Source organism: Muscardinus avellanarius (genome assembly GCF_963383645.1).
Source record: "Muscardinus avellanarius genome assembly, chromosome: 13".
Taxonomy (NCBI): Eukaryota; Metazoa; Chordata; class Mammalia; order Rodentia; family Gliridae; genus Muscardinus; species Muscardinus avellanarius.
The window spans coordinates 5,613,685-5,683,263 of NC_137799.1; the positions used below are offsets into that span (position 1 = coordinate 5,613,685).

Sequence of the window (69,579 nt, forward strand, 5' to 3'; positions counted from 1 at the left end):
CACACACACACACACACACACACACACACACATAGAAGGGCTGAGGGTACAGCCTGGAGGTAGAATGTCCCTGGGTATTCAATCCCTAGTAACACACACACACACCCCTCCAGGAGAAGTAGTATCTGAAAATAAATCCAGAAGAAATTCAGAAGGGGATTTGTCCTTTCTGACCCTGTTTCAAAATAATTAAAAAATAGGGCTGGGGGTAGAGCTCAGAGGTAGAATGCCTCTGAGTTCCATCCCCAGTACTGAATTTTTTTTTTTTTTTTTTTTTTTTTTGTGGTACTGGGGGTGGAACCCAGAGGCTTTCTACCTCTGGGCTATACTCCCAAACCCATTTTATATTTTATTTGGAAACAGGGTCTCACTAAGTTGTTGAGAGCCTCACTAAGTAGCTGAGGCTGGCTTCGAACCTGCGCAATCCTCCTGTCTCAGCCTTCCAAGTGCGGGGATTACAAGCGTGCGCCACCACGCCCGGCAAAAATTTTTAATACATATAATTGACAATGAACATTAAGTATATAAAAACATATATAAAACATGTTAATATATATAATTAGCAAAGAACATTAAATATATTTTTAAAAACATGTTGGCCTGGCATGATGGTGCATGCCTATAATTTTTTTACCATCCCTAGTATCAAAACAAAACCAAAAAAAGGACTCACCTACGGGGATGTGGACTTGCTGAGCCCCTGGTGCGGCTGACTCCGGCCATCTTGGAGACACTGAAATGGAGGCTCAGAGGTCAAGAGACCTGCTCAAGACCTCTGATGGGAGGCCGAGGCTACAGCGTTGGCGCAGCCTCCACAGCCTGTGCTTGGAGTTCCCCTGTGGGAGGAAGCTCAGCTCAATTAAAAACCCTGTGGCTGCCGGGCGTGGCGGCACACGCGTGTAATCCCAGCAGTTGGGAGGCTGAGACAGGAGGATCTTGGTTTACGGCCAGCCTCGGCTACTTAGTGAGGCTGTCTGCAATTTAGTGAGACCCTGTTTCAAAATAAAGAATTAAAGAATAGGGCAGGGGGTGTGGTCCAGAGGTAGAGTGTCTCTGGGTCCATCCCTAGTATCACAAAAACAAAACAACCCGTGACTCCGGAAAACACGTCTTGCAGGAACATTTCCGAAGTGAGCCTTCGCCCTCCCGGCCACAAGGGGATGGTGGAGTTAAACACCGCGGGCTTCTGAAAGGTTCCATGCTAGGCTCCCCCATGAAATGCGACCCCAGCCGGGCCTGTGGCCCTGGGTGGGTGGGCTTCCTCCCTTTCAGGGGTCAATGCAAACCCCAGGTGAACTCAGGGGCAGAGCGGGAGCCAGGCGACCGGCCTCACGGGGCATGGGGCACAGCTCTGCTGGGACCTCGCCTGCCGCCGCCGGGCGCTGTGGAAGCCCAGCACCAGGTCCCCATGTGCCAGGCAGGGGGGCAGCAGGGCCCCCGCTGAGGATTCAAGCTGCTCTGGATGAGGCCTGAAGGTCAGGGCGGCCTTTAACACCCACAGCAGTGGGATCACCTGTGGGCTGGAACAGCTCCCAGGCTCTGCAGGTGGGATCCCCGATCCCAGGGTGTGCGTGTGTTGCTGGGGATTGGACACAGAGGCGTTCTGCCTCCGAGCTACACCCCCAGCCCTTTTAACTTTTTATTCTTTTTTTCTTTTTGTGGTCCTGGGGTTCCTGGAAGCCCTTCTACCTCCGGGCTACACTCCCAGACCTATTTTTACATTTTTATTTGGAAACAGGGTCTCCTAAGCCAGCGCACGCGGCTGGCTTCAAACCTGCGCGATCCTCCTATCTCTGCCTCCCAAGCGCGGGGATTACAAGCGTGTGCCACCACGCCCGGCTTAACTTTTTATTCTAAAACAGGGTCTCACTAAGTCGCTGAGGTGGGCCTGGAACCTGTGATCTTCCCTTTCTCAGGCTTTTCAAGTACTGAGATTACAGGTGTGCACCACCCTGCCTGGCTTGATTTTTGTTTTTTTTTGATATTGGGGATTGAACTCAGCAGCATTCGATCTCTGAGCCCAGCCCTTTTATTTTATCTTATTTTGTGGTCCTGAGGCTGGAACCCAGGGGCCTTCTACCTCCAACCTACACCCCCAGCCCTATTTTTTATTCTTAATTTGAAACCGGGTCTCACTGAGTTGCAAAGGGCCTCACTAAGTAGCTGAGGCTGTCCGTAAACCGCGATCCTCCTGTTTCAGCCTCCAGAATGCTGGGATTACAAGCGTGCGCCACCACCACGCTCGGCTTGAATTGTATATTCTAAAATAAAGGGCTGGGGGCGTAGCTCAGTGGCAGAGGGCTTGCTTGGCATGCATAAAGCTTTGGTTTCATCCCCAGCACTACGGACATAAGAAAGACTTAAAATAGTTTATTGTAGTCGGGCGTGGTGGCGCACGCTTGTCATCCCAGCATTCGGGAGGCTGAGACAGGAGGATCACGGTTCGTGGTCAGCCTTAGCTACTTAGTGAGGCCCCTTGCAACTCAGTGAGACCCTGTTTCAAATTAAGAATAAAAAATAGGGCAGGGGGTGTAGCTCAGAGGTAGAATGCCCCTGGATTCCATCCCCAGTACAAAAAAAAAAAATAGTTTATTGTATGTTATGAGAATATCACCTTAAGCCGGACGTGGTGGCGCACGCTTGTAATCCCCGCGCTTGGGAGGTGGAGACAGGAGGATCGCGCAGGTTCAAAGCCAGCCGTGCTGGCTTAAGAGACCCTGTTACCAAATAAAAAGTATAAAATAGGTCTGGGAGTGTAGCCCGGAGGTAGAAGGGCTTCCAGTGCCACCAAAAACAAAAAAAAGAATATCACCTTAATTTATTTCACTTCAATTATTTTTATTTTTTAATTTTGGCAGAACTGAAGCCGGGCATTCTACTTCTGAGCTGCATCCCCCGCCCTGTGTTATTCTTTATTTTGAAGGAGGGTCTCACTGAGTTGTTGAGGCTGGCCACAGTCTTGGGATCCTGCGATCCTCTGTCTCAGCCTCCCAAGTACTGGGATTACTGTGCCAGTTTTCACTTCAATTTATACCAAATAAAACTAAACCCAAAGCAACCTAAAAAAAAAAAAAAGGCTCTCCTTTACAGGGGTCACTGGAAAAGACATTCAAGTTTACATACTAGCACAGAAATGTGTTCAGAGTATATCACTGCGTGAAAAGGGAGGTCACAAAACTTGAGTATAATGGATTTTTTTGTTCAAAATACGTCTACATAGCCAGGTGTGGTGGTGCTAATCCCAGTACTTGGAGGCTGAGACAGGAGGATCACAGGTTTAAGGTCAGCCTCAGAAACTTAGAACCTGTTTCACAATTTAAAAAAAATTAATTCTAGGGCTATAGCTCAGAGGTAGAACTCCCCTGGGTTCAATCTCTAGCAATACACACACACGTGCGTGTGCACACACACACAAAATATAGGTGTGTGTGTGTGTGTGTGTGTGTGTGTGTGTGTGTGTGTGTGCTACTGGCGATTGAACTCAGGGCATTCTACCTCTGAGATATACTCTCAGCCTTATTAATTAATTAACTAATTAATTAATTACTTTTGCAATAGGGATTGAATTTAGAGGCATTTTACCTCTGAGCTAAACCCCCAGCTAGATTTTCTTACTTGAAACTAAGTTGCGGAGGGCCTTGCTAAGCTGTCTGGGCTGGCTTCAAACTTGCCATCCTCCTGTCTCAGCCTCCCAAGCGCAGGGATTACAGGCATGTGCCACCATGCCTGGCTTTATTTTTCTTTTTGAAAAATAAAGATTGATAAAAGTCTCACTACTTGCTGAGGCTGTCCTTGAACCTGAAAACCTCCTGTCTCAGCCTCCTGAGTGCTAGGATTGCAGGTGTGTGCCACCACGCCTGGCTACACAACTACATTTTTTAAAATGCAGAGAAAAATAGGACTAAAAGGAACAACCAAAATATTTTTATTTTACTGTATTTTCTAGTTTTTTATGTTACCAGAGATGGAACTCAGGGGCATTCTACCTCTGAACTCTACATTGGCCCTATTTTATTATTTATTTATTTATTTGGTGGTGGTACTGGGGGTGGAACCCAGAGGCTTTCTGCCTCCGGGCTATACTCCCAGACCTTTTTTTTAATATATATTTTATTTGGAAACAGGGTCTCACTAAGTTGCTGAGAGCCTAAGTAGCTGAGGCTGGCTTCGAACCTGTGCGATCCTCCTGTCTCAGCCTCCCAAGCGCGGGGATTACAAGCATGCGCCACCACGCCCGGCTTATTTTTTATTTTTATTTTTATTTATTTATTTATTTTGGTGGTGCTGGGGTTCCTGGAAGCCCTTCTACCTCCGGGCTACACTCCCAGACCTATTTTTACATTTTCATTTTGGAAACAGGGTCTCCTAAGCCAGCGCGCGCAGCTGGCTTCGAACCTGCGCGATCCTCCTGTCTCAGCCTCCCAAGCGCAGGGATTACAAGCGTGCGCCACCACGCCCGGCTTATTTTTTATTTTTAAACAGAGTCTCACCACATTGCAGAGACTGGACTTGAACCAGATCCTCCTGTCTCAGCCTCCCAAATACTGAGATTATAGGTGTGTACCACCACACCTGGCTGTTCTCAGTACTGGAGATTGAACCTAGGGGCATTCTACCTCTGAGCTATACCCCCAGTCCTTTTTTTTTTTTTTTTTTTGGTGGTACTGGGGTTCCTGGAAGCCCTTCTACATCCAGGCTACAGTCCCAGACCTAACATATATATATATATATATATATATATAATTTTTTTTTTAAAACAGGGTCTCTTAAGCCAGCATGGCTGGCTTTGAACCTGCGCGATCCTCCTGTCTCCGCCTCCCAAGCACAGGGATTACAAGTGTGCACCACCACGTCCGGCCCCCAGTCCTATTTTTTAATCTTTGTTTGGAAACAGGGTCCTACTAGGTTGATGAGAGTCTCACTACTTACTGAGGGTGTCCTCGAACCTACAATCCTTCTGTCTTAGCCTCCCAAATACTGAGATTATAGGCGTGTACCACCACACCTGGCTTGTTTTAATTTTTTTCTTCTTTCTTTCTTTCTTTCCTTTCCATTTCTTTCTTCTTTCTTTCTTTCTTTCTTTCTTTCTTTCTTTCTTTCTTTCTTTCTTTCTTTCTTTCTCTTCTTTCTTTGTGTGTGTGGTGCTGGAGATTGAACCCAGGGACATTCTACCCCCAAACTACAGCCCCAGCCCTGTTATTTTTTTTTATTCTTTATTTTGAAACAGTCTCACTAAATTGCAGAGAGCCTCACTAAATAGCTGAGGCTGGCCGCGAACCGATCCTCCTGTCTCAGCCTCCCAAGTATTGAGATTATAGGCATGCGCCACCATGTCTGACTGTTCTAATTTTTTTTTTTCAGTACTGAGGATGGAACCCAGGGGCGTTCTATCTCCGAGCTATACCCCCAGCCCTATTTATTTTGAAACAGTCTCACTGAGTTGCAAAGGGCCTAAGTAGCCAAGGCTGTCCATGAACTGCAATCATCTGGTCTCAGGCTCCGGAGTGCTGGGATTACAAACCTGCACCACCACGCCCGGCTGTTCTAATTTATTAAATAATGAAAAATGTTCTTGTGTAACTGAAAAGCATAACAATCAGGAAAATAGATCACTTCTTAGAGAAATTCACCCCGTTCCCTGTGAGGCCCTCCAGGGACTCATGGTACATCTGTTGGCCCTGGGCTGGGATTAGAATTCCTCTCTTCCAGGCCAGGGGAGAGGAGTCCGCCTGGACTGGGTGGGGTGCAGGCAGGGTTCTCGTGTCTGTGGCCCCCTCTCTCCAAGCTGACTCCCCACCCCTGGGCCCTGCTCACTGCTGTGCCCAAAGCCCTTCCTGGCTGAAGGGATGAATCAGGGTTTCCAGGCGCCTCGCGAGCAGAGGCAGCCCGGATGGAGCGGAGGCCAGGCCGGCCTCCAGGGGCTCCGAGGCGTCTCGGCTGGCCCAGGCTTTGGCTCATGGGTGGGGCTCTCGGGTTTGAGCTGCTGCCAGGCCTAGCAGCTGCGCTGTGGGCCAGAGGCGCGTTCTCAGGGTCCCCGCAGCCGCTGGCTCTTCTGCTGGGAGTACTTTCTTTTCCCACCAGCAAGGCCCATCCTGGGGCCAGGTCGTGAAAGCAGTCACCGGGGCCAGGGCTGCCCCAGGGCCAGGGGTCAGTGTGGCCGCCTGACTGGATGAAGAGAAGGCTTCCTTTATCCTGGCAAGATGGCTGGCCCAGGGAAGCCTGAAGAGGATAGAAAACATGAGTGTGTGTATGTGTGTGTGTGTGTGTGTGTGTGTGTGTGTGTGCGCGCGCGCACATTCAGGTCAGGGTTGTTAGGTGCAATGCAAGACAAGCAATGTCTTGAATTCTTTTTTGGGGCATACTGGGAATGAAACCTAGGGACATTATATTTTACCTCTAAGCTACACCCTCAGCCCTATTTTTTATTTGAACTTTCAATTCAAATGTGCAATTTTCAATTTGAATTTGCACATGCCTCAAATCCTAGGTCTTGGGAGGCTGAGACCAGAGGCTCAGAGGCTTGAGGTCAATTTCGGCAACCTAGCGAAACCCTGTTTTAAAAAAAAAAAAAAAAAAGCCAGGCATGGTGGCTCATTCCTGTAATCCCCGCGCTTGGGAGGCAGAGACAGGAGGATCGCGCAGGTTCAGAGCCAGCCTCTCTGGCTTAAGAGACCCTGTTTCCAAATAAAAACAAAAATATAAAATAGGTCTGGGAGTGTAGCCCAGAGGTAGAAGGGTTTCCAGGAACCCCATTACCACCAAAAAAAAAAAAAAAAGATTGGGGGTGTACCTCTGAGGTGGAATGCCCCTAGTTCAATCCCCAGTACTAAAAAACAAATAAATAATTTGAACTTGAGATCACCGAACAGCTTTTTTGGTGTATGTTCTAAATACTGCCTTCTGTATATATTTTTGTTTTTATCATTTTTTTCCCCTGTACTAAGGATTAAACTCAGAGGTGTTCTATTTTGGAGCTATACTTCCAAGCCACTTATTCATTCATTCATTCATTCTTGCAGTACTGGGGATTAAACCCAGAGGCCTTCTACCTCTGAGCTACACCCCCAGCCCCATTTATTTTTTATTTTTTATTTTTTATTTTTTATTTTTTATTTTTTGAGGCACTGGGGATGGAACCCCTGGGGCATTCTACCTCTGAGCTATACCCCCAGCCCTATTTCCTTATTCTTTATTTTGAAATAGAGTCTCACTAAGTTGCTGAGGGCCTCACTAAGTAGCTGAGGCTGGCCGCGGACCACGATCCTCCTGTCTCAGTCTTCAAAGTACTAGAATTACAAGCATGTGTCACCAAGCTCAGCTATTATTCTATTTATTTATTTATTTCTTCTTTCTTTACTTATTTTATTTATTTTCTTTGTGGTACTGGGGATGGAACCCAGGGATCTTCTACCTCCAGGCTATACCCCCAGACCTATTTCATTTCTTATTTGGAAACAGGGTCTTGCTAAATTGCAGAGGGCCTCACTATGTGGCTGAAGCTGGCTTTGAACTTGCAATTCTCCTGTCGCAGCCTCCCAAGTACCGGAATTACAAACATACGCCACCACACCCAGCACTATTTTTTATTTTGAAATAGGGTCTTCAGCATTTGGGAGGCTGAGATAGAAGGATCACATGTTTACGGACAGCCTCAGCTATTTAGTGAGGCCCTCTGCAACTTAGTGAGACCCTGTTTCAAAATAAAGAATAAAAAAATATATGGTTGGGGGTATAGCTCGGAGTAGAATGCCCCTGGGTTCCATCCCCAGTACCAAAAAAAAAAAAAAAAAAGAAAAGGAAAAAAAAAAAGAAATAGGGTCTTGCTGGGTTACTGAGTACTTAGGCTGTTGCTAAGTTACTGAGGCTGGCCTCGAACCTGGTGTAGGAGGCTGTCTCAGCCTCCCAAGTACTGTGATCACAAGTGCGCACCACCATGCCCAGCTTGCATTCTTGTATTTACTTGCTAAATTTGGCATGGATACCTGGGTACATGTAAAGGTGTATATGGAAGAGAACACACAAATGTGAGCATGTGTATGTACATGTGTGTACACGTGTGCAGACTCACGTGTGTACATATGCATGGGTGCACCTGAGCAGAACTGCAGGCTTCCTGTGTGTGAGCAAGCGCACATTTATGTATCGTATATTGAAGCGTGTGTAGATGTGTTTGTGTACTCACGTTTACATCTGCATGTATGTACACCCAAAGCCAAGAAGAGTTAGATGTGGGGGCATCTAAGTATGTGCGTGCGACAGAATTTTATTTTATGTACTTGTTTTTGCAGTATTGGGGGTTGAACCCAAAGGCATTCTACCTCTGAGTTATACCCCCAGCCCTATTTTATTGTTTGTTTTGAAATAGGGTCTCACTAAGTTGCACAGGGCCTCCTGGTGCTGAGGCTGGCTGGGAACCTGAAATCCTTTCTCCTGCCTCAGCCTCCCAGATACTAAGATTACAAGCCTTTGTCACCACACCCAGCCTAGCCCCCTTCTTCTTTTTTTTTTTTTTTAGTGGTACTGGGGTTCCAGGAAGCCCTCTACCTCCGGGCTACACTCCCAGACCTATTTTTACATTTTCATTTTTGGAAACAGGGTCTCCTAAGCCAGCGCGCGCGGCTAGCTTCGAACCTGTGCGATCCTCCTGTCTCTGCCTCCCAAGCGCGGGGATGACAAACGTGCGCCACCACGCCCGGCTAGCCCCCTTCTTTTTAAAATTTTGTTTTTTTGTGGTAATGGGGATGGAACCCAGGGGCATTCTACCTCCGAGCTACACCCCCTGCCCTATTTTTTATTCTTTATTTGGAAACAGGGTCTCACTGAGTTGCAAGGGGCCTCACTAAGTAGCCGAGGCTGGCCGCGAACCGTGATCCTCCTGTCTCAGCCTCCCGAATGCTGGGATTATAAGCGTGCGTCACCACGCCCGGGTTTTTTTTTTTTTTTAACTTTTTGTTTTGAAACAGTGTCACTAGCTTGCTGGAAGTCTCCCTTAAGTTGCTAAGTCTGGCCTTGAATTTTTCATCTTCCTCTGCCCAAATACTGGGATCATACACACGCAAGCCACCACAACCAGCTGAGTGTTCAGAATCCCAGAGATTTCCTGTATGTAGTTCACTTGTGAGAACCCCAAGGCCAGCCAGCCAGCTGTGCGTGCACGTGTGTGTGTGCGCGTGCACACAGCCCTGCGGGTGCAGGCAGGGCTCCGGGCTCACGCTGCTGCCAGGCGCTGTGCTGTGGGCTCCGGCTCACTCCCTGAGGCCCCAACTGTGAGGCCCCGTTTCACACGGGAGAAGTCAGGGCCACGTGTGCGCACACGAGGGTTACATAAAAGCCGTGAGCCAGAGCAGCCGCCAGATGTTGCATTTCACCCTGGAGCCAGATGGCAGTGGACCCAGGGCTCCTGGTTTTTCTAGCTCTGCCCCTCTGGAAGCTCCGCAGGCAGGGAAGGGATTAGATGGGGGAAGTTGGACTGGTAGCAATTGCCCCCCTGCCAAAGAAGCTTCCCTGGAGTAGGGGCTCCAGGGGCCTCAATGGTGAGGACTCCCTGCACAGTGCTCCTCCCAAGCACCCAGGGTGGCACAGAGCTTGATGCCTTAGGTCCTGGTGCGGGCTCCCAGCTCCGGGCCTGCCACAGACTCACCTCCCACGGACCTCCACCCTGATCGGCCTAAAGACAGGCGACCACTGGCGGACCCGATAAACTCCCGGTATGTGTCTCCCACGGCTGCGGTAACAAGTGGCCAGACCGGAGGCTCCATCAGCAGAGGCTGAGCCACACAGCTCTGGAGCCTGAGGTCCGGATCGGGTGTTGGCAGAGTGGTTTTCCTGAGGACTCCTTCCTGGGCTGGCAGGGCCGCCCTCCGTGTCCCTGTCCTGTCTCCTCTCCTGTAAGGACACTGCTGGTCTGCGTGGGTTAGGGTCCGTGCTGACTGCTTCATTTTAATTAACCTCCTCTTTTACATGTGTGAGGTACTGGGGTGGAACCCAGGGGCTTTCTACCTCCGGGCTCTACTCCTAGACCTATTTTATATTTTGTTTGGAAACACTAAGTTGCTGAGAGCCTCACTAAATAGCTGAGGCTGGCTTCGAACCTGCGCGATCCTCCTGTCTCAGCCTCCCAAGGGCTGGGATTACAAGAGTTACAAGAGTGTGCCACCACAGCTGGCCTCTTTTTTTCTTTTTCTTTTTCTTTTTTTTGGTATTGGGAATAGAACCTGGGGGCATTCTAGCACCAAGCTACACCCCAGCCCTTTTTATTTTTTAGTTTGAAACAGGGTCTTGCCAAGTTGCCGTGGCCGGCCTTAAACCTGACATCCTCCCGTCTCCTTCTCCCACACACAGCGCGCGCCACCACATCCAGCTTGACGTCCTCTTCAAAGACTGTCTCCAGAGAGCTACGGTAACATATACACGCCCATGTTCGTAGCAGCACAATTCGCCATAGCCCAAATAGGGAACCAACCATCAACGGATGAATGGATTGCAAAATTATGGGAAATACACACAGCGGAGTTCTACTCAGCTATAAAGAAGAACAAAATCAGGTGATTCTCAAGAGGATGGGGAGACCTGGGGAGCCTTATGCTAAGTGATCAGCCGGGCACAGAAAGAGAAGGGACAGATGTTTTCTCTAATACGCCCAAACTGGGGAGCATTGGGGATGCCAGAGGGACTCCAGATAATGGAGGGAGACCTCAGCAAAGCCGAAAGGAAGGGCAGGCGGCGAAGAAGGCTGAGGTTGATTAATGGAGGAGCTGCATTCGAATATGGGTATAAGTGTGAACGCAGCATGGTCAGCCTGGACGCTCAGTGTCGGGGGAGAGGGCTCCAAGCGCTGTGTGAATGTATGCTACTGTCAATATAATCCACATAAAATAAAATAAAAACAAAAATTAAATTAAAGAAAAGATTGTCTCCAAATGTAGCCACGTTCCGCTGGGCGTGGTGGCGCACGCTTGTCATCCCTGCGCTTGGGAGGCAGAGACAGGAGGATCGCGCAGGTTCGAAGCCAGCCTCAGCTACTTAGTGAGGCTCTCAGCAACTTAGTGAGACCCTGTTTCCAAATAAAGTATAAAATAGGTCTGGGAGTATAGCCCGGAGGTAGAAAGCGTCCGGGTTCCACCCCAGTACCACACACACACACACACAAAAAAAAATAGGGCTGGGTGCTCAGAAATAGAATGCCCCTGGGTTTCATCCCAGTACCACAAACACAAAAAAAGATGATAAAATGTTTAGCGTAGCTGGGCGTGGTGGCGCACGCTTGTAATCCCTGTGCCTGGGAGGCTGAGACAGGAGGATCGTGCAGGTTCAAAGTCAGCCTCAGCTACTGAGTGAGGCTCTCAGCAACTTAGGTGAGACCCTGTTTCCAAATAAAATATTAAAAAAAAAGGTCTGGGAGTATAACCCGGAGGTAGAAAGCCTCTGGGTTCCACCCCCAGTACCACCAAAAAAAAGAATAAAAAATAGGGCTGGTGGTGTAGCTCGGAGGTAGAATGTCCTGGGTTCCATCCCCAGTACCATAAATAAATAAATAAATAAATAAAGTTACCTCTTCTAGGTGGGTGTGGTGGTACACATCTGTAATACTTAGGAAGCTGAGATTGGAGGACCATAGGTTTGAGGACAGCCCCAGCGATGTAGAGACATTCTCAACAACCCAGAGAGACTTTGTTTCAAAACCAAAAATAAAAAGGGCTGGGGGTGTAGCTCAGAGGTAGACCGCCCTTGGGCTGAATCCCCAGTACCACAATAAATAAATACTAGGGAGGCTGACAGGAGAATTGTAGGTCTGTCTGTGGGCAGCCTCAGCTTACTGAGACCCGGTTTCAAAAAATTAAATAAAAAATAAGGCTGGTCGTGTGGCTTAGAGGTAGAATGCCCCTGGGTTTGCTCCCAAGTACCACACCAAAAAGAAAGAAAGAGAGAAAGAAGAGAGAAAGAAAGAAGGAAGGAAAGAAAGAAAGAAAGGAAGGAAGGAAGGAAGGAAAGAAAGGAAGGATAGATAGTTAAAATCAGGCTGGGGGTGTAGCCGAGGCAGCCCCCCTGGATTCAGCCTCACACGTCCCCGCACACCCAGTTGGTCCTGAGCTTCGGTGCTGGTCCGTCTCTCAAAGGCTCGTGTGTCTCCAGTGTGTTGACATTGAGAAATGCCGGGGCCTTGGAGGGTGGGGCCCGGAGGGGGCCCTGGGTCCTGATGCTCTGCCCTGGGGAGGGAGGAGTGCTGTGTGGAGGGGATGGGCCAGGTCTGGGCCTACACTGGTTACCATGACAACGGGGGTTATAAAGCAGGCTGGGCTTTCTTGGCGCTCTCTTGCCGCTTCTCTCACCGGGTGACCCCTGCTTTACAGGCATGCCTGCCAAGTGATGCTCTCCTCCATGAGGCCTCACCAGAAGCCAGCACCGAACGCGCCCTGTTTTTGGACCTTTGCATCTGTGAGCAAAATAAACCTCTTGTCTTTATAAAGCACCCCGCCTCAGGTATTCTGTTATAGCAACACAAATCGGACAAAGACAGAGATATAGTTATCATGCCCTGCTGGAAGCCCTTCCCCTCCCCTCCCTGCAATTATGGCAGAGGGTTGAATGTCAGTTCTCACAAGGCTGATTTCGAGGGGGCTGAGAGTGAGAGAGGAGAGAGCAGAGATCTGAGGGAGGAAATAAAAAGCCATAGCAATTCTGCACAAGCTCTCAGAAACACGGCAGAGGCCTCCAGTGTGTGTGTATGTATGTATGTATGTATGTATGTATGTATTTTTTGTGGTACTGGGGGTGGAACCCAGGGGCTTTCTACCTCTGGGCTACACTCCCAGACCTATTTTATATTTTATTTGAAAACAGGGTCTCACTAAGTAGCTGAGGCTGGCTTCGAACCTGTGCGATCCTCCTGTCTCTGCCTCCCAAGTGCGGGGATTATAAACCTGCACCACCACGCCAGGCTTATATTTTTTAGTTTTGAAACAGGGTCTTGCTAGGTTGATGAGAGCCTCACGGTTTGTTGAGGCTGTCCTCAAACCTGCAGTCCTCCTGTCTTAGCCTCTCAGGGACTGGGATTACAGATGTGCGCCATGACATCTGGCCAAGGCCAGGATTATTTTAAGAGACCTGCATTCCCTGAAAATCAAAGGAGACAGAGACAAATCAAGAGAAACACACAATTGTCTCTCAGGGGCATGAACACCAAAATCCTTAGGAAAGTCTCTCTCTCTCTCTCTCTCTCTCTTTCTCTCTCTCTCTCTCTCTCTCTCTCTCTCTCTCTCTCTCTCTCTCTCTCTCTCTCTCTTTCAGCTATACCCCCATCTTATTTTTATTTATTTTTATTTTTGAAACAGGGTCTCTCTAGATTGCAGAGGCTGTCCTCAAATCTGTGATCCTCCTGTCTCAGCCTCCCACACACTGGGATTGCAGATGTGTTCCACCACGCTCGGCTTTAGCAAAGTCCTTACAGACCCAACCCAGCAATAGCTAGAAGGGAGCTGTGTCTTGACTACCTGGTTCGTACAAGTATGGAGAACAGCTTGATAGTCAGAAACTAATTATTACAACTCACCATAAAAGCGGAGGCAGTTAGCCGGGCGTGGTGGCGCACGCTTGTAATCCCAGCATTCAGGAGGCTGAGACAGGAGGATCCAGGTTCGCAGCCAGCCTCAGCTACTTAGTGAGACCCTGTTTCAAAATAAAGAATAAAAATTAGGGGATGGAGCTCGGAGTCTAGTAGAATGCCCCTGGGTTCCATCCCCAGCACCAAAAAAATAAATAAAAAGACTCCAAGCCCCTGCACCCACCCCCGTAGAGGCAGAGTCCCGGGGACACGTGTCCTTCCCGGGGATGTGGGCCTGTCCCCAGCCCAAACCATGGATGACAGATCCCGGAGGGTGGGGGCGAGGAGAGAAGGGAGACACCCCATTCCTTCTGCTCAGCGAACTTCCGTGGGAATGTGCGGGAGGTTATTTCAAAGACTAAAAATCAGCCAGGAATCGTGATCGGATGTGGGGGTTCTCGCTGTGGCGGCCCTGTGGGATTCAGTTCTCCAGCACCTCTTCGGAGGTGCAGACCCCTGTACCCCGGCACTGCTGGGCAGGCAGGAGGCGTGAAGAGAGGCTGGGGGCTTTGGGAAGGGGCATGGGGGCCCCGGGTCCGGTCAGCGGGGGTGTCGGCCATGGGTGGACCCCCACAATGGCGGATCCTTGCCATGGGAGGACAGGGTGGGCACATCTGCTGCTGGGCCTGGGACCCTCTGCGGCAGCTCGGCCCTCCCATGACGGCAGCGGGGTTGTGCCTTGCCTGGACCCCATGGGGCTGGCCAGCAAAGGAGGCGTCTTTCCTCCCCCTGAAGAACCTTTATGCAATGGGTTGAGTTGTGTCCCCAGCCCCAAAGGCCTGATTAAGATGTGAGCTCAGCCGGGCGTAGTAGCCCGTGATCCCAGCCCTTGGGAAGCAGAGACAGAAGGATCGGAGATCCAGGTCAGCCTCAGCAACTCAACAAGACCCTCGGCAACTTAGTGACACCCTCTCTCAAAAGGAAGAAAAGAAAAAGGAAAAGAAAAGAAAAAGGCTGGGGGTGTAGCTCAGAGGCAGGCATGCCCCTGGGTTCGGGCCCCAGTACCCAAAATAAAAAGAGAAACCACACCGGCACGTTTGGGTTTGCATGTCATCTGTATAGTCACGGGAAATGCACATCCATGAGTGTTTGACTTGGACACGGCCGATTAGGTCTCACGGCGTGTTTCAGGACCGGCGCTCCCGTGGGTCGTGGCACCTGGTCTCCCCAGGCTCCGGGCCGGGCTGTGGAGAGGCCAGCTTGCGCCTCCAGCCCTTGGGCTCCCAGGCAGTAAGTGAGCCTGAGGAAAATGGTGTTGCTGGGGGCTTAATAGCTATTCCTCAAGAAAAGGGTCCTGTGGTCAAATAAGTTTAGGAAACATGGGGTTAAATGAGGTGGAGTGGGATTGCCAGAACCTTTGGGGCGAGGGGGCCTCGTGAAGGTCTTCCGTGGGGGCAGAGTACGCAGCACTTTCCAAACGTATTGGACCACAAGACCCTTTCCCCCCGGAAGGTCTTGCGGGTGCCGCGGGTGCCCTTTGGAAGCGCTGCCCGACTCTCCATGGGTATCGGCGGCCTTGGCGCCTGCGGGGGGCAGCGGGCTGGGGAGTTGCGCCGGGCACAGCTGCGAATTCAGTAAAGACAGGACTCGGCCCTCCTCCTGCCGTCTGTCTCATCCGTTCACTCCAGAGCGGGGCTGAGTGGGGCTGCCCCGTGGCTGGGCCCTGGCCATTCAGAGAGGGCACTCGGCGTCCAAAGAAGGGGAAGGAGCCTGGAGCTTCCTGACATGCCAGACACTGGGCCAGCCCGAGGTCGCCAGCCTCCAACCAAGATGGGGAAACCGAGTCACAGTGGCCGGCTCTGGCCCCGGGGCCGGCCCTTCACCCTGTCCCCACCCGCCCGCCGCCTGCCTCCTCTCTGGGCCTCCCTGACCCTGGAGCCGCGGCGCAGGCAGGCGTGCCGCGCTCACCAGGCAGAGATGAGCATCTGGCAGGTGTTGGAGGACATCCAGACCAGCTCCACCAGGCGGAACTGGAAGTAGCCGATGATGAAGCCCGAGATGACGTCCGTGATGTGGTGGCGTCCGATCATCACGCGCGACAGGCCCACGCAGAAGGCCCAGAGCACCAGCAGGATGCGCAGGGGCACGGCCAGCACCAGGTGGTTGAGGAAGAACTTGGACACCATGGCCGCGCGGCTGGCGTGCCCGGCGGGGAAGGCGTAGACGTCCATGGCGAGGTAGTCCAGGAGGCTGGGGCTCGTCTCGTAGGGGCCGCGCCGCTTAATGAGCTTCTGCACGCCGGCCACGGTCATGATGTCCAGGAGCAGGGCTGTGGGCAGGAGACAGAGACCCCGGCCATCAGTGCCACCAACCAGAACAAGCCCTGCCACACCTCATGTCTTTCTTTTTTTTGGGGGTGGTGGTGCTGGGGATGGAACCCAGGGGCATTCTACCTCCAAGCTACACCGCCCAGCCCTATACTTTAATCTTTATTTTGAGACAGGGTCTCACTGAGTTGCAGAGGGCCTCACTAAGTAGCTGAGGCTGTCCGCGAACCGGGATCCTACTGTCTCAGCCTCCCGAGTGCTGGGATTACGAGAGTGGCCACCACACCTGGTTGTTTCCCTCTTTTCACTATACCCAGCTGTGCTACCTCCGAGCACATTCACACCTCAGAACCTTCGAACTTACTGTTCCCGGCGTCTTTTTTTTTTTTTTTTTTTGGTGGTACTGGGGTTCCTGGAAACCCTCCTACCTCCAGGCTACGCTCCCAGACCTATTTTTTTTATATACTTTTTTATTTGGGAACAGGGTCTCTTAAGCCAGCGCGGGCGGCTGGCTTTGAACCTGCGCGATCCTCCTGTCTCTGCCTCCCAAGCGCGGGGATTACAAGAGTGTGCCACCATGCCTGGCTCTTCCCGCTTTCTTTTATTTTCACGTTCTTTTCTTTCCTTTCTCTTTCTTTCTTTCTTTCTTTCTTTCTTTCTTTCTTTCTTTTCTTTCTTTCTTTCGTATTGGGGATTGAACCCAGGGGCCTTCTACCTCTGAGCTATACCCCCAGCCCTATTTTTTATTCTTTATTTGGAAAACAGGGTTCATGGACAACCTCAGCTACTTAGTGAGGCCCTCCGTAACTTAGTGAGACCCTGTTTCCAAATAAAGAAAAAAAAAAAAAGGCAGGGGGTGTAGCTCGGAGGTCAAATGCCCCTGGTTTTCATCCCCAGACCCACCAAAAAAAAAAAAAAAAGAAAAATGGCTGGGGTGGGTTCAATCCCTAACATACACACATATAAAAAATAAGTAAAGTAGTAGATAAATCCAGCACTGTGAATGGATTTACTGGGTGGTGACTTAGGCAGGCGGGCTCACGGAAGGAGGGGAGGTGGTGGGTGTGGCTTTGGGGCTAGCGCTGTACTTGCTTGGTGACTTCCTGTTTTCTCTTTCACGTAGGCCCTGAGCACTAGCACCCTGGGTCCCTGCTTGGGAGCCGCTGACCTCTGAAGCCTCGCAGTCACGAGCCCTACACAAAGCTTTCTTCCTCTGAGCGGTGCTGGTCAGGTGCTTTGGTCACAGCGGCAAAAATGCTGAGGAAAACAGAAATGTCCCTGACCGCCCTGTTTGTAAAAGCTTCACAATCCCCCTGACCCTGATTTACTTTTCTCTATGGCGGTTCTTACTTCCCACAACATGTTATGCTTTTTTTTTTTTTTTTTTTTTTTTTTTTTTGTGGTACTGGGGTGGGACCCAGGGGCTTTCTACCTCCAGGCTGGACTCCCAGACTATTTTATGCTTTATTTGGAAACAGGGTTTCACTAAGTTGCTGAGAGCCTCACTCAGTAGCTGAGGCTGGCTTCGAACCTGCGTGATCCTCCTGACTCCGCCTCCCAAGCGCGGGGGTTACAAGCATGCGCCTCCACGCCCGGCATGCATTTTCTCATTTATTCCCTTTTCATGGCACCCCCCACCACCACTATAACATGTTTCAAAATAAAAAGTAAAAAGGGCTAGGAGTGTGACTCAGAGGTATAACATCCCGGGGTTCAATCCCCAGAACTAAAAAAAGAAAAGAAGCCGGGCGTGGTGGCACACGCTTGTAATCCCAGCATTCGGGAGGCTGAGACAGGAGGATAGCGGTTCGCGGACAGCCTCAGCTACTTAGTGAGGCCCTCTGCAACTCAGTGAGACCCGGTTTCAAAATAAAGAACAAAAAATAGGGCAGGGAGTATACCTCGAGGTCGAATGCCCCTGGGTTCCATCTCCAGACCCGCAAAAAAAAGAAAAGGAAAAAAAAAGAAACAGGGCTTCCCTCAGTTGCTGAGGCCTCCAGTGTGAATCTGCGTCCTCCAGCCTCAGCCTGTTTCAAAATAAAGAATGAAACAGGGTTTGGGGTTTAGCTCAGAGAGAGGGCACCCCTGGATTCAATCCCTGGACCAAATAAAAAGTCAAAATAACATCTGCCTCGTGGAAAGCTGCTGGGTTTAGGAATAGCTGCAGGGGCGTGCCAGGCTCAGGGCCTTGCTCCAATGGGAGCCACAGGCAAGGAAGGCTGGTGCCTCGACCTCCCCAAACACCTTAGTCCTGTATGGGCCTCCCACAGGCTAAGATGGAGTCAGACCTAAACCTTTTTCTTTTCCTTTTCTTTTCTTGGCACCGGGGATTGAACTCAGGGTGCTCTATCTCCAAGCAATGCCCACAGCCTATTTTTATTTATTTGTTTGTTTGTTTGTTTGTTTGTTTATTGGTATTGGGGGTGGAACCCAAGAGCATTCTATCTCTGAGCTACACCCTTAGCCCTATTCTTATTCTTTATTTTGAAACAGGGTCTCACGGCATCGCAAAGGGCCTCGCTAAGTAGCTGAAGCTGTCCACAAACCACGATCCTCCAGTCTCAGCCTCCCAAATTCCAGGATTACAAGTGCGCCACCACGGCCGGCAGTCCATTTTATTTGAAGCAGGTCTCTCTAAGTTGCTGAGGCTCTTGCTAAATTGCTGAGGCTGGCCTTGAGCCTGTCATCCTCCTGTCTCAGCCTCCCCAGGACTGAGATTATAGGCGTGCACCACTGGGCCCAGCTACCTTTCACATATTTTAGCAGCAAAAATCTTTCTTCAGTGAAAACCTGGAGGCTCAATCTATAAGACGGGAAAGCCGTGTCTGGCACTCAGCTTGATGGACCCTGCTCTGCCCCCCACGGGGCTTTGGAATTGTCTGTGTGGCATGATTCAAAAGCCCGGGGCTGGTGGGCCAGGCGGCCATCAAATAATCATACCGGCGGTGATGTTTTGCAGGGCAAGGAGCTGTAGCGCTCTGGTTCCGAGGTTGTGAACAGAAGTGGCGTTACAGCACAGGACGGCTCTCCCCAACCCTGGGCGCGGGGCTCCTACCCTGCACCCCCCTGCGGCCCCCGCTGTCCCTGCAGGGCCCGCCCCTCCTCCACACAGCCAGCCCGCGGTGCAACTCAGGCACTCAGAAATAGAGTTGCCGCTCGAAGGTTCTGCAAATCCCACTCTTGAAGGTGTGCCGACTTACACCCTGACCTCAGATTACAGGGAACAAAGACCTCTGCGGGGTAAGGTCCGCCTGGTGGCGTCAGGTGAGCTGGCGGAGGCCACCCTGCCCCTGACTTGCTGTGTGACCTGGGGCAGCCGCTTAACCTTCCTGGGCTTCACAGTCAACCGGGGTGCTGGTGAGCGACTCGGGCTCCGGAATCAGAGACCTGAGCCACAGTCGCTGCTTGCAAACCTCAGGACCTTGGCACGACCAGCCTCCCGGCCTGGTCACTTATAGGATATGGCACCTGGGATCCCAGCGGAGGACCCTGGGGCTTGGGCCCGGCCACCTCTCAGGCCCTCAGTACCTTTCCTGGAGCTGGGTCTGAGGGCATGCTGGAGACCCTGCTGTCCCCCGGATCCTGCTGTCTAAGGGCCTCACAGCCCGCAGAGGGTGATGAAAACCTGCCTTGGGTCCTTTCCCCCGACTCGGTGGCGCTCGGGACCCTCAGAGCAGGTGGCCACACGGGGCCTCCCGGTTCCTCTGGCTGGCTGGTGAGGGGACAGGTGTGCTGGCCGATGTCCCTTGCTGGCCGGGGCTGTGAGGAGGGGTCCTGGTGCTCCTGGCCTGCGGTCAAGCCTGGCCGTCGGAGGGTGGGAGCCAGGCCTGCGCTGCTGAGTGGAATGTAAACCAGTCTCTGGGTTCCAAGGAGTACTAAGCTTCAGAACCACAAGCACTCCCCTCTGTGTCCCTCTTGGACTGGGCTACTCTTTGAGAAACAGCTCCCGGGGAGATAATCCGGGCTGAGCATCATGCCGTGCCCGGGATGTCCAGTGCAGCGCTATTTATAATGCTGGACACCGTGAGGTGACCCAGCGCCCTGCGGGCCAGGCGGACTGGACAAGCGGGGCCCAGTCTAGACGACGGAGCCCCTGCAGCCCCTGCGCGGCATGAGGCCGGGGCATATTTATCGCCACTGGAGGAGCGAGGCAGTGAAACAGCATTGACAGCCGGGGCCGCCTCTGTGAAGTCACATCACGGGGGTCAGCGCGTCTGCGCAGGGGTCAAGGGGGCGACGCCACGTGTGAGCGAGGGCTCCTCCCTGAGCCGAGGATTAAGGGTGCTCTGTGTTGTTTTATTGTAATTCTGTACTAAAACTTTTCTTACCATGAACATATATTATATGTATGTTTGAAAAGTTATATATAAATATACATATATGCATATATATATATATATATATTTTTTTTTTTTTTGCGGGTCTGGGGATAGAATCCAGGTGCATTCTACTTCCGAGCTACACCCCCTGCCCTATTTTTTATTCTTGTTGTAAAACAGAGTCTCACTGAGTTGCAGAGGGCCTCACTAAGTAGCTGAGGCCGTCCGCGAACCGCGATCCTCCGGTCTCAGCCTCCCGAATGCTGGGATGACAAGCGTGCGCCACCATGTCCAGCTTATTTATATATATGTGTTACAAAACACCAATATTATATGGTTCCACTTATGAGGGGCCTGGAGTGGTTGAATTCAGAGGCAGGTAGATGGGGGGGGGCTGGGGAGGGAGGACTGGAGAGTCAGCGTTCAGGGGACAAAGTTTCAGTTTTGCAAGATGAGAAAGTTCTAGAAGTAGATCGTAGTGAGGGCTGTACAACAGTGTGTGTGTGTGTGCGTGCGTGTGTGTGTGCGTGTTCAATGCCACTGAACCGTTGTACTTTGAAGTGGTTAAAATGGTTTGTCTTATGCTATCCATGTTTTACTACACCCACAAAAAGTTATTTTAAAATCCCAGTGCTGCCGGGCGTGGTGGCGCACGCTTGTCATCCCCGCGCTTGGGAGGCTGAGACAGGAGGATCGCACGGGTTCGAAGCCAGCCTCAGCTACTTAGTGAGGCTCTCAGCAACTTAGTGAGACCCTGTTTCCAAATAAAATGTTAAAAAAAAAGGTCTGGGAGTATAGCCCGGAGGTAGAAAGCCTCTGGGTTCCACCCCCAGTACCACCAAAAAATAAATAAATTAATTAATTAAATAAAATCCCAGTGCTAGGCAGGCCTGGTGGTGCATGCCTGCAGTCCCAGGGCTTGGGAGGCAGGCAGGAACAGGAGGATCGCAGGTTTGAGGTCAGCCTCTGCAACTTGGTAGGATCCTCAGAAACCTAGCAAGACCGTTTCTAAACAAAATAATACAAAAGGGGCTGGGGGTGTAGCTTGGAGATAGAATGCCCTGGGTTCAATCTCTAGTACTATTTGCACACACACACACACACACACACACACACACACACACACACACACACGGTGCTAACCGGACATGGTGGCACACACCTATAATTCTAGTACCTGTAATTCCAGTACATGGGAGGCTGAGGCAGGAAGACTGCAGCTTTAACAACTTAGCTAGACACCCTCAGAAACTTAGTGAGACACTATTTCAAAGTAAAAACTAAAATAGAGCCAGGCGTGGTGGCGCACGCTTGTAATCCTAGCACTTGGGAGGCTGAGACATGAGGACAGCAGTTTGCGGCCAGCCTCAGCTACTTAGTGAGGCCCTGCTTCCAAATAAATAGGTCTGGGAGTGTAGCCTGACGTTAGAAGGCCTCTGGGTTCCATCCCCAGTACCACCAAAAAATTAAAAAAATATATAAATAAATAAAAATATAGGGCTCGGGGTGTAGCGTGGAGGTAGAATGCCCCTGGGTTCCATCCCCAGTACTGAGAAAGAAAGAAAGAAAGAAAGAGAGAGAAAGAAAGAGAGAAAGAAAGAGAAAGAAAGGAAGGAAGGAAGGAAGGAAGGAAGGAAGGAAGGAAGACAGGCATAAAAATAGGGCCGGTGGCATAGCTTGGATGTAGTAGAATGCCCCTGGGTTCAATCCCCAGTTACACACAAAACAAATTTAAAAATTGAAAAGTAAAAATTAAAATACGACTGGGGGTGTAGCTTGGAGGGAGAGAGTCCTTGAGTTCTCTGTGCAGTAACAGCAGACAATAAGAAGCCGGTGCAGTACTGCAGGCCGCAGCCTCTGGGGAGCACAAGTCGGGGTCCCTGGGCACTGGCACCCGCTCTGTGGGTGTGAGCAGCGTCTGTCTCTCCTTCCCAGCCCGCGTGTGTCCTGAGCCAGCTGAGACCTGGACCCAGGTGGGCTTCACAGGGCTTCTGCCCCTTCACCTGAAGCATCCACAGGCCAGAGCCGTGGGCTTCCCAGCTCTGCAGACTCCTGGGTGCCAGGAAATCAGAGCCAGGGCTCTGCAGCCGGGCACCGCCTCCTCGCTCAGCAGGGAGCAGGTCCCAGAATCCTCTGACTGGGTGCGCACCAGGACCCGAGACCCACCCGGACGGCTCTCCTCTGCTGCGTGTGCTGGGATGGTGGCTGCCAGGACAGTGCGTCTCAGCATCCTGACCTGCCCCCATCCCTCCCCAGGAGGACTGCCTGGCCCTGAGCCCCACTGAGAAGGACCAGGTGGAGCTGGGGAGGGTGGGGACGGAAAGGTCTGGGATCAGCCTGCTTGTCTCTGAGTGAGGGGTGAGTCACACCAGCCTTGAGGACAGGTTGTCACCTAACTGGTCCCCAGGAGTAATGAGCGCCCAGAGAGCGGACGTAAGAGATGATCTGGGAGCCGGGCGTGGGGGCGCACGCTTGTAATCCCCGCATTTGGGAGGCTGAGACGGGAGGATTGTGGTTGGCAGCCAGCCTCAGTTACTTAGTGAAGCCCTATTTCAAAATAAAATATACAAAATAGGGCTGGGGGTGTAGCTCGGAGGTAGACTGTCCCTGGGTTCCATCCCCAGTACTGCATAAATGAATAAACAAATAAATAAACAAACAAACAAATAAATAAATATAAAGGGCTGGGGCTGAGACAAGGAGTCCATGTGGGACCACAAAAGGTGCTTCTGCCAAGATGTGGGCCGGGCCACAGCCCGCTCAGCCTGGGCTGACTCCAGTCTCATCTAAACCACTGTGACCAAATATTATTGTTTCAAAATATCTGACACAGCCAGGCATGGTGGCACTCGCCCATGATCCTGATACGGGGGAGGCTGAGGCAGGAGGATTGCAGGTTCACGGCCAGCCTCAGCTACGTAGTGAGGCCCTCTGCAACTTAGAGAGACTCGGTTTCCAGCCGGGCGTGGTGGCGCACGCTTGTAATCCCAGCATTCGGGAGGCTGAGACGGGAGGATCGTGGTTCGCAGACAGCCTCAGCTACTTAGGCCCTCTGCAACTCAGTGAGACCCTGTTTCATAATAAAGAATAAAAAATAGGGCTGGGGTGTCACTCGGAGGTAGAATGTCCCTGGGTTCAAGACCTAGTACCAAAACGAGTAAAGAAAAAAAAAAAAAAAGAGAGAGAAAAGAAAAGAAAAAGGAAAAAAAGAAAAGAAAAATTCCTCTTGCCATGATCTCTTTAAATATACCCATACTTACTATGGCTCGCATATTATCATTGCAACAATCTATTGTTCCAAAATAAATGTCCTCAGCTGGGCACGGTGGGGCGTGCCAGCAGAGTAGGTGTGCTACCGAACTCCGCTTAAAATGACTACTTTTTCTTTTTTTAAATCAGATAATAACAAGTGTTGGTGAGGACGTGGAGAAACCAGAACCCTTGTGGGGGCTGGGGAATATAAAATGGTGTCACCACTGTGGAAAACTACCATGGTTCCTCAAACAATTAAACACAGAATTACCATATGATCCAGCAAATTCACCTCTGAATAAACAACCCAAAGAATTGAAAGCAAAGACTCAAAGCCGGGAGTGATGGCGCAGCCTGTCATCCCAGTACTTGGGAGGCTGAAACAGGAGGATCGCAGGCTGAGGCCAGCCTCAGCAAGTGGTGAGATTCTCATCAACCTGGTGAGACCTTATTTCAAAAAACAAAAAAAAATAGGGTTGGGTGTGTAGCTCGGAGATCGAAGGCTCCTGGGTTCTATCCCTCGTACCACAGAAAGTAAGAAAAGAAAGACTAATGTGTCCGCTCATATTCTTAGTATATTAGGAAAGGTCACATATATTCACCATAACTAGAGGATAGAAACGGTGCAAGGGGGCACTGACAGATGGTCTAGCCAACGCTGTAAAATATTATCCAATCATAGACCAATCATAGAAATAAAGGAAATGCTGACGTCGGCTAACACGAGGACATCCCGCCGAGTAAAACAAGCTAGCCGCAGAAGGAGGGATACTCTATGAGTCAGATTCACAGAGAGAACGAGCCGGCGGCCGCAGGGGTCGGGGGTCAGTGTGTCCTGAGCTCAGTGGACAGAGCGCCAGCTTGGGAAGAGGAAGCCGTCTGGAGACGCGTGAACGGCGCGCCTAAGAAGAAAGCGATAACATGTACACATGTGGGCATACAGAGGTATACATGAATATTCCAGATATGTCTTTGGGGTGGTGGGGATGACAAGCAAGCACCACCACGCCCGGCTGTTTTACCTCATTAAAAATGACCTAGCCTTGCCAGGCGTGGTGGCGCACGCTTGTAATCCCTGCGCTTGGGAGGCTGAGACAGGAGGATCGCCCAGGTTCGAAGCCAGCCTCAGCTACTTAATAAGGCTCTTAGCAACTTAGTGAGACCCTGTTTCCAAATAAAATATAAAATAGATCTGGGAGTACAGCCTGGAGGTAGAAAGCCCCTGGGTTCCAACCCCAGTACCACCACACACAAAAAAAAAGATATCTAAGCTGAGTGTGGTGGTGCACACTTGTAATGCTGGGGCTACATTTTGGTTTGTGGTAAAAATAGCCAGGCCTGGTGGCGCATACTTGTAATCCTAGTTACTTAGTGAAGCCCTTTGTAATTCAGTGAAACCCTATTTCAAAATAATAGGGTAGGGGTGTAGCTCAGAGGTAGAATGCCCTGGGTTCCATCCCCAGTACTGCACACACACACACAAAAGACCTATAGCCGGGTGTGGTGGCGCACGCTTGTAATCCCAGCACTTGGGAGGCTGAGACAGGAAGATCGCACAGGTTCGAGGCCAGCCTCAGCTACTTAGTGAGGCTCTCAGCAACTTAGTGAGACCCTGTTTCCAAAAAAATATAAAATAGGTCTGGGAATGTAACTCAGAGGTAGAAGGCCCCTGGGTTCCACCCCAAGTGCCATAAATAAATAAATAAATAAATAAATAAATAAAATAGGGCTGGGGTATAGCCCAGAGGTAGAAGGTCCCTGGGTTCCACTCCCAGTACCCCCCCCACACACAGAACCAGATTAAAAGGGAGCTATTTTACTGGGCATGGTAGCTCATGCTTGTAATCCCAGTACTTGGGAGGCTGAGACAGGAGGCTCACAGGTTCAAGGCCAGCCTCAGCTACTTAGTGAGGCCCTCCACAACTTAGTGAGACCCTGTTTCCAAATAAAGAATAAAAAATAGGGCTGGGGGTGTAGCTCAGAGGTAGAATGCCCCCGGGTTCCATCCTCAGTATCACACACACAAGTGGAGCTATTTTAGCTGGTGATGAGGGCAGCATGCTTGCATACCTCCTACCACGGGGAGCTCACCTCCTTACTGGACCACGTACTGCTTAGAAGCTGGGCGCGGTCAGTGTCCTCTGACCCTTGCCCTGCCTCTGAGCAGCCTGAGGCGGTTCCCTCCCCAAAACCTGCAAAGTGCAGCTAGAACCATGCACGGTTATGATCCTGGCTTCAGCACTGGTCAGCTGAGTGACCCTGGGCCGGCATCACCCTGGGTCTCAGTTTCTTCCTCTTTACACAGAGATTAACAGCACCAGGCTTGTGGGGTCCCGGTGAGGATTTGAGGTGATATGGCTTATTCACACCTTGGCACATAATCAACCCTCAACAGATCCCAGCGTCATCACCCCGTCCTCACCTGGGGAAGGCAGGAAGGAGCAGGCGGGGTCTAGGGCACAGGCTGGACTCCCAGGCAGCTTAACTCCCGACTCAGACTTGCTGAGCCAGAGCCCTCCAAGAGGCTGCCGTGGGCGCCAGAGGCGCAGGTCCCGCCCCAGACGCTCCGTGCTGGGCATCTCGGCCACCTGGCTCTGTCCCTCCCTTCCAAGGCCCTGGCAAAGCGCCTGTGAAAGCACCAGCTGACAGGCGGGCCTGGTGCCCACCTCAAGCGCTGAGGCTTCACCAGCCTGCTTCGTTGATGGAAACCTCAACCTCCTAATCTACGCAGTGGGACTGGCACGGGCACCGGCCTCACGGGACTCTATTTGGCTAAAACAATAAGAAACGTGATGTTGATAATTTGGGAATCAGAACGAGAGACTGTTGGTGCCGACCCAGCCCCATCCTCACCAGTACCTGACTGAGTCTCCCTCCTCACTGCGAGGCACCAGCCTGAGACCCCGCCCGGGGGGACGCCGGTTTTTACTGTGCTCCCTCTGCCACGGCAGCTCTCCGTGCACCAACCCCCACCCCTTTAGGAACCAAGACTGCTCACTAACTAACCTCTTTGCTTTGTTCAAGACCCCGCTCTGCCTGTCCCCTGAACTATGGCCGCACTGGGCAGGGTCCCGGAGCACCTTGGGATCCGGAGTTGCCCGGAGGTGAGCCGCTGGAGGGGACAGCTCGTCTTCCCCGGGGACCACGTGGCAACTGGCACCGGGCAGTGCCAACTGAAAGGGGCAAAGTTTCTGGAAAAACCAACCAGGCACCAGCCCCCCTTCTCCAGCCATCCCGGGGAAGGACTTCAGGGGCTGAACATCTCTGCACCCACTGGGCCACCCCACCCGGGGGATCCTGGGCGCCTTCAGTGTCCCTGCACCCAACGGGATGGGGGTGGGGGACTCTTCGGGGCACGGGCAAGCCCGGCCTGTGAGTGGTCGGGAACAAGAACCCCAACTGTGGGCGGGAGCTGAACAGCGACACCCTGTTCCTGGTCACCTGTCAGGCCCTTGAGGTCACCACCCCGGGCCCAGCCTCCCTGTAAGCCGCCTCTGGGCAGAGGTGCCCCCCGTTTCTACCGAACCGGCAGAGGCGCGCCCCCCTTTGCAGGGGCCCTCGCGGCCCACCCGGAGGCTGGCGGGTTTGGGGGCTCCGCACTCACCCAGAAGCAGGTTCATGAGCACCTCCTGGCCGGCCAGCGAGCTGCTCTTCACCAGGCAGAGGAGGGTGCCCCCCACCCAGGGGATGCCGTGGCCCGTGATGCCGACGAGTTTGACCATGGAGCGGGCGCTGGCCCAGGACGCGGCGCGGCCGGCGCACACGCCCAGCCGCTTGGACATGCAGATGTCGATGGCCAGCAGCGAGTTGAAGGCGATGCCCCTGAAGGACGGGTTCAGCTGCATGCAGTCCTCCTCGGGCAGCTGCTGCGACTGGCGCCGCTCGCGGGCCGCGTCTCCGGGGGGCGCGGGCGGCGCCGGGCCCGGGCCCCTCCTGGGGGCGCCGCGCGGCTCGGGGGGCGCCCTGGGGGGCTGGCTCAGCGGCGGGAGCTCGGCGCGGTGCGGGACGCCGCCGCGATCGCGGGCGCGGGCCCTGCTCTGCGAGGCCGGCATGGCTCCGGGGGCCTGGGGGGGGACCTGGGCGCCGCCCCGACGGCCTCCTGCTCCGCAGCTGTTAAATATAGAGCGGGGGGTTGCACATGGCTGTCTACCTCCGGCTGACACCGGCTCCGGGGGACGTCAGGGCCAGCGGGACCGCCCCTGGAGTCCGCCCCTGGGGCCGCGGCGGCCGAGCCCGGGGAGGTGGACCAGCCCCCAGCTGCGCCTGCCTCGGGCCTGGCTATTTAAACCAGGGCTGGTCCCCGGGCCCGGGGAACTCTGGGAAATGTAGTCCTGAGCCTCTGAACTCAGCGGGGGGGGGCAGCGGACAGGGTCCTGGATTAACCCCTCCTTCTCCAGCGGCCTTCCGAGCAGTCCAGGGGCGCAGCCTGCCTGTACCCCTGGCCTGGCCAGTGCAGACCTAGTCCCATGGACCGGAGGGCGGAGCCCAGACAAAAGGGCGGACTGGGCACAGAGGGTGGAGTTCATGAAGCCACTGAGCACGTAACATGCTGGTGCCAGGGGCCAGGCCTGCGCCTCCCTCTGTGACAGCAGCTCACTAAGCGGGCAGGCTGGCTTTATTTATTTATTCATTTATTTATTGTGAGATACTAGGGATAGAATCCAAGGTCATATGACCTCCAAGCTACACCCACAACAACCCTACTTTATTCTTTTTTTTTTAAATTAATTAACTTATTTTTGCTGTACCAAGGATGGAACCCAGGGGCATTCCACCTCTGAGTTACACCCCCAGCCCTATTTTTGTTCTTTCTTTCTTTCTTTTGTTTTTTGCAAGTCTGGGGGTGGAACCCAGGGGCATTACCTCCAAGCTATATCTCCTGCCCTATATTTTTATTCTTTATTTTGAAACAGTATCTCACTGAGTTGCAAAGGGCCTCACCTCACTAAGTAGTAGCTGAGGCTGTCCTTGAACCTCCTATCTCAGCCTCCTGAATGCTGGGATTACAAGCCTGTGCCACCATGCCCGGCTTTATTTATTTATTTATTTATTTATTTATTTATTTATTGTGGTACTGGGGATGGATCCCAGGGGCTTTTCTACCTCCGGGATATACTTCCAGACCTATTTTATACTTTATTTGGGAACAGGGTCTCACTAAGTTGCTGAGAACCTCACTAAGTAGCTGAGGCTAGCTTCGAACCTGTGTGATCCTCCTGTCTCAGCCTCCCAAGCGCGGGGATTACAAGTGTGCACCACCACGCCCGGCTCTGGCTTTTATTTTGAAACAAGGTCTCAGTAAGTTGCAGAGGGCCTTACTAAATTGCTGAGATTGGCCCTGAACCTGCAATTCTCCTGTTTCAGCCTCCCAGGCACTGGGATTACAAGCCTGTGCCACCATGACCCCTTTTAAATTAATTGTGAATTTGACCTAGTGCATCACTGTCCAATCGACTGGCAGTCTGTGAGGCTTGATACCCACTGGAGGGAGGGGTAATTAATTGGTTGATAATGGATCTGCCTCTAGGAGGTTGTGTCCTCAGAGTTTTGCCAAGCACAGGAGGGCTACAGCAGCCTCCTGCCATCCATCCATTCTGGAGAGCCTGGCACCATGCTAAGAGCTGAGAGTAGAAAATACGCCATCCCTGTCCCCAGGAGGCGCAGCTCTGTGGAGATAATACCTATGATCACAATAAAACGTACTATCAAGCTGGGCATGCTGGTGCACGCATGTAATCCCAGCATTCAGGAGGCTGAGACCTGAGGATCACCGTTTACAATCAGCCTCAGCTACTTAGTGAGGCCCCTTGCAACTCAGCGAGACCCTGTTTCAAAATAAAGAACAGCTGGGCAAGGTGGCGCACGCTTGTAATCCTAGTACTTGGGAGGCTGAGACAGGAGGATCATGCAGGTTTAAAGCCAGCCTCAGCTACTTAGGTGAGGCTCTCGGTGACTTATTGAGACCCTGTTTCCAAATAAAATATAAAGAAAAAAAATAGGTCTGCGAGTGTAGCCTGGAGGTAGAAAGCCCCTGGGTTTCATTCCAGTACCACACACAAAAGCAAGCAAGCAAGCAAGCAAGAAAGAAAAATAGGGCTGGGGGTGCAGCTCCGAGGTAGAACGCCCCTGGTTTCCATCCTCAGTACCATGCGCACACACAGAGTAAACTATCTCAAGTGTGCAGGGGTGCTGCAGAGCCTGAACCCCGGCTCCGGGTCTGGGCTAGGAGTCCCAGTGGACTTGCCCCAGGGAGGGACAGCAGGTGGGGAGGCCGGGGCAGGGGAGGCCCGTGCCTGAGGAGGCCCGCGCCTGAGGAAGCCCGCGTGCAAGCCCCCAGGGGGTCGACCAAGAGGACCCCTGCTGAGGATCTGTGAGGCGGATCCCAAAGTCCACAATCCTCTTAGGACCACTGGTCCTGGGCTTGCAGGAGGCTGATGGAGGAGGCAGAACTGTGCAGCCCTGGTGGAGGCAGCGGCTGAGACTCATCTACTAACTCTAGAGAGGCCCAAGAGACCCCAGGCCTACCCCACAGCCTCCCGAGGGCAGGAAGCGGCCTGGGCCAGGCTGAGGGGCGCTGGCCACAGGGACCAGCCGCCGGCTCCCGAGTTGGCAGACGGGGCCCTGGCACCAACGGGCTGGCAGGACTCGGAGGAGCCCCATCTCCTCCTCGCGCTTTGCTCTCTCCACCTGTGGCAGGGACGAGGCAGTGGCCGCCTCCGAGGGCCGTTTGTGAAGTCTTGGCACAGGAGCACAGTCCTTGCCCGCTTCAGAAGCACCCACCCCATGGCCTGGCCCCCGCGCCACCCCTGGCTGGGGTGCATGAAACCAGGGCCCGGGGGACTCCCTCTGTAGGATTCCTTGCAAATACCCTGGCTGGCTGGGCCCAGCCAGGCTAGACCAGGCCAGGCTGGCCTCATCCCTCCTCTCCCTCTTCCAGAATGTTCCCTTCAGACCAAACAGCCCTTGGGTGGGGCGTCCCAGACCACATCCCAGCCCGCTCTCTCTGGGGCGTCGCCTCGTCCTGGACTCAAGATCGTTAGATACAGATGCTCATGGAAATATTTACATGAAGCCAGTCTCTGTGGTGCACGCCTGTTAACCCAGGTCTTGGGAGGCTGAGGTAGGAGGATCGCAGGTTCAAGGCCAGCCTTAGCAACTTAGCGAGATCCTGCTTCAAAACAAAAATAGAAAATAGGATTGGAATATGTAGCTCAGAGATATAATGTCCCTGGGTTTAATCCCCAGTACAAGAGAGAGAGAGAGAGAAGAGAGAGAGAGGGAGAGAGAGAACTTTCCACAGGGGCACTGGGCAGTGTGCTGACCTCTAGCAGCTCTGGATATTGCCAGGGTATGGCTGACACTCCTGAGTAGCCGCGATCTCTCCATTTTACAGATGAGGAAGCGGCGGCTCAGGGAGGTGAAGATGTCCAGCCAGGAACCAGAGAAGAGGGGAGATTCCCCCAGGCAATCCCTGGGCGGGGTCATGAGGCCCTTGAGACTCAGATCTTCAGGCCAGGGGCCTGGCCTTCCCTGGGATCCCCACCGAGACACTCGCTGTACCCTCCTGGGAGGGCCGTGACCCGGGCTGGCCTCCACAGGGGCCCAGGAGCTCAGCCCAGAAGGGACTATTAATACCCACAGGCCCATGTCAGCACTTTGGTCTGGCTACAGCTGCCAGGGCAGTTCTGGGGAGGGCCACGGGGTCTGATTTAGCTTCAGCCCAGAAGCAGCAGTTCAGACGTGGGCCCCAAGTTTAAACCACCTCCACTGGACAACCACGGGCAAATCCTTCTACACCGTCCTGCCTCTGTTCCCCCTCAGTGGGCGGACGAGAGGATCCTATGAAGGGCTCACTCAGCCCACAGGCACTGTGCTGGCTTCCCCAGGACCCTGACACCTGCTACTCTATTCTAGAAACTGGGATGACCCTGTTCACATCCCCAGGTTGCCGAGAAGCGAGGGCCAGAAACCTGGGCTGGGAAGCTGTCTGAGCATCGGGGCTGCACAGGGCCACTTCCCAGTGGTCCATCTTGGCTCCTGCGCTCAGTCGGTGATGCCCCGTTGTCCTCTTCCTGCCTTAGCTGGGAAGATGGATACGCGTTCCCAAAATGATTGGCTAGTTTGTCAAACAGGATAATGTCATGAGTAGCCTGATTTTTCCTGCCCAAGTGTAACTACTTACTACAATAAACAATAAAGACAAATAATGTAGGTTTAATCCCACCACCTGGAAATCAATGCTGTTAATACAAGTGGGGGTCTAGAGGAGGGTGCGTATAAAAGTCACAAAACAGACACAGGTCTGTCTAGAGTGCGGGATGGGGCCACACACCATCGTGGTCACACCCAAGAGGGCAGGGTGGGATGCAGCCTGGGACACCCCCCCCCCAGGGCCGCATGGTCTGAATGGAACACTCTGGAACACTTGTCTTATTTCTAATTGTTGAAATATTTTACATCGATCAAGTTATCCTTTGAATAAGCAGAAAAGAATATTAAATGATATATCGTCATATGTATCAATACACACAGATATGCTTTTAAAATACGATCACATTATATACCCTTTTTGCTTTTTCGTTTTGGGTATTGGGGATTAAACCTAGGGGCATTTTGCTGGGTGTGGAGGCACACACTTGTAATTCCAGTACTTAGGAGGCTGAGACAGAAGGATTGTGGTTCGAGGACAGCCTCAACTACTACTTGGTGAGGCCCTCTGCAACTCAGTGAGACCCTGTTTCCAAATAAAGAATAAAAAATAGGGCTGAGGGTGCCCTGGGTTCCATCCCCAGTACCGAATAAATAAATAAATAAATAAATAAATAAATAAATAAATAAATATAAAATTGAGATGGGGGGTGTAGCTTGGAGGTAGAATGCACTGGGTTCAATCTCCAGTAACACACACACACACACACACACACACACACACACATGCACACACATACACACACGCACACGCACACACACAAAGACCCAAGGGCATTCTACCTTCCACCTATTCCTCCTTTTTAAAACAGGGTCTCACTAAGTTGCTGAGGGGTCTTGCACTGGGATTACGAGCATGAGCCCACCACACCTGGTTGTACACCTTTAAAAATATAGCTCATCCTCCTCTTCACTTACCAATATAAACCTGGTTGTGTTTCCATGACAATCCCATTATTTTTTAACAACTGCCTGCCATGTATTTCATCATGTGGAGGGGCCGTAATTGATGCAAACCAATCCTGTGCCACCGGACACTTACGTGGTTCCCATTTTGCAACTTCTGTATTCAAAACTGTACTAGAACGGCCATCCTTAGCCATACATGCCCCGCACTGCACCAGGGGATAAACAAGTGGTTAACATGGCGAGTACCAAAGAAAGCAGTGCCCAGAGCATCCCCTGGGGTCTGGGGGGCCAACCTGAGCCGCCCCCTGCAGGGCCCAGACCTGGGGAACACGGACAGTTCACACACAGCAAGCGTCAGTGCTCCTTGATGGCAGGTCTATCTTTTTTTCTTTTTTTGGTGGTACTGGGGGTGGAACCCAGGGCTTTTTCTACCTCCGGGCTATACTCCCTGACCTATTTTTATACTTATTTGGAAACGGTCTCACTAAGTTGCTGAGAGCCTCACTCAGTAGCTGAGGCTGACTTCAAACCTGTGTGATCCTCCTGTCTCAGCCTCCCAAGCGCTGGGATTACAAGCGTGCGCCACCACGCCCGGCTTGATGGCAAGTCTGTCTTAAGCACAACAACCCCCCGGGTCTACAGTGTCCGAGGTAAGTCTGGACACCTTCTTCTTACTTCAGAGGGGGAAAAGTAGGCTCGGCGGCGTGACTTCACCTGTCAGGCCACACCGCTCACTGGCCAGCACCAGAGCCAGGACTTGGGCTGGCCGGTCCCTCCGACTCCAAGCCTGAGAGCTGTCTCTCTTTCATGGCCCCTCTGTTTCCTCTGCTTGGGCTTGTCCCTCCCTCCCTCCCTCCCTCAGCACCTCCTAAGGCCTGCGGTGCATCAGTCCTGGTGCAAAGGTGGCGGGCCGTGGTCCTATCCCTGTAGACCCCGGCTCCCTCGAGGCTCCACACAGCCTTCCTGGACCAGCTCTGTGGACTGCTGTGACCTGGGGCGGGAGAGAAGTGACTTGGGGACCAGGGAGGCGAGAAGGTACAGACCCAGCCTCAGCCCGACGGCCAGTCTCTAAGCACTGGTCAGGACTGCCGCTCTCTCCCTCCAGAGCAGGAGTATTCTAGCAGTTTTGTGGAACCTGGAGCAGTTTGGACCCTGTAGACCTAGGGATTTGTTGTGTTTAAGATAGATTTGCCACCACTGGGCATGGTGGTGCATGCTTGTAATTCCAGCGTTCAGGAGGCTGAGACAGGAGGATCATGGTTCACAGACAGCCTCAGCTACTTAGTGAGGCCCTCTGCAACTCAGGGAGACGCTGTTAAATAAAGAATAAAAAACAGTTCAAGGGTGTAGCTCGGAGGTAGAATGCCCCCGGGTTCCATCCCCAGTACCAAAAAAAAAAAAAAAAAAAAAATTTTCCTCACTGCACGTGTACTTGCCGTGTGCGAGACTCCAGCCTAAGTGCTGGCCCCTGTGCCGTCGGTTCATCCATCACAGCAGCTCCGTAGACAGGCCTTTTGTCCCTATTGTACCAAGAAAACCAAGGCTCAGAGGTGAAGGGATCCAATCCAGCCCAGCGAGGGGGCCAGCCGGGACGCCAGGATTCAAACATCACCTGCCTTTCCTGCCCTTCTCTTTCTCCCTTTATTTGTGTAATATTGGATATGGAACCCAGGGGCATTCTACCTCTGAGATAATACACCTCCAGCCCTGTTTTTTATTAGTCATGTAGAAACAGGGCTCACTAAGTTGCGGAGGGCCTCACTAAGTGGCTGAGGCTGGCCGTAAACCTGCGATCCTCCTGTCTCAGCCTCCAAAGTACTGGGATTACAAGTGTGTGCCACCACACCCAGCTCCTTTTTTCTTTAAGGTCCATGGTATTTTCTTTTTTGTGTGTGGTACTGAGGATTGAACTCAGGGAAATCTACCTCCAAACTATACCCAGCCCTATTTTTAATCATTATTTATTTATTTATTTATTTATTTGGTGGTACTGGGGTTCCTGGAAACCCTTCTACCTCCGGGCTACACTCCCAGACCTATTTTACACTTTTTTTTTTTTTTAATTTGGAAACAGGATCTCTTAAGCCAGCGCGGCTGGCTTCGAACCTGCGCGATCCTCCTGTCTCCGCCTCCCAAGCGCGGGGATTACAAGCGTGCGCCACCACGCCCGGCCTCACACTTGACTTTTTTATTCCCTGTCCAGTGGTGTGTCCATGGTCTGTGTCCTTGTACCAAAACGATAACCTTGGGGGCAGGGACACTGGTCTTTGCTCTCCAGTGGAACTAAGGAGCCCGGGCAAGGTCCGGCACACAGTAGGCACTTCATAAACATTGCATGACTGTGTATCTGGCGATCTTAACCCGATGGCCCAAACGAGGGCTGTTATTTGGATAATGAGCCCAGAAGAGAAGGGAAGGGAGCAGGCCCGTGGCTCCAGAGACAGCACCAGGGGCGGCGGCGAGGTCCCCCGCCACGAGGGCCGGGAAGCCCCATGGACGGCAGATTTTTATCACCGCCTCCTACCCTGGAGCGGGCACCCAGGATCATTTTCGCAGTTCGCGTTTCTAAGGCCGCTCCTGGGTTATTTTGGTCAGGAAACCTGATCTTTTGCTGGGTTTATTTTAGCACCTTGGAGAACTCCCAGTGCTGCGCTTAGTCCCTGGCCACGCCCCGCCTGCTGTCGCCCCCTCCGCCCTCCCCCTGCGTGGGGGCCGGGAGGGACCCCGCGCCCTGGGTAGAGTGCATCCCAGGCCCGCTGCTCAGGAGGACTCCGGGTTGCGGCGTCTCACCACGTGGGCTTTCCATCCGCGGCAGGGACAGGGACGGGTGCAGGGCACCGCCAGGCCAAGCGCACCTGCTGTGGCACGTCTGACCGGGGCGCCCCCGGCTGGGGGCATGGTTGTAGACACCCACAGAGATGCAGTGATCCCAATGGCCTGCCAGGAGGAGAAGGCGGTACCGCTTAGAGCTGGAGCTCTGGGGCTCCAAGAAATCTCTAGTCCAAAGGAAAAACTGAGAAGCCGGGCGTTGTGGCGCACGCTTGTCATCCCCGCGCTTGGGAGGCAGAGACAGGAGGATCGCACGGGTTCGAAGCCAGCCACGTGCGCTGGCTTAGGATACCCTGTTTCCAAATGAAAATGTAAAAATAGGTCTAGGAGTGTAGCCCGGAGGTAGAAGGGCTTCTTGGAACCCCAGTACCACCAAAAAAAAAAAAAAAACCAAAAAACCCCCCCAAAAAAACAAAAAAAAAACCAAAGGTAAACTGAGACACAGAGAGAGGAGACGGAACCCAAGTGCCCCTTGGCGCTCCAGGACAGCCACCCCAGCATGCCCCACAGACATGCACACTCACACCACACGCACCCACGATGCATCTATCTCTGCCCACACCCGCAACCCCTCCCCGGCAACCACAGACACACACTCATTCCCAGACCCCTCGCAAACACACCCAAGGACACACACGCGCACGCACACACACACACCATCACCCCATGCTCTTATACACATACACACTCAAGCCCACTCCAGTCACACACTCACAGGAGGCACACACTGTGGTGTGCAGTGTGACACACAGTCATCAACACCCACACCCGGCCCCACACACACCATTACACACGGCAGACGTGCAGGCATGCGCACTTGCATACACACCACGCACAATTACACACAAGTCTCATATTCACACACACGTAGGCTCACACTCCCTCTCGCCGGCTAGCTCACGCGTCCCACTCGGGGACGTGTGCCCGCCCTCCCTCCCTCCCTCCCCCAGCTCTGCTCTAGACGCTCACACATCAAAGCGACCTACCTTCTGCTTCCTGATTTACAGCCATCGATGGGACGCACACCCGTTCGGAGCATTAGTTTATGCCTCTGTATTATTTATACTGACTTAAAACCTCCTTCACCAAGCCCGGAGCTGTTCCTCCACGTCCCTCTGTCGACAACCACAGGGATGCTGGGAGCTGTTGTCCGTCTGGCCCAGGCTGTGGTCCCCCGACGAGTCCTGGAAGAATGTGTTTCTGAGCCTTCGGCTGGAATGGCCCGCGCTTCTGGATCCGCGCCAGCTCTGAATGCAGCTTCACGCTGACCTGTCCCCCCACCACCACCACCAGGCCACTGTCCCTCACTGAGGAGTGGCATCCTCCCGAGTGGGGGCCAGGAGCCCCCCTTGGTGACCTTGCTGAACTTCTGTCCCCGTCCTGAAGGGCAGGCTTCAGGACTGGCCCTCTCGGAGGTCTGGTCCCTATTCACCTGCCAGGCCCACCTTGCCCCCTGCAGAGGCGAGCAAGGGGCTGAGAAGGGCTCTGCCCTTGGAGGCACCTCCTGGTGAGCCCCCTCCCGCCCATCTCCCAGGTGGACATTCCAAGCCTTGCCATTGGCTCTGACAGGTCCCGAGCAGTCAGGGAGAGAACCCTGTCTCCCGGGGCAACAGAATCCCAGCTCTTAACATCTCCCTCTGGTCTGCACAGCAAGGACCCCCCCCCCAAAAAAAAATGCCTTTCCTGCCATATGATGACCCCACCTGTGGGGGTGGTGAGCCGTGGGAGGGCCTGCGGTGGCCCTGAATTCAGGTTGGTCCATGAGAGACAAGGAGCCTTGCGACTCTTTGGTGGCTACTGGTCCCTACACCCTCAGGGAACTGCCACCTGGGACTCACCTCAGGTCCTAGGGCCAGGCTGCCTCCACCAGGCCTGTGTCCACCTCTGTTGAGTGGGATGCTGACTGCTCTGGCTCCTGGGGTCACGGTGGGAGGCCAAGAGGATGCTGAGTACGGAGCCCCGCTCCGCATGGAGATGCTGCCATCGGGCCCCCTCCGAGGACCTCTGAGGCTCTGGACCTGTTCAGGACGCCTGTGCAAACCCGGCTGGCCATGGCAGAGTTGTTTCTACTTCTGACTTGCTGTGCGGCTTTGGGTTTTCATGACCTCCCTGGGCCAATGTCCCAGGAATAGGGGGACACAAGGGAGCCTCCTTCTTAGAGCTCCCCGCCTGCCTCGTACACTGGCAAGGGGCAGGGACGGGGCTCTGCCTCCCGACCTCTCCTCTTGGCAGAGGAGTCTGGGAGATAGGCCTGGGAGGAAGGGAGAAGAAGGGATAGTAGGGGTGCGAGTACCTCTGTGGTGTCTGATGTGGCAAACAGATGTCAGACACCAGTACCAGAACCTCCTACATGTGCCGAGCCAGCCCTGGGTCTGTGCCCAACACCCACGGAGCTCCCGACCACGCAGGGCAGAGGGAGTGGCTGAGGCCAGCGCCGGGGATGCCCAGGGAGTCTGAGAGCCAGCCTGGCTTCTCATCTACCGGGGCAGCAGAGTCCGGCAAGCCCTAGCCCTGGGCCCTTTCCCTGCAGACCAAGGCAAAGTCCTGCACAGGGGGCGATGTGTAAGGGGGACTTCCTAGTGGTCAGCCCCAGCCGAGCTTGGAAGGGTCAGTCCAGCCATCAAGGGCAGGGCGCCTGGTGGGGTTGAGTGTGGGCTTCCGAGTTGGCCAGACCTGGGTTGGGATTCAGACTCTGAGAAGTCACCATCCCTGATCCTGGGCTCCTCTGTCCAGCAAGCCCACCACCCAGGGTCGAGGTAGAGGATGCAGGAGATAATGCTGACTCACACTGTGCCTGGCACACAGTGGGGGTACTGGCCTGGAGGTAATCCCACCCCCAGGAAGTCGCCTCCAGGGCTTCCTCGCCTAGGAGTTCAGGGATGTCACCTGTCTTTCAACAAAGGGATGGCACACCCTAAACTTGCTGAGTGAAGGGGGCCCTGCCCTCGCAGAGCACAGGCCTCCTGTGGAATCTGCTCTCTTCTGGGCAACTGGGGTGTTGGGGGACAGGAGATGGGATGCGGGCTCTGAAAGCATCTTCCTTCCATATACACTGAGTAATAGAATGATCGTTATCTGACGCACAGAAGGTGCTGAAGGCTAACAGGAGTCCCAGAGGAGCGGAATGTCCTGTAGCGGCCTTGAGTCCATGGGGAGAGAAGTCACCGAGGGTTAAGAGGCCAGGTTAAGACTTCTTCCCAGTAAAGGACGTTTACATGAGGGCCCAGGGGACGCATGTGTGCGGTCCGGGGTCCTCCTCGGGGTAATAAACTCTCCATGAGGCTGACCCCTGGCACTGGTTCAGTTGCCTGCCAGTTTTGGTCTGAGTCTGCAGGACTGGGAATAAGCTACCCAAGCCGAATGAGAAAGGAATGACCCCTTCACTGGACTGGGGACCTGCGCCGATGGCCGGGCCAGGGTGGCCTTGTGGCTGGGGCAGTCGGTGGCTGCGGGCACGGGCTGCTTGCTTCCCGCTCTGTGGCTCGGCTGGCGCGGCAGCGACGCGGACTCCCTAAGTTGCCTGAGGCCTCACTAAGTGGCAGAGGCCTGCGATCCTCCTGTCTCAGCCTCCCAAGGGTTAGGATTACAAGCAAGTGCCACCACGCCCGGCTGCCAGGTTTCCTGAAGTCAAGTCATTCAGCCTTTCCCTGGGGGAGCGGGGTGGCTGCAAGGTAGGAGGGGGGTACCGTGGTGAGACTGCTCGGAAAGGTGGGTGGGTTTCCTACTGCGTCCAGGCACCCTTGAACTTCTGGGCCCCAATCTCTGGGGGGGACACCTGTCGGGTGGGCTTTGGTCGGGTCTCTTAGTCTCCTAGGTATTCCTTGCTGTGAAATATACAGATGGCGGGCCTCCCCACCCAGGGTGGCTGATGGTGGCTGAAACGGGGCTTGTATAGGGCTGCTCACACTACGGGGGGGCCACCGCCTTTCTGGGTGTCTGCGGGCCAGCCTTGGGGAGCAGCACACAGCACCAACTTTCCCCCTAAGGCCGCCCATCTCCCCAGCGCCAGTGCCCCTGCGGCCAGGACCCCGGGCCCTGCATCCCGGCTCCTGGGGCCCCGGGGGCCTGGTGGAGGTCCAAGGGCACGGGGAGCAGCCCCCCAGGACCCGAGACGGCCGCGGAACTACACTACCCAGAATTCCCGGGGCCGGCTGAAAAGGAAATGTCGTTTCTCCAGGGGAGGCTCAGCTCCCCCAGCTGCAGAGCGCGCGGGGGCCGGAGCGGGCGCGCGGGGGAGGGCGGGCGCGCGGCCGGGCGGGCGGGCGGGCGGGCGGGGGGAGGAGGAGGCGCCGCCGCCCGCCGCCCCTGCGGACCCGCATCCCCGCGGGCTGGGCGGGGGGCGGCGGGCCGCGCCGGGCGGGGGCCGAGTTTCTGCAAAGTTTGACCTGGTTGCCTTTCCGATGCGGCTGCGGGGCGCGCCCGGGGCTGCGGCGACCGCGCGCTCCCCATGCCCATAGAGTAAGGCGGCGCGGGGGGGCGCCGAGCCGGGCCGGGGGCGCCCGCGCCCCGCGGTGTCAGCGGAGATGTCACGGGCGGCGATTATTCGCTGGAGCGCGCGGCGCTGAGGCCGCCGCCGCCGGGGAGCCCGCCGGGGAGCCCGCCCGAGCCGCCGCGCCCCGCCAAGTTGGGCTCAACTCTGCCGCCGGCCCTCCACCCGCGGGTCCTCGCCGCGCCCGCCGCGCGCAGGTGGAGCAGCGGGAGGCGGGCGGAGTCGGTGCGGGGCCAGGCGCGAGCGCGGACCCCCGCCCGGCCGGCGACCCCCGCGCGGGCACCCGGAGCCCCCCACCCCGGGGCCGCAGCCGAGCCGCCTGCCCGGCCGCTGAGCTCCAAACTTTTCTCTCTCTCCTTCTCTCTCTCTCTCTCTCTTTTTAAACCCAAAGAATATCGGTGATTTTTGTCCACCGCTAGGAAAAGAAGAGAGCGCCTCGGGCTCTTGAGATGAGCAGAATCCTTATTTATAAACGGAGCCGCGGTAGTTATATGCAAACCCCCTTCTGAACCCCGCGAGTCTTCTGTCCTATGGATATCAGCCTCGAGGTCTGAGATTGGCTCGCGCGTCTGCACTGGGTCCGGCCGCCTCCCTGCTTTCAATGCCCGCTTCCCTCTGGGACTGCTGGCCTTCCCTGGAGATCAGAGCGATCTTGTGTGCCATGGGCTGTATTCAGAGCATCGGAGGTAAAGCCAGAGTCTTCCGGGAAGGGATCACGGTGATTGATGTGAAAGCCTCCATTGACCCCATCCCCACCAGCATCGACGAGTCCTCCAGCGTGGTCCTCCGCTACCGGACGCCCCACTTCAGGGCCTCGGCCCAGGTGGTCATGCCGCCCATCCCCAAGAAGGAGACGTGGATTGTGGGCTGGATCCAGGCGTGCAGCCACATGGAATTCTACAACCAGTACGGGGAGCAGGGCATGTGAGTACCGGGGACCCAGCTCAGCCGAGCCTGGAGAAGGGGCCTTCCCGGGCTGCGGGGAGGCTTGAGGCGGGTGTGCGAGTGGCCTGTGTCTCTGGGCTTGTTGCTTGTCGACCCACATTCAGGTCATGGCTCTGAGACCTCTTCTCTAATTGTCCCTGGCTCCCAGGGTTCCTGTGTCCTTCCCCGCGAGATGCCAAGAAAACCGTAACATTTCTTCCGGTGTCTCTTTCTTTGGCAAGCAAGCATGCCGTCTGCTTGAAGATTATCAGGGCCACAGGGTTCACCAGAGGGGGAGGCTGCTGCTCTGTCCCCGCGCCAGTCCGTGTGGCTGCCACTCGGGGCTCCCTGAAGCCTCCAGACCTCTCCGTGGGGATGTGGTGGGGCCCGAACTTGTCTCTCCTGTAGCGCGTCGTGCTAAAGGAGCCGCGCGTTGAAGATACCCAGTTTGCTTTGCCGCGGGGAGTCTGCCTCCCAGGCAGGGGCTTCGCGGGGACGGGACGCGTCTGGGTCCCGTGTCCCTCCGTTGGAGCCCTTGCTAGGGGTGGCTAGGAGAGCCCGCTGGCCGCTTCCCTGCAGCCTGGCCTTTGAAATGTCCCTAAGGTGGCCTAGGTCGCAGTGAGGACGCTGAAACCGTAGGGCTTTTTCTGACACGTCCTTTGACTCCAGAGAAGGCCCTGCCTGATGTGGTTAGAACAGCTGTAGATACTCTTGGGAAAGTCACTTGACTTGGTCACCCCAGGACAGCGGTGGTGAAAACAGCCATTTCTTTTTTTCTTTCCTTCCTTCTTTCCTTTCTTTCTTTCTCTTTTTGTGGTACTGCCAGGGGCTTTTCTGCCTCCGGGCTATACTCCCAGACCTATTTTTTTTTAATATTTTATTTGGAAACAGGGTCTCACTAAGTTGCCGAGAGCCTCACTACATGATTGAGGCTGGCTTCGAACCTGCGCGATCCTCCTGTTTCAGTCTCCCAAGCGCTGGGATTACAAGCGTGCGCCACCACGCCTGGCTTGAAAACAGCCATTTCTGAGCTCAAGCGCCCTACTGAGAGCTACCGGGGCCATGGGGAGCAGGACCCCCAGCTGACCCCCGGGAGTGGCCGTGGACACAGTCCCACAGCCCCTTGCTGGGCGGCTACCCCATGCCTGTCACTTTGGTGTTGGGAGAGAGGAAGAGGGGACTTTTAGGACCTGGGACTTATCACAGATGGGAGGCCGTCCTGGGCCACCTAGAAACAGCAGGCTGGGGAGGGTGGCCTTCTCTACTTAGCAACTCCAGGTGCTAAGGGCAGCAGGAGGGCCAGGGTCAAACTTAAAGCCTGGGTGTAACTTTGATCACTCCAAAGACCGTGGGGCCTGTGGGGCACCTGGATGTGCTTGCGGGGCAGGGGGGGGGGGCTCCAACAGTGCAGTCTTCACAAGAGAAGCTATCAGTGCGCTTTGGGCGGGGGACTGGCGTTTCCATTCCAGGAAGCGAAACGTGACTCTTAGCTATTTGGGGAGGACCTTTTTCCTGAGAAGCCTTGGGCCCCGAAGCCTCCCCTGGCCTTGCCAGGCATCCGGGACAGTTGTGGAGAAACAAAGGTTTTCCGAGGGGGGTTCAGACCAAGCCTGATGTTTTCCCTGAGTTGTCCTGGGGCGGCTGAGAGTCAGGGACCAGGGTGATGTCACCGCCGCTGTGCGAGTCCTCAGCTCCTCCTAGAGAGCCTCCTGGGTCTTGGATTCTGTGGTCAAGCAGAGCCAGGCGGGAGGTCAGAGGCTGTCGCTCCTTATCAGCAAACGGGGCTGGCTCAGCACGGTCCCTTCCCCGCTGCCGCCACTGTAGACACAACCCGTGTCAGGCAGCCAGCATCAGGCCCACTCTCCTTGAATACTTAAAGGTGGCAGCTGCCGGGCGTGGTGGCGCAGGCTTGTCATCCCCGCGCTTGGGAGGCGGAGATGGGAGGATCGCGCAGGTTCGAAGCCAGCCTCGCTGGCTTAAGAGACCCTGTTTCCAAATAAATATATAAAAAAAAGGTCTGGGGGTGTAGCCCGGAAGTAGAAGGGTTTCCAGGAACCCCAGTACCACCAAAAAAAAAAAAAAAAAAAAAGGTGGCAGCTGTCGTCCTTGATGAAGTCCCTGTCATTGGCACCTGTGATAGCGATTCTATCGGCCGGATGTCAGCGAGCCATCCATGGGATTTTTAGTGCCGAGGATCTTGGCCGAAACTACAGAAATAGGACAGATGTCAGCTACTCCTCATAACGGCTTTCCTCTCTGGCTAAGGCTTCCCCTTTCACCCAGGGGCCACGCCCCAACTTCTAAAAAGTTAAAAATAGCATTAGCCAGGGACCGTTGAAATGGCTAAAGGCCGCCCACCCCGTTTGCCCCTGGGGGTTCCTGCGCGCTCTCCCTCCCGGGGACACCTTCCATTGCATTCTCCCAGAGTGTGCAGGGTCCCAAAGCCCAGGTGGGGTAGGACCAGCGCTGGGGAGTGGGGGGCAGCATGGAGCACCCTGGCAGAATGAGGCTCAGGGGTTCCTCTCTAGAAGTCTTCTATAAATGGGCTTAAGGAGCGAGCCCTCCGAGGACTGCTGGGAGGAGGGGACTCCTGATTATCTTTGGGGGATCATAGCAATAAGTTTTATCAGTCACCCGAGGCCTTGAATGACCAAGGGGCGTGGTTCCTCCACCGCGCTGCAGACCTCTGCGTTACCGCACACCCGGTAGGCACCCAGGGCCCCTCTACAAGATGCCTGGATGCAGCCTTCTGCCAGGCTCCTTCCTGAGCGCAAACAGGAACATTTTGGTGGCGTTTAAAAGAACCTTCTAGTCTTCCCCGCCCGAGACTTCCTGGACAGCTACTATTTCTTAGTTTTTTCCTTTTTGTTGGTCCTGGGGATAGAATTCAGGGGCTTTCCACCTTGGAGCTAAACCCCTAACCCTTGTTATTTTATATATTTATTTTTGGTACTGGAAATTGAACCCAGAGGCATTCTACCTCCAAACTGCACCCCCAGCCCTATCTTTAAAATGTTTTTCAGTACTGGGGGTGGAGCCCAGGGGCGTTCTGCCTCCAAGCTACACCCCCAGTCCTGTTTTTTATTCTTTATTTTGAAACAGGGTCTCACTGAGTTACAAAGGGCCTCACTAAGTAGCTGAGGCTGGCCGTGAACCATGATCCTCCTGTCTCAGCCTCCCAAATGCTGGGATTATAAGTGCGTGCCACCACGCCTGGCTTAAATTTTTTAAAAAAAATGTTGAAACAGGGTTGATGAGAGTCTCACTACTTGCTGAGGCTGTCCTTGAACCTGTGATCCTCTCATCTCAGCCTTCCAAGTACTGGGATTAGAGGTGTGTGCCATCACACATGCCTTATTTTTTTAATTTTGAGGCTGGACTCAAATCTGCAGTCCTCTGGTCTCAGCCTCTCAGGTACTGGGATGACATCACCAGGCCTGGCTGTATTTGAGGTTTTTTTTAAAGCCCGTGTGTGGCGTGAAAGAAAGTGTAGCTGTGAGTTGGTGGGATTAGGCAGAAACCTCCACCAGCCAGAATCGTCCCTCCTCCGGGCCTGGGCCAGGGTAGGACACTCCTTCATGCGGGAGGCTGGCCTGGGCATGGGGAGACTTTGAGTACCATCTGTGGGCTCTGCCCTCTTGATGCCAGTAAACGCCCCCTCCATGGTGTGACAGTCACAGATGTCCCCAGACGTGGCCAGTGTCCCCCGGGAGGAGAAGGAGATCACCCTAGTTGAGAACAACAAAACTCAACTCCGATAGATGTGAATCACGAATCGCCTGTTATCCCAGTACTTGGGAGGCTGAGACAGGAAGATCACAGGCTCAAGGCCAGCCTCAGCAACTTAATGAGGCCCTCAGCAATTTAGTGAGATCCTATTTGAAAAATTAAAAAAAAATTTTTTTTTGCGGGTCTGGGGATGGAACCCAGGGGCATTCGACCTCCGAGCTACACCCCCTGCCCTAATTTTTATTCTTTATTTTGAAACCAGGTCTCACTGAGTTGCAGAGGGCCTCACTAAGTAGCTGAGGCTGTCTGCGAACCGCGATCCTCCGGTCTCAGCCTCCTGAATGCTGGGAGAGTACAAGCGTGTGCCACCACGCCCGGCAAATTAAAACATATTTTTAAAAAAGGGCTGGGGGCATAGCTTGAAGGTAGAATACCCTTGAATTCATTCCCCAGTACCAGAAAAGAAATCGAGAAAGCCAGGCATTGGGCTATAGTGGGCTGGGGAGGGACCCACCAGGAGGCCAAGGCTAGATTAGGGCTTCCGTTCTTCACAAATGGGTTCATGTCCAAAATATTAATTCCAAATACTTAAACCCCGAAATCCATAATACCCCAAGCGTTATCCCTGCCTGAAATTAATCTCTAAGCCAGGAGGAGAACTTTTTAGCATGACATTCTGGGCTGGAAGGATTCGAAATGGAATGATAACGCAGCAAACACCCCCTTCGGTAATGCCCCGACGTTGACGGGCTGGGAGATGCTCCCCGCCCCCCGCGCCAGCTTGCGGCGAGGATTCTATATGGTTTTGGGTCCAACCCACATCGCTTTAGAAGCCAGCCCCCCACACTGCCGGAGACACCTGCCTCCACAGGCGTCCTCCGCATTCCCCAGCTGCCACCTGTCAGCCCGCGTCGCCTTCCAAGTGACAAGGCGCAGCTTCTCGCCTGCGTGGGAGACGGTGCGCGCTGTCCTGGGCTCGCCCTGCTCGCTCTGCGTGGCAGAGTGCTGTTCTAGGTGCTGGGTGCTTCCCGTGCCCTTCTGTAGCAGGCAGGCCTGCGGCCATGAGCCCTGTGGGTCCCTCTGGCCCACGTGCCTGTCGACATAGGGTTAAGAGGGCTGGGCAGGGCGGGGAGCCGCTGCGCTGGGGTGAGCCCTGGGCTCCCCTTCCATCCCGTTATCTCTAGGATGCTCCCCAGGACTGGGGACGTCCTGATTTTAGTCTCCGAGACCTGCAGCTGCTTCCTTGAGGGGACTAGCCGCGCGCCAGCAGATGTGGGGACAGTCTGGAGGAATGTCCCTGCTGACCATGTGGCCTCTTCCTGAAGCCAGGCCCTGAGCTTCGGGCTCTGCACAATACAATCGAGGACGAGGCTTCCTCTCCGGGACCGGAAGGCGACCTCCCCCATCTGCCGGGCCTGGCTGAGGCCAGGGCGGGGTGGTGGGAGAGGGAAGTCCTTGTTTTGAGGCTTGGGGGTGGGAGGAAGTGGTGGGGGATGGTCTGGCCCAAAGAGAACTCCCTCTGGACAGGCGGTGGCTGCAGTCCTCGTCCACCTTCCCAGGGCTGGGAACGGGCTGTCCTCTGGGGACGCTCTAGAAGCCACCGGGGGCCAGACCCATCAGGGCAATGCCAGCCAGAACGCTGAGATCCTGTGCGGTTGGTGGACCTGGGTGGAAAAGACCAGGGTGCCCCTCGTCTATGGAGGAGAGCCCAGGCAGCTCCCGTCAGGCGAGCGTGGCTGTCCACATCGGCACGCCCTTCCATGGGGGCGCCTCACTTTTGGAGTCTAGCTCACAGGCCCCTTGTCCCCCAGCTCAGGGCTGGTTTATCAAGTCACCCAGCAAGGAAGCTCGCTTACGAATGAGTTAAGAGGCATGCAAACACAGGAGCTGGAGCGGAGAGATAGGGTGAGGACATCAACACCTGCAGTGTCCCTAATAGCAGGCGGAGCGTGGTGATGCACGTTTGTAATCCTAGTACTTGGGAGGCTGAGACAGGAAGATCGAGGGTTTGAGGACAGCCTCGGCCCGCAGCAGGATTCTCAGGAACCTAGGGAGACCCTGTTTCAAAATAAAGATTTAAAAAGCCAGGCATGAAAGCCAGGCGTGGTGGCGCACGCTTGTAACCCCAGCATTTGGGAGGCTGAGACAGGAGGATCGCGGTTCACGTCCAGCCTCGGCTACTTAGTGAGGCCCTCTGCAACTCAGTGAGACTGTTTCAAAGTAAAGAATAAAAAATAGGGCAGGGGGTGTAGCTCGGAGGTTGAATGCCCCTGGGTTCCATCCCCAGACCCGTGTGTGGTACCCGGGTTCAATCCCCAGTACCACACACACACACACACACACACACACACACACACACGGTGGGGGTGCAGCTAGATGGTAGAATGCCTCTGGGTTCAATCTCCAGTGACCCCCCCAAATATATAAAAAGCCCAGACAACTCTAGTGTCCTCATTAGGGGGGGTTATAGTGTGTCTCCAGGATAGAATAGAGGTTACTGCAAATGACCACGTGGACCTAGAGATTTTCTTCCCAGGTGGGAAAATCATTCTATACCATTTCTGTAGAAAAATAGAAAATAGAGCCGGGCGTGGTGGCGCACACTGTAATCCCCGCGCTCGGGAGGCTGAGACAGGAGGATCCCACAGATCTGAAGCCAGCCTCAGCTACTTAGTGAGGCTCTCAGCAACTTAGTGAGACCCTGTTTCTAATAAAATATAAAAATAGGTCTGGGAGTATAGCCCGGAGGTAGAAAGCCTCTGGGTTCCATCCCCAGTACCACACACACACAAAAAGAGAAAAATAGAAAATAGATGTGGCCAGGTGTGGTGGTACTGCCTGTAACCCCAATACTTGGGAGGCTAAGACAGGAGACTCATAGATTTGAGGACAGCCTCAGCAACACAGACAGACTCTCAGCAACCTCGTGAGACCTGTTTCCAAACAAAAGATAAAAAATGTGCCGAGTTCAGTCCCTAGTACCTGGGCATGGTGGCACACATCTGTAATCTCAGTATTTGGGAGGAGGAGGCAAGAGAACCATTGGTTCGAGGCCAGCCTCAGCAATTTAGAAGATCTTGTTTCAAATAAAACAGGGCTGGGGATGTAGCTTAGAGGTAGAATGCCCCAGAGTTCAGTCCCCAGCACCATAAAAGAAATATATTTTCTTTCTTTTTCTTTTTTCTTTTTTTGTTCTTACATACTGTAAGACAATAGCATAGGAACCCATTTATTTTAAAAAAGAAAACACTGGACTTGGTAACGTATCCTGTTGCAGAGAAAGGTCTAGAAGGATGTTTATCCAGCGGAACCTGGTGAGCAGGCACAGTGGGGGAAGAGGGAGATGGCAGAGAGGGCTTTCAGTTTTCACTTTATTTATATACTAATTTATGGCCTGTGGCCGGGCGTGGTGGCGCACGCTTGTAATCCCAGCCATTTGGGAGGCTGAGACAGGAGGATCTGGGTTCGCAGACAGCCTCAGCTACTCAGTGAGGCCCTCTGCAACTCAGTGAGACCCTGTTTCAAGGTAAAGAATAAAAAATGGTCTGGGGTGTAGCTCGGAGGTAGAATGGCCCTGGGTTCCATCCCCAGTACCATAAAAAAAAAAAAAAATTCTGGCCTGTGTTTTTAAAAAAGTACATAGTTTATAACTAAAAACTAAAATCCAGCAGGCACCGTGGGTCTTTCTGCCTCAGGGTAGGGCGTGGGGTGGGTAGGAAGCACACGGTTGTCTAGAAAGAGCGGGGCTTGTGCTGGGGAACCCCAGGGCGGGGTCGGGAGGAGGAACCTGGGGCCCCTCCGCGAGCTGGAGCAGGCGCGGGGTGGCGGGCCGCGCGGGGGCAGCTTCGCAAGGCGGGCGGGGACCAGGAACCTTCCCTGTGTGAAGGGACTTCTGCACACTAGCTTCTATAAAGTTGTTAGATTTTTCTAGAATGAGTGCTCTTTGCAAATTGTATCAAATTTCCAAAATCTACTAAGTTGGGGATCAGGTGACATCAGTCCTAAGTTCCCATCTGGCTCATGTGAGCGGCTGGGCCCAGGGAAAGACAGCCCCGTGCCCAGGCAGACCCTTGCCTGGACCTCAGGGCCCTCCCTGCCAAGGGGTTCCTCCTCCTCCTCCTCCTCCTCCTCCTCCTCCTCCTCCTCCTCCTCCTCCTCCTCCTCCTCCTTCTTCTTTCCAGTACTGGGGATGAAACCCAGGAGCATTCTACCTCCAAGCTACACCCCAGACCTATTTTTTAATTCTTTATTTTGAAACAGGGACTCAATGAGTCGCAGAGGGCCTCACTAAGTAGCTGAGGCTGGCTGCGAACCGTAATCTTCCTGTCTCAGCCTCCCGAATGCTGGGATGACAAGCGTGCGTCACCACGCCCGGCAGCCAACGCGTTCTGTTCCTTAAAGCCACCCATGCATGGCATTACAGGAGGTAGAAGGTGTTCTATTGAAATCACTGGATTGAGAGCTGAATTTTATATTTTATTTATTTATTATTTATTTATTTTTGTGGTTCTGGGGACTGAGCCCAGGGGCATCGTTCTATCTCCAAGCTACACCCCCAGACCTGCTTCTTATTTTGAAACAGGATCTAGCCTACTTGCTGAGACTGGTTTCAACCTTGCCATCCTCCTATCTCAGCCTCCCAAGTACTGGCTGGATTTTATTTTAAAGCAATACATTTAATGTATACTAGAAAACATCACTTGGGACGCTGAAGCAGGAAGATTGCAGGTTCGAGGACAGCCTTATCAACTTAGACGCCCTTGGCAACTTAGTGAGACCTTGTTTCAAAATAAACTAAACTAGACTGGGCATATAGTTCAGAAGTAAAACACCCCTGAGCTCAACCCCCAATACCATAAAAAATATATATTTAACATATATTTTCAATATATTTTAACATATTATATAAGTATATTTATATAAAATATATACACCTAAATAAAAAGGAATACAGAAACACATAGACGAGACGGAAATGAAGACGCATGTGTTGCTTGGTAAGCCCGGTCCTGGCCTGCGTGGCTTTAGGGTCCAGGGCTGGGGGTTCCTAGCCAGAGAGCCCTGGGGACCCCAAGATTTAATGGGAGACACAGGCTAGAGAGAGCACCCAGGCCTCCGCCCGCCACGCGCTGCCTACCGGTCCTCATTCCGGCCGTTCTTTCTGGCAGAGTCGGGAAGGGAGCTCATGTCGGCCTAGCAAAGGTCACAAGTCACTCCCAGCGTCTGTCTCAGAGGCCTGAAGTCCTGAGCTGGAGCCACCAGGTGACACCCTCAGGGGCAGCCTCCCTGTCCCCAGCCTCCAGCAGCAGCCTCTCTGCGCCCCAGGTGGCTCACAAGCAGGCCTGGTGCCACTCAGGCCCTCCACCTGCGTGCCTGTGTTCTGCACGCACCTGCTGCTGCTGAGAGCCCAGTGGGTAAGAGCCGGCTCAGAGCCGGGCGTGGTGGCGCACGCTTGTCATCCAGGACTTGGGAGGCTGAGACTGGAGGATCCCAGCTTTGTGGCCAGCCTCAGATACTTAGCAAGGCCCTCTGCAACTTAGTGAGACCCTGTTTCAAAATAAAATAAAATGGAGCTGGAAGTCTAATTCAAAGGTAGAATGTTCCTGAGTCCCATCCTCTGTCTCTGTCTCTGTCTCTGTCTCTGTCTCTCTCTCTCTCTCTCTCTCTCTCTCTCTCTCTCACACACACACACACACACACACACACACACACACACAGCCAGCTCCTGTGTGAGCTTCGGCCATGACCTTGAATCAGGCCTGTGATTTGCCCATCCCTCTTCTAGAAACGTGTCTGCAGCCCCCTCTCTCGGGCACGTGTGGCGCCTGGCTTGCCCTGCGTGGACAGTGCCAGCTGGCGCCAGCACCGCCATGGCGATAGCCCACCCGGCTAGTTGGGCTTGCCCCCACCTCTGCCGGGGCGGAGGCCGCGGCAGCTCCAGGGCCGGCTCCTCCGCTCCTCGGCTCCTCCGCTGCCCCGCAGACCCCAGCGGGCACGGCCAGCATCAGTCCTGCCTCGTTCTGGGCCTCACACAGGACGAATCCTGGCTGTGGCAGCACGCAGGGCAGGCCCGGCGCTGTCCTCTCTTGCCCTCGTGGTCCATCTGGGGAAGAGATTGCCCACAAATGAGGGCTTCATTAATCGCCCTGTTCACATGCCAGGAAGCAGCAGGACGCGGGTCCACTGGCATGGAGCACTGATGGGGCCCGCTGGCCGGTGTGAAGGGTCGGGCACGCCTCCCTGAGAGGAGGCCCCAGAGCCGAGTGGCCGGTCCCTGACTGGCCTAGGAGGAGGAGGATGCTGCTTCTGACCGAAGGTCCTGAGATGGGAGCTTGGGGGGGGGGTGTGCGCGGTGCCCGCGCGGGAACTGGGCTTTGACCACATCTGGATTCCAGAGCAATGGGGCGCGTGGCAGATTTAACGGCGTCGGAGAGACCTGCCCAGGTTGTATTTTTAAAGGGTCACAGGAGCCTGGATGCGGCTCAACCTCTAATCCCAGTATCAGGGAGGCTGAGACAGGAGAACTGCAGGCCAACCTCAGCAACTTAGCAAGGCCTTGCTTCAAAATACAAATAACTGCCTGGCATGGTGGGCACGCTTATAATCCCAGTACTTGGGAGGCTGAGACAGGAGGATCACAGGTTCGAAGCCAGCCTCAGAAGCTTAGTGAGCTTCTCAGCAATTTAGTGAGACCCTGTTTCCAAATAAATTACAAAATAGGTCTGGAAGCATAGCCTGGAGGTAGAAGGCCCCTGGGTTCTACCCCCAGTAACACAATAACAACAACAACAACAACAACAACAACAACAACAATAATAATAAATAAATAATTGCCGGGCATGGTGGTGCATGCCTGTAATCCCTGTACTTGGGAGGCTGAGAAAGGAGGGTCACAAGTTCAAGGACAGCCTCAGCAAGTAGTGAGACTCCCATCAACCTGGTGAGACTCTGTTTCCAAATAAGAAATAAAATCTGGCTGGGGTGTAGCTCAAAGGTAGAATTCCTGTGGATTCAATCCCCAGTACCACAAAATAAACAAATAAATAAATGGATAATTAATTATTTAATAAATAAAACAGCTAGGGGTATAGCTTGGAGGTAGAATGCCTCTGGTTCAATCCCCAGTACCAAGAAGAGAGAGAGAGAGAGAAAGAGGGAGAGGGAGAGGGAGAGAGAGATCAGGGGCCTCTGGGGAAAACAGACCGGAGGCTGGGAGGCCCAGGAGGGGTGAGGGTGAAGGCAGAGGGCTGGGGAACAGGGAGCAGGCCCGGGCATTGCCGCCGGCCAGGGCAGTGCCCAGTGCATCGGGTCACGGCACCGTGGCCACTGTGGTAACAGACATCCCGCAGGCCTCTGCTGGGGGGAGCAGCAGGAGTCGGGGTGTTATGAGATGCTGTGGAGGCCACTCCACACGAGCTGGGGCCCCCCAAAACATCCCGAGGTCCTGCTTCAAGCCTGCAGCTAACTGTCATCCTTTGGGGTCCCCACATCCCGGAGGACAGGGACAGGAGCGTGACCACAGGCCCTGTTGGTCTGTCTGTGACCTTGGAAGCAGAGTGGCTGCCATTCAGAGGCAATAGCCCTCCCTGGCAGCATGTTGAAATTTTTTTTTTTTTTTCGGTACTGGGGATGGAGCCCAGGAGCATTCTACCTCCAAGCTACACCCCCAGCCCTATTTTTAATTCTTTGTTTTGAAACAGGGTCTCACTGAGTTGCGAAGTAGCTAAGTAGCTGAGGCTGGCCTTGATCCTCCTGTCTCAGCCTCCCGAGTACTGGGATTACCAGCGTGCGCCATCAGGCCTGGAACGACCATTCTTTAATCTGAAAATACAAAGGAGGTCAAAACAAGCTTTAGGTCACATCAGGGCTGACAGATCTGTTAGTGCTAGAAGCTGGTGTCCAGTGCTGGCACCTCCCCCAGCGGTCCCCAGAAGGCCCGTCTGGCCACCTACTCTGCAGCCGGTGGTGGGCTGAGGTTGGACCCTTGCCCCAGGTCCCCGAAGCCACAGCCTTGACCGTGCTGCTCCCCCACAGTGCACTGGGGCTGCTGGTTTTTGTTTTGTTTTGTTTTTTTCAGTACTGGGGATTGAACCCAGGAGCAGTCTACCTCTACTCCCAGCCCTATTTTGTTTGTTTGTTTACTTTTTGCGGTACTAGGAGTTGAACCCAGGGGCATCCTACCTCCGAGCTATACCCCCAGCCCTATTTTTTATTCTTTATTTTGAAACAGGGTCTCACTGAGTTGCAGAGGGCCTCACTAAGTAGCCGAGGCTGGCTGCCAACCTACCATCCTCCTGTCTCAGCCTGCCAAGTACTGGGATTATAGCTACCACGCCATGTTTGTATTTTATTTTTTTTGTAGTGCTGGGGATTAAACTCAGGGATTTTACCACTAAGCTCCACCCTCAGCCTTTTTAAAAAAATTTGTGCTTTAAATTTTGAGACAGGCCGGCGTGGTGTCGCACGCTTGTAATCCCCGTGCTTGGGAGGTGGGGACAGAGGATCGCGCAGGTTCAGAGCCAGCCACACTGGCTTAAGAGACCCTGTTTCCAAATATATATATATAATAGGTCTGGGAGTGTAGCCCGGAGGTAGAAGGGTTTCCAGGAACCACAGTTCCAAAAAAAAAATTAATAATACTAATAATAATAAAATAGCAGATGTGGTGGTGGATGCTTGTAATTCCAGTACTTGGAAGTCTGAGACAGGAGGATCGCAGGTTTGCAGCTAGCCTCAGCTACTTAGTGAGGCCTCCGAAACTTAGTGAGGCCCTGTTTCAAAATTAAGAATAAAAAAAGGCTGGGTACCGCCTACATTACCAGTACCGCCAAAAAAAAAAAAAGAGAGAGAGAGAGAGAGAGAATAAAAATAGGCTTGGGGGGTGTGGCTTGGAGGTAGAATGCCCCTGGATTCACTCATTACTACCAAGAAAAAAAAATCTCTACCTGGTGTGGTGGCACACACATAATCACACACACACACACATGCGTGCGCGCACGCACATCCAGAGAAAAGAAAAGATGCGCCGCTGTCCACTGTCCGCTGTCCGCTTGCTCTGGGACACAGGGTCCCACGCAGCCGTGGCCCCAACCGCAGGGCCCTCGGGGCGGCAGCGCGGCTCAGGGACCAGCATCTCTACCCAGCCCCACACGACTGAACGAGAAGAAAGGGAAGTGGGGGCGGGTGAGGAAACTGTGCTGGGGACCTCAGCGAGGCGGCGGAGGCCCGCGCCTGACCTGCGGCATCCCACCCCACCCCCCGCCCAGACACCCCAAAGCCCAGGACGCCATACCCGTGCCGCTCCTCCTGCACACCCATGACACCACGGAGCCCTCCAGAAACAGGCTGTGTGTGTGTGCTGGGATTAAACCAGTACCTCTGAGCTATGCCCTCAGCCTTATTTTATTATTTTGTTTTGAAACAAGATCTCACTATTTTGAGAATCTCGCTACTTGCTGAGGCTGGCTGCAAACCATGTTCCTCCTGTCTCAGCCTCCCAAATGCTGGGATTACAAGTGCGTGCCACCAGACCCGGCTCCCCCAGCCTTATTTTATTCTTTTTTTTTGGGGGGGGGTTACTGGGGTGGAACCCAGAGGCTTTTTACCTCCGGGCTATACTCCGAGACCTATTTTATATTTTATTTGAAAACAGGGTCTCACTAAGTTGCTGAGAGCCTCACTAAGTAGCCGAGGCTGGTTTCGAACCTGTGCGATCCTCCTGTCTCAGCCTGCCAAACGCGGGGATTACAAGCGTGCGCCACCACGCCCGGCCCTTATTCTATTTCTTTAAGACAAGGTGTCTCTAAGTTGCTGAGGCTGACCTCCAACCTTCACTCCTTCTGTCTCAGCCTCAGATTGTGGGATTCCAAGCGCACACCACCGCGCCCGGGTGTTGGCCTGCCCTTCTCTGAGTTACTCTTATCACCAGTGCTGACGACAGGCCTCTGCTCTGTGCCTGCCAGCAAGCCACATAGGCGACGGGGCTGGGTCTGCTTGTTTGTGTCTGCTCTGTCCTCAGACCCAGGACAGACAGCCCAGGCCACCAGAAGCATTCAGAAAAGGCTTTTTCCTTTTTTCCTTTTTGCGATACTGGGAACGGAAGCCAGGAGCATTCTAGCTCCGAGCGACACCCCCAGTCCTATCTTTTATTCTTTATTTTGAAACCGGGTCTCACTGAGTTGCAGAGGGCCTCTAAGTAGCTGAGGCTGCCCGAGAACCGCGATCCTCCGGTCTCAGCCTCCCGAACGCTGCTGGGACGACAAGCCGGAGAAGGCTTGTTGATGACCGTGTGAGTGACCCGGCCCTCCTGTCCTCAGGTCCAGCTGGGAGCTCCCTGACCTCCAGGAGGGCAAGATCGAGGCCATCAGTGACTCGGACGGGGTCAACTACCCCTGGTACGGTAACACCACGGAGACCTGCACCATCGTGGGCCCCACCAAGAGAGACTCCAGGTTCATCATTAGCATGAATGACAATTTCTACCCCAGCGTCACGTGGGCCGTGCCGGTCAGCGAGAGCAACGTGGCCAGGCTGACCAACATCTACCGCGACCAGAGCTTCACCACCTGGCTGGTAGCCACCAACACCTCCACCAATGACATGATCATCCTGCAGACCCTGCACTGGCGCATGCAGCTGAGCATCGAGGTGAACCCCAGCCGGCCCCTGGGCCAGCGCGCCCGGCTGCGGGAGCCCATCGCCCAGGACCAGCCCAAAATCCTGACCAAGAACGAGCCCATCCCGCCCAGCGCCCTGGTCAAGCCCAACGCCAACGACGCCCAGGTCCTCATGTGGAGGCCCAAGTACGGGCAGCCGCTGGTGGTGATCCCACCCAAGTACCGGTAACAGCCAGCGCGCCCCGCTAGCGTAGACTGACACATAATAATACTGCTCAGATCCAAACCCCAGCGCGCTGGTCATTCAGCACATACAACCATTCTACCTTGTGCGGCGGGCGGATCTCGCTGTGCTGCGCCCCCGGCGGCCTCCTGCTTCCCACGGGTCAGGGAAGGGGAGACCCTGCTGGCCTGGCCCAGCCTGAGGCCGCCCTTCCGGGTCAACTGTGGTCTCCTCTCCTCACCATCCTCTCTCCATCTCAGTCCTCACTTGCAGCTGACTTCCTGAAACACTTGCTTTTTCTTTCCTTTTACTTTAACTCCTCTGTATGGGGTTCAGGGCCAGGAGGAGGAGGAGGAGCCGGCTACGGGAAAGCCCAGGCCTGGGGTCGGAGCCTGGCCTCCGCACACGCTCCCGCCTCCCCCGCCCTCCGCCACGCGGCCTTATGTAGACTTGCTTTGCCAAACTTCTGCCTTAAGCTGAATTTAAAGGAGAATGAAAAGGAAGCAGAGAGCACCCAGGATCTCTTCCCCACCGGACTCACATCTCCCGACGAGGCGGAGGTGGGGTCGGCGGGGTGAGGATCACCTGAGCCCCTATCCTGGTTGTCCTGGGAGAGGGGCAGGTGCAGATTTGAGCCCAGGACCAGCTGTTTGTTCTTTGTTTTGGCCTAACTGAAGCCTTTTCTCCACCCTGGGGGGCTAGCGGCGGTCCTGGCACCTGCCGGGAGGGGCAGATGGACACTGGCCCTCCTCTCGGCAGCCTTAACTTGCCTGGGTGGCCTGGGAGGAGGGGATGGTCCTCTGAGCAGGAGGTTCAGCCCAGGGAATTTTCACCCTTTCTTTCTGTCCCAGGACCCAGCCCCCAGGTCTGCAGGCTTCTCCTGGGGGTGCGGCTCTTCTGTTTCCATCCCATAGTCAGTCCTTAGCGCCTGGATGCCAGGCCCCAGGACCGCAGCACAGTCCCGACTTGAGCCTCAGTGGTCAGAAGGCACACACTTCTCTCTTGCCCTGCATCTTAGGACTTGGAGCTGGTGGCACTGCCCCCGGGCTGGCCTCCAGTGCTGCAGAGGAGCCCACAGAGGCTCCTGTTTCGTTCTCAGGGGATCCTGCTCCCAGGCTCCGAGCCCTCGTGGGGGCACCCGAGCCCTAGGAGCTCCTGGGTCTGAGGCGCATGGGAAGCAGGTGGTGGACAGTCTGCTCCTGTCCCCAAAGGTGGAAACCGATGCCCTGGGGCCCCGGGATGGGGGCTCTCAGTGGAGAAGCACTGAGCCATTGAGGGCCCGGACAGCACAGCGGTAGACTGAGTACAGCTACCGGTGTCTGGCCTTGGGCTCCACCCCCTGGAGCCCTTGGACTCGGTCCTGACAATGCCCAGGCTTCTTGTTCCTTTGAGCTGACCAGACCCATAGGGGTAGCAGTGCATGCAAACCCTGCTGGGTCAAGCACAGAAAACCACCTACTTCTGCAGAGGAGCCACTTGGAGTCGCCGGGACGACACGGGAGGGTGGGGGCGCCCAGGCCCTGTCTCTGCTCCTGTCGGGTGTATTCCCTCCAGGGGTGCTTAAAGCCTGGGCGGTCTCCAAGCCCAGCTCTTGCTCCTAGGCCCCAGCCACCCTGGAGCGCACTGGGCTGGAGTCGCCGCCGGCGCGGTGCTGAGGGAGCCCCTGCCAGGGCCAGGACCACCCTGGGAAGGGCAGGCTGCCCTGGTGCGGCCAGGGGCTCGGCCCCCAGAGCAGAGCTGCAGAAAGTGAGGGTCAGCCCGGGGAGACGTGGCCTCCTGTCTGGAGAGCCCTCGTACACTCAGGTCTTTCTTGCACTAAGAGGGGTCAGGAGGTGGGGTTCTCATCCTGGGCTAGGTGGTCACTAAGGGGATCCTTCCCGGAGGTGGGGCTGGGAGCAGTAGGAAGGGGGTCCTTAGCTGCTCAGGAGCACAGGGGCTCAAATTTGAGTGTGAACTATTGCTTGGAGCAGGGCGGCACCCCTCCCTGCATGCCCCGCCCCACCCACCTGGCCTGGCCCCCTCGCCACGAGACCCTTTCTCTCTACCCTCCTGCCTCACCGAAGACAGGGCTGGGGAGGTCCAGAGGCTGCAGGTCCAGCCAGGAACACTCGGCTGTGCTTGGCTGGGACCCTCAGAGCACAGACCCCCAGGCTTCCCGCCCACGTGGGGCCCCAACTCCTCTGATGTCCCCCCCCCTCCCCCGTGACGCGGACACTCCTTCCAGCAATAAGAACTGTGGAGAGTACTGTGAAAATGAGCCCAGGCCCTTACCAAGAGGTGCCAGACTCTTGAAAACAATGTACAATGAACCTTTTTTTTATTTTAAAAAACACAACTATAAAGAGAAATAAAATTAATTTTAAAGTAAGCCTGGCTAGGCTCTGGACATTTCTGAAGTGGTGATTCTGCTGGGGTGGAGGGCTGAGTTTGGGGGCCGCACAGGGCAGTGGGGCAGTATTTGGGCAGGTTGGTTTGAGGCTGGGATTCTGGGGCTCAGGGTCTGAGCACGGGGGAGCCCGCCAGCCACTCAGCAACCTGCTGCTGGCCAGGCCCCATCTCCATCTGGGCCATCTCGGGCAGTCTCAATCCTGCACCCAGACGTGCCCCTGGCTGCACCCCTGTGAAGGGGGGGTGGGAGGCTTGGAGGCCAAACTAGGACTTGGGGGCAGATTGGCTTTTTGTGTGTGGGGAGCACTGGGGGTCAAGCTCAGGGGCATCCTACTTCTAACCCTCAGCCTTTTTTATTTATTCTGTTTATGGTACTGGGGATGAAACCTTAAGGGCATTCCAACTCCAGGTTACATCCCCAGCCTCAGCGCTCTCTTATCCTTTTATTTTGAAACAAGGTCTCACTAAGTTGCTGAGACTAGCAGCAAACCTGCGATCCTCCTGTCTCGGCCTCCCAAGTACTGGGATTCTAAACATGCACCACAATGCTCAGCTAACTTTTGTTGTTGTTTTGTTTTGAAACAGAATCTTGCTAGGTTGCTGAGTCTCACCGCTTATGAGGCTGTCCTCGAACCTGCGATCCTCCTGTCTCAGCCTCCCAGGTACTGGGGTTACAGGCATGTGCCACTACACTCAGCTTATTGGTTACTATTATTAAGAAGCCCCCATGCAGCCGGGCGTGGTGGCTCATGCCTGTAATCCCAGTATTTGGGAGGCTGAGACAGGAGGATTGCAGGTGAGAGTCCAGCCTCAGCAAGCTTGTGAGGCCCTTTGCAATTTAGTCCCTGTTTCAAAATAAAAAATAAAATAAAACAGTGCTGGGGGGGCTGCTCACAGGCAGAATGCCCCTGGTTGAATCCCCAGAACTAAGGCACACACACACACAGAAGAAGGCCCCGTGCTGGTGCCTGGGGGTCTGGGCAGGAAACACGTTGTCCTCGTCCACTCCTTCCTGAAATCTTGGTCACTCTTGTTGGCCACTGCCAATCCCTTAAAAGAAGGGGTCACCGGCAGCTCGTCCAGGGGCCGGTGGCCTCTAGAGCAGCAGGGGAGACAGAGGTCCTGGCCACCCATGCTGGGCGTTGGGCTTCGGTCTCTGCTCTGGGCTCCTCGTGCCGCTGCCCACCCGCGGGGCTCTGCACCCTCCCTGCAGGAGAGAGACAGCCAAGCAGGAGACTGCGTCACAGGCTCTGCGCGCCCTCCACCTCGCGGCTGCTGCGTGGAGCCCTTCACCACTGTGGTCACAGAGTTGGCCTCTGAGCACTGCCCACAAGAGGCCATGGTGTGTATTCGCCAGCCACAAGAGAAAGCCGGGCTGGCTCCAGTCAGCTCAGAGCCAAAGGGGCTGTTGTGCCGCCGATGGGGGGACAAGGGCTGGCCACGCAGGTCTGGGGGGCAGAACTCAGGGGGGCTCGTTCAGAGGACGCGGACTCCAAGTGACACTGGTTTCACAGTAGAAGCCCTCCAGCCGCTTGGGCTGATGGCAGGTTAAAATTGGAGGTCCAGGCTGGGCTGAGAGGCACGGCACCAGGCTCAGCCCAGCTGTCGCGGGCTCCCCTCCAGGGTCCAGGGCTGGGGGAGCCGGCTGCCTGGGCCGGGTAGGGCCCACCTACCTGGGATGGGTGGCAAGAACAGCTGCCAGCCGCCCGCACACCTCACCTGCTCCTCTCTAGAGCCAGGCTCTGCTCTGGCGCTGAACGTGGGCGAGGCCAAGAGACCGCAGAGCAGACGCCCTGGGCGCTGTGGGGGCTCAGGGCTTTCTGGTCTCTCACGGTTCACCCTGAAGTTCTGGTTCACTGCAGCATGCCGCAGACACCCCCTCATACCCCAACCTTCCTTTTCATGCGTAGAAATAACCACAGGCCATCACAAATAGGTGTTTCAAGGCCAGGTGTGCTGGCACACACTTATAATCTCAGTATGGAGTCAGGCGTGGTGGCGCACGCTTGTAATCCCAGCATTTGGGAGGCTGAGACCGGAGGATCGCGGTTCACGGACAGCCTCAGCTACTTAGTGAGGCCCTCTGCAATTTAGTGAAACCCTGTTTCAAAATAAAGAATAAAAAATAGAGCAGGGGTTGTAGCTCGGACGTCGAATGCCCCTGGGTTCCATGCCCAGACTCGCAAAAAAAAAAAAAAAAAAGTGTATAATCCCAGTATGTGTGAGGCTGAGACAGGAGGATCGCGGATTCACGGCCCACCTCAGCAACTCAGTGAGAATCTTTGTCAAGATAAGTAATAAAAAGGGCTGGGGGTGTCGTTCAGAGGTAGAGCACCCTGGTTTCAACCCCCAGTACAAATAAGGAGGAGAAGGAGGAGGAGGACGGGGAAGAAATAACAATAACCTTATTTCAATGAAAAATAGCTCTTTCTAGGTAAATGGGTTATCTAGATGAGAACGTAGCTTTGAGCATTTTATGCATCTGGGAGGAGGACCTCTCGGCGGCCCCGCTCTCGGCCTTCCATCTCTCCTGTTACTGATGCTGTGAGCTAGAGCAGCGAGATATCTGGGTGTCCAGGACCAGCGGGCGCAGTCAGAGAAGCCTCCAGAGTCGGGCCTGAAATGGAAAAGGCGTCTGGTTGGACAAACTCCAAAGTGGCAGACCTGGAGGACACCAAGCTCCGAGAAACCAGACAGCCACGGGGCGATTCCACGTCTAGGAGGTGTTGAGAGTGGTCCAACTCATGGAGATTAGGTAGAATTAAGATTGCCAGGCCGGGCGTGGTGGCGCACGCTTGTAATCCCCACGCTTGGGAGGCGGAGACAGGAGGATCGTGCTGGTTCGAAGCCAGCCGCGCTGGTTTAAGAGACCCTGTTTCCAAATGAAAAGGTTAAAAAATAGGTCTGGGAGTGTAGCCCGTGGGAGTGTATCCCGGAGGTAAGAAGGGCTTCCAGGAACCCCAGTACCACCAAAAAAAAAAAAAAAAAAAAAGATTGCCAGGTGTTGGGAGGGGTGTGTGTGTGTGTGTGTGTGTGTGTGTGTGTGTGTATGCGTGCGCTAATTCTTTAATATATTTATTTTTGTGGTACTGGGGGCCAAAGCCAGGGGCTTTCTACCTTCAAGCTATATCCTAGCCCTTTTTAAAATTTTTTTGTTTGGAAACACGAAGTTTCTGAGGAAGGGCCTCTAACCTGTGCTCCTCCTGTCTCAGCCCCCAAGTACTGGGATTTCAGGCATGTACCACCATGCCGGGCTGGAATCTCATTTAAAGTTTTAGCCTCCCAAGTAGCCTAGGATTGCAGATGTGGGCCACCGAACCCCTTACCTCTGTGATTTTTGCACTGTGCTTAAGGCTCGGTTAGTGCTAACCATGACATCTGTTGTCGGGACTCAGCCTCAGAGCCCAGGGACTTGATGTCAGGGCCTGGCCCTGCCCCACCCCCCCTGAGGGTTACTTATGCCCCCGAGCATCCTGGGCAGCAGGATGTGGGCTGTGCGGCCACCTCCCAGGGTGCTACGAGGGCAAAGTGAGGAGCTGCAGGGTCGTTTAACCAGGGTTCAGCCGAGAGCTGCTACCTCCCTGTGCTCCAAACGCAGCTTCTGGCACTGTCCATCAGTATTGCTTTGCTACTTTTGTAACAAATTACACATAAAATTTAATCCTAATCATGTTTATGCATAAAATTCAGTCCTATTAACCAGTATAAGCCAGGCATGGTGGTACACACCTGTAATCCTAGTATTTGGGAGGCTGAAACAGGAGGGTCACAAGTTTATGGCCAGCCTCAGTAATTTAGCAAGACTGTCAGCAACTTAGGGAGTTTTCAAAGCAAAATAAATAAATAAATAGGTAGATCGATCTGGGAGTATAGCTCCTAGGTGGAATGCCCCTGGGTTCAATCTGGAGTATATCAATAATTAAAAAAAAAGATTCCCTTCTCAGAAAACTGGATAAAATAATATTTCAATTGCTCACAGAGAAACAATCTCATCTGGAAAATTCACTTACCTGGAAGCACCTATTCTGGGCCAAGTGAGGTTATTTCTCCATATGGAGGACGGTAAAGGGGCAAAGAGCTCTCCCTGGGCCTTAGTCCTGAGAACCAGGACCCGGGGCCACCTTGAGAAGGGCTTCTAGGATCACTTGCTGTTTAACGGGTATGATCTTGGGCTTCCCCGATTCTGTTAATCCAGCTGTGACCTATCATCACAAGATGTGGGGGGCTCAGGGGACCCCAGAGGCTGTGGCCAGGGCGCTGCCTTCACCACCGCAGGCTCCTCTACCTCAGGCCGATCACAGTCGGCTGCAGGTCTGGACGCTGGCCGTGGAAAGTGAGCTTCCCCTGGGAATCCGGGCCTCTGATCAGCGAGGAGCTGGGCCGGGGCCTCAGGGGGCGCTCCTGGCAGCAGCGCCCCGAGCTCCAGGCAGCGGCGTCCCTGCAGTGCGGCAGGCCAGGTGGAACCGCAGCACAAGGCCCATGAGTTTCCTGTAAACAGCCAGCGCTTCCTGTGAAGCCAGGCAAGGAGGCCGGCCAGGCCCCCACAGCCGGTCTTGACACGACCCCATGCACGGGGGTTCCTTCTCCAACACCACCGTCCTGTAGGAGTGCTGGGTGGGAAGTGGCTGTGGGGGTGGCGGAACGGATGGCTTGATGGCTGTGAACCCAGAGACAGCTGAATCCTGACCATGATCCTCCTTCCTCCCCAGGGAGAGTTGAGGAAGAGGGGCACCCAAGGAGGAGGTGCCACTTCCTCCTTAGCTGAACAGGGCCCAAGCTCCAGGCTGGAGGATCATAATGTTTGGATTTGTTTGTTTTTTGGCTGTGTGTGTGTGTGTGTGGTACTGGGGGAACCCAGGGGCTTTCTACCTCCAGGCTGGACTCCCAGACTTATTTTATACTTTATTTGGAAACAGGGTCTAAGCTGCTGAGAGCCTCACTCAGTAGCCGAGGCTGGCTTCGAACCCGCGACCCTCCTGTCTCCGCCTCCCAGGCGCGGGGATGACAAGCGTGCCCCCATGCCCGGCTTGATGTTTGGATTTAAAGCGTCCCCAGATCTCATATCCTGGACCAGGCAGCCATGTTGGAGGCGGGGCCTGCTTGCTGAGGGGCAGTCCTTGGGGTGTGGCCTGGGGGACTCTGTGTGTCCCCGCCCCCAGCCCGAGAGCACAGTTCTTCCTCTCTCTGCTTCCTGCTGCCCTGAGGGCCACAGATGTGACCCAGCCTAACATATACTGAAACTTCTGAATCCTCCAAAGCTGTAAGCAAATAAGTCTCCTTCTGAGTCGTGGTTGTCAGTGTTTTGGTTGCAGTAGTGAGAATGCCACCTGAAACAAGGACTTTGGGGACCCCTTTGGCCCCACCCGGCCCCTCCAAGCCAGACCCTGCCGCACGGGCGTCACTCTGGCTGCTTGGAGGAAAAGGCCAGACTCAGGCCCACGTGTGCACCTGGTCTGCACACCTGGCCTTATCACCTGGCATCTGACCATTCTGATTAGAATCTGTCTTAAAGCCGCACGATCATATTCCCAGCACTCGGGAGGCTGAGAACAGAGGATCGCGGTTCGCGGACAGCCTCAGCTACTTAGGGAGGCCCTCTGCAACTCAGTGAGACCCGGTTTCAAAAGAAAGAATAAAAAATAGGGCAGGGGGTGTAGCTCGGAGGTCGAATGCCCCTGGGTTCCATCCCCAGACCCGCAAAAAAAAAAAAAAAAAAAAAGAATCTGTCTTAGTCAAGAAGCCAGGCACAGTGGTGCATGGCTGTAATCTCAGTACTTGGGTTTGATGTAAGTGTGTGGTAATTTAGCAAGATCCTACCTCAAAATAAAAAAATAAAAAGGCCGAGGGGTGTAGCTCAGAGGTAAAATGCCCTTGGGTTTAATCTCCAGTACCACGAAAACAAAACAGATGTCAGACGAGGAGGCTGTGTTGCTTTCTTTTTTAAAAACAGCTTTAAGCTGGGCATGGTGGTGCACACCTCTAATTCCAGTACTTGCTTGGGAGGCTGAGACAGGAGGATCGCAGGTTCACAGCCAGCCTCGGCTACGTAGTGCAGCCCTTTGCAACTTAATGACACCCTCTTTGAAAGTAAAGAATTAAAAAAAAAATAGAGCTGGAGGCTGGATATCGAGTGGCCCTGGGTTCAGTCCTCAGTACTGAAATAAAAACAACCCAGCTTTATTCAAGCACGTGATGTATACCATGCAAAGTGAACCAGCTGGCATGTCTTGACCCATGGGCACCTGTGGCCTTCGTCCCCGGAGACACCCTGACCGCACCCAGCAGCCTTCCTGGTGCTGCGTCTCCTGCCCTCGCTGCCCTTCCCGCTCCCCGTCCCCAGGCAGCCACTGACCTGCTTCCTGCTGCGAGGATGACTTTGCCTTTCTGGATTTTTACCTAAACCAGGTCGTACAGCGTGCACTCCTCCTTGTCTGGCCTCTTTCCCTCACGGTGTTATTTTGAGGTTCATCCATCCGGCTTCGTTAACATTCATCCCTTGTGGTACCAAGTAGTGACACGTTATATGCGCACACCACAGCTTGCTCACCCATGTGCCGATGAGCTTCTGGGTTCTTTGCAGTCTGAGGCTGTCACAAATAAAGTTGCTGCACACATTTGTTTACAAGTCTTGGGATGGACGTATGCGTTCAGTCCTCGTGGGTCCATGCCTGAGCGCAGAGCGGCCGGTCACACAGCAGGGACACGCTGGCATTGTTAGGAGACGCTTTCCAAGATGTCTGGACTGCGGGGCGTGATGGCACACGCTTGTAATCCCAGTACTTGGGAGGCCGAGACAGGAGGATTGCAGGTTAAAAGCCAGCCTTGGCAAATTAGTGAGATGCTGTTTCCAAATAAGAAATAAATCAGGCTGGGGGTATTACTTGGAGATAAAATGCCTCTGGGTTCAATCCCCAATAATACACACACACACACACACACACACACACACACATGCACACACACACGCACACACGTGCCTGGGCCATTTCAACCCTAACAGGCAGCACAGGAGAGACCTAGTTATGCCACATCCTTGCCAGTACTTACCATGGTTAGGCTTTTAAAATGTTAAATTGATTTTTTTTTTTTTTTTTTTTTGCGGTACTAAGGATGGAACCCAGGGGCATTCTACCTCTGAGCCACCCCCAGCCCTATTTTTTATTCTTTATTTTGAAACAGGGTCTCCCTGAGTTGCAGAGGGCCTCACTAAGTAGCTGAGGCTGTCTATGAACCACCATCCTCCTGTCTCAGCCTCCCGAATGCTGGGATTACAAGCGTGCGCCACCACACTGGGCTTAAATTGATTGTTTTAATAGACACATACAAATATAAAAATGTCACATATTTATGAAGGACAATGTGATGTTTCAGCAGATGAGTACCATGTGTGGTGCTTCAACTGGATTAAACGTATCTAGTCTCTGACATTTATCATTTTTACATAGCAAAACCTTTCAAAATTTTTCCTCTAGCCCTTTGAAATACACAGTACATTATTCACCTCTAATCATTCTACTATGTAATACTAGACTTTTATTTTTTTTTTTAGTACTAGAGACCAACCCCAGGGGCATTCTATCTCCGATCTACATTACCAGCCCTATTTGTAAATTTTTTTATTGGAAACAGGGTCTCACTAAGTTGCTGAGAGCCTAAGCTTCTGAGGCTGGCTTTGAACCTGCGATCCTCCTGTCTCAGCCTCACACAAGCACTGAAATTGTAGGCATCCACCACCACATGCAGCTACACCAGAATTCTTAATTCTGTCTGAATGTAACTTGTATAACCTCTCCCCATCCCTCCCTTACCCTCCTCTACTTTACAGTTAGTCTTTTTAATTTTATTCATTCATTTATTTATTTTGTGGCACTGGGAATTGAACCCAGGGGTATTCTATCTCTGAGCTACACCCTAGCCCTATTATATTTTTTATTTTGAAACAAGGTCTTTCTTGCAAACTTGCTGAGGACTGCCTCCAATCTGTGCTGCTCCGACTTCAGCCCCCAACCCTGGGATTACAGGCATACACCACCACGCCCCATATCCTTTTTTAGACATTTTAATAGGTGTGCCCTGGTTTCTTATTATGGCTTTAATTTGCATTACCCTAATTACTGATAATGTCAAGCACCTTTTAATCTATATTTTCTGGTGAGATGACTATTCAAAAACATTGTTCACCTGGGTGTGGTGGTGCACGCGTGTAATCCCAGCATTTGGGAGGCTGAGACAGGAAGATCACGGTTTGTGGACAGCCTCAGTTACTTAGTGAGGCCCTTTGCAACTCAGTGAGATGCTGTTTCAAAGTAAAGAATAAAAAATAGGGCTGAGGGTATAATTCAGAGGTAGAATGCCCCTGGGTTCCATCCATACTAATGAAAAAAAAATTGTTAAAAAGTGAGCGTAATATCCCCGCGCTTGGGAGGCGGAGACAGGATTGCGCAGGTTCAAAGCCGGCTTCGCTGGCTTGAGAGATCCTGTTTCCAAATAGAAATATAAAAATAGGTCTTGGAGTGTAGCCCGGAGATAGAAGGGTTTCATCCCCAGTACCGCCAAAAAAAAAAAAAAAAAAAAAAAAAGGGTGTCACGCTTGTAATCCCAGCATTTGGGAGGCTGAGACAGGAAGATTGTGGTTTGCGGACAGCCTCAAGCTACTTAGTGAGGCCCTTTGCAACTCAGTGAGACCCTGTTTCAGAATAAAATATAGGGCAGAAGGTGTAGCTCAGAGGTAGAATGCCTCTGGATTCCATCCCCAGTATAAAAAGAAAAAAAAAAAGGGTGTGGTAGTGTATGTTTGTAATCCCAGTACTTGGGAGGCTGAGACAGGAGGATCACAGGTTTGTGGCTAACATCAGCAGCTTGTGAGGCCTGCCACAACTTAGCGAGTCTCTGTTTCAAAATAAAGAATAAAAAATAGGGCTGGGGGTCTAGCTTAGAAGTAGAAATGCCCCTGGGTTCCATCCCTAGCACCATATACACACAAAAAAATTGTTCATTTTAAAAGCTGGGTGGAGCTAAACTGAGCATGGTGGCACATGCTTGTAATCCCAATATTGGGAGGCCGAGTCAGGAGGATTGCAAGTTGATGGCCAGCCTCACATATTAGTGAGGTACTCTGCAACCTAGTGAGACCCTGTTCAAAATAAAGAATAAAATAGAGAAATAGGGCTGGGAGTGTAGCTTCAAGGAAGAATGCCCCTCGATTCAATCCCCATTACCACATACATACATACATACATACATACATACATACATATAAATAAATAACTTGGGTGGAAGCTGGGTATAGTGGCTTATAATCTGAGTATTTGGAAGGCTGAGACAGGTGGTTCAAAGGGCAGCCTCAGAAACTTAGCCGGGCTCTCAGCAACCTACTAAAATCCTGTTTAAAAAATAAAAATAATGCCAGGCGTGATGGTGCATGCTTGTAATCCCAGCATTCAGGAGGCTGAGACCTGTGTGGGAGGCTGAGAACTGAGGATCGTGGTTTGCGAACAGCCTCAGCTACTTAGCAAGGCACTCTGCAAATTAGTGAGACCCTATTTCAAAAATAAAGAATAAAAAACAGCCGGGCGTGGTGGTGCACGCTTGTAATCCCCGCACTTGGGAGGCAGAGACAGGAGGATCGCACAGGTTCGAAGCCAGCCGCGCGCGCTGGCTTAGGAGACCCTGTTTCCAAATAAAAATGTAAAAATAGGTCTGGGAGTGTAGCCCGGAGGTAGAAGGGCTTCCAGGAACCTCAGTACCACCAAAAAAAAAAAAAAAACCAGGACTGGGGGTGTAGCTCGGAGGTTGAATGCCCCTGGGTTCCAACCCTAGTATTCCATATTCCAACAAAATGCAAATAAAAACAAGAGTTGGGTGTGGTGGCGCATGCTTACAATCCCAACATTTGGGAGGCTGAGACAGGAGGATTGCAAGTTTGCAGCCAGCCTCAGCTACTAAATGAGGCCCTTTGCAACTCATGAGACCCTGTTTCAAAATAAAGAATAAAAAATAGGGCTGGGGGGTGTAGGTCGGGGGTAGAATGCCCTTAGGTTCCATCCCCAGTGCTGCAAAAAATAAAAATTAAAATTAAAAAATAAAAAAAATAATAAAAGTGGCCAGGCGTGGTGGCACACAGTTGTAATCCCAGTAATTGGGAGGCTGAGACAGGAGGATCAGAGTTCGCGGCCAGCCTTAACTATTTAGTGAGGCCCCCTGCAACTTAGTGAGACCTGTTTCAAAATTTAAAAAAAGGGCTGGGGGTATGGTGCCGAGGTCGAGCATCCCTGGGTTCAATCCCCAGTCCCCCCCCCCCCCTCACACACACACACACACACACACACACACACACGCTGGGTAGAGCCAGGTGTGGCGGCACACATCTGTGATTGCCGTACTTGGGAAGCTGAGACAGGAGGGTTGTAGGTTCAAGGCCAGCAACTTAGCGAGAACCTGTTTCAAAATTAAAAGAACTGGGGTTGTGGCTGTGCGCATTTCAAAACTCTGTTCTTAGGCGCAGGAACGTTTGGCATCAGGTCCTCTCCAGGACTGATATAGAAACCAGCATGTTTATCCCTGGGTACACTCTTCGCTCAGAAAGCTACTCTGCCTGATGCACGTAGAGCCACGTAGCTTTCTGAGTTTGTGCTGGCCTGATTTGTCTTTTTCTATCTGTTCTTGGCCTTATATTTGAAATTGGTTTCTTACAGGCAACATATGGTTGGGACTTACTTTTTAGGCTCTGCGCCTTTTATGTGATTACTGATATGGCTGGTGAATCGATGTTTGTTTCTGTCTGTCCTAGATGTTCTCCCCCCCCCCCTTTTTTTTCATTGTGTGTGTGTGTGTGTGTGTGTGGCACTGGGGATGGAATCCAGGGCCATTCTACCACCCCCTGCCCTATTTTTTCTTCTTTATTTTGAAACCAGGTCTCACTGAGTTGCAAACGGCCTCACTAAGTAGCTGAGGCTGTCCGTGAACCGCGATCCTCCCGTCTCAGCCTCCCGAATGCTGGGATTACAAGCGTGCGCCACCGTGCTCAGTTTTGCTTTTGCCCTAAACAGTTATATTTTGAAGAGTTTCAAACTTTTTATATTTATTTATGTAGTTGCCATTCCTGGTGCTTTTATATTTTCTACCTGTTTTCTTCGGGGACTCCAATTATACATACATTAGGCCTCCTGAAGCTGTCCCACAGTCCACTGGTCTCTGTCAGATCTGTCCGTCTTCTCTTTCTGTATGCTTCATTTAGGGTAGTTTCTTTACTTTTTTTTTTTTTTTTTTTTGGTGGTCCTGGACATCAAACTCACACATTCTCGTTGAACACTGTACCGTGAGCCACATTCTCATCCCATCGCGTGGGCGAGTCTCTCTTGCTGTCATCAAGTTCACAAATCTTTTCCTCTGCAGTGTGTAATGGCTGGCCCGTTCATCTTTGCCAGGACATTCTCAAGTCAGATACTACAGTTTTCATCTCTAAAGTTCAGTTTGGGCCTCTTATTTACTTTCTTCAAACTTCTTGGAAATAAAGAATGCTGTTTTGACATTCTTGACTACAGTCTTATTGCCTGTTATTCCGGGATCCACTTCAAGGGCTTGACTGTATTTCTTTTTTTTTTTTTTTTGGTGGTACTGGCGTTCCTGGAAGCCCTTCTACCTCCGGGCTACACTCCCAGACCTATTTTTACATTTTTATTTGGAAACAGGGTCTCCTAAGCCAGCGCGCGTGGCCGGCTTCGAACCTGCGCGATCCTCCTGTCTCTGCCTCCCAAGCGCGGGGATGACAAGCGTGCGCCACCACGCCCGGCTTGACTGTATTTCTTATCTTGGAATGGTTGGTCA

The 69,579-nt window shown here is 53.5% G+C and overlaps 2 protein-coding genes across 2 annotated transcripts; one reads left to right on the plus strand and one right to left on the minus strand.

The window, feature by feature from the left end:
- Positions 1 to 15,504: 15,504 nt before the first annotated feature.
- PLPP7 (phospholipid phosphatase 7 (inactive)) lies at positions 15,505 to 27,490 on the minus strand (the record flags this gene model as incomplete). The annotated part of the gene is made up of 2 exons (XM_080709661.1): positions 15,505 to 15,869; positions 27,043 to 27,490. The coding sequence occupies 2 exons, from the start codon at positions 27,488 to 27,490 to the stop codon at positions 15,505 to 15,507; spliced, it is 813 nt and encodes a 270-aa protein (XP_080565787.1).
- A 12,984-nt stretch (positions 27,491 to 40,474) lies between these two features.
- Positions 40,475 to 55,371, plus strand: FAM78A (family with sequence similarity 78 member A; the record flags this gene model as incomplete). Its single annotated transcript, XM_080708623.1, has 2 exons — positions 40,475 to 40,797; positions 54,843 to 55,371. The coding sequence occupies 2 exons, from the start codon at positions 40,475 to 40,477 to the stop codon at positions 55,369 to 55,371; spliced, it is 852 nt and encodes a 283-aa protein (XP_080564749.1).
- Positions 55,372 to 69,579: the final 14,208 nt, after the last annotated feature.